The sequence below is a fragment of the Rattus norvegicus genome, chromosome 1 (assembly GCF_021556685.1).
Source record: "Rattus norvegicus strain SHRSP/BbbUtx chromosome 1, alternate assembly SHRSP_T2T, whole genome shotgun sequence".
NCBI classification, from domain to species: domain Eukaryota; kingdom Metazoa; phylum Chordata; class Mammalia; order Rodentia; family Muridae; genus Rattus; species Rattus norvegicus.
Genome location: NC_141534.1, coordinates 222,304,677 through 222,362,298, shown reverse-complemented (window position 1 = coordinate 222,362,298; position 57,622 = coordinate 222,304,677). Strand labels below are relative to the sequence as shown.

Here is a 57,622-nt window from a genome sequence, read left to right as displayed (position 1 = left end):
ATACAGAAGTAGAGTTGTCTGAGTTATACAGTATCTACCATTTATTTTTAGGTTTCTAAAGAAGAGCAGAAAGATCCCAGTATTTTGAAAGAAAAGTGGACTCAAAAATGGCAAGATATCCACACTTGGGCCTTCCTCCTGCAAAGCTGCCTATGGTCTGTGTGTTGTATCACGGGTATTCTCAACTTTTCAGCTAATATCAGTGAGTAGATAGCATACATGTCTTTTTGGGTCTGTGTCACCCCACTCAACATAATATTTTCTTTCTTTTTTAAAAAAAAGATTTTTATTTATTTTACTATGTGAGTACACTGTAGCTGTCTTCAGACACACCAGAAAAAGTTTTCGGATCCCATTACAGATGGTTGTGAGCCACCATGTGGTTGCTGGGAATTGAACTCAGGACCTCTGGAAGAGCAGTCGGAGCTCTTAACCACTGAGCCATCTCTCCAGCCCCAAGATAATATTTTCTAATTCCATTCATTTGCTTGCAAAATTCATGATATCCTCATTTTTAATAGTTGAGTAGTATTCCATTGTATAAATAAACCACATTTTCTATATTTTTTCTTCTTGTCATGGGACACCTGGGTTGTTTCCAACTTCTGGCTATTAGAAATAAAGTTGTGATGAACATAGTGGAGTACTTCTTCATTGCTGGTGGGACTAAAAATTGATGTAACTACTCTTGAGGTTGCTCAGAAAATTGGAAATAGTTCTACCTGCGGACCCAGGTATACCCAAAACAATGAAGGAGTGTTCCTCTTTCTCCACATCCTCTGCTGCAGGAGCTGTCACTTGAGTTTTTGATCTTAGCCATTTTGATTGGTGTAGGGTGAAATCTCAGGGTCATTTTGATTTACATTTCCTTAATTATTAAGGATGTTGAACATTTCTTTAAGTGCTTTTCAGCCACTGGAGATTCCTCTGTTGAGAATTCTCTGTTCACATCTGTATCCCATTTTTAAATTAGGATTTTTGGAGTCTAACTTCTTGAGTTTTTGTATATTTTGGATATTAGCTGCAGATTAGACATAGATATTAGATGCAGGTTTGTAGGATGTAAAATCATGCCAAGAAGTTTGATAAGACAGAGAGGTTCAGACCTGGATACTCGTTGGGCACACACCTGAGAATTAGGTAACTCCCAGCTCTCTGCTAGACTCCTGACTTAGACTTGTCATGCTTCTCACAAAAAAGAGACATGATCATAGTCACATAAGTCCAAAACAGAGTTCTCCATTCTAATGAGGTACTTGGAGGCCCAAAGGACTTAGGCAATAAGTTTTCCTTCCCAGACATTCCTCCCTGCAAAAGGTATTTAATCTCAGGCCCACCCAGAGAAGTAGGGTTTTACACATCTATTTTCCACCATGATAATAAACTGTTTAAAACATGGACTGTCTCATTTCATTGAGATCCAAAGTGGGAAGCCATGGAGAAGGCCTTCACCTACAGAACCATAGCCTAATCTCCTGTAGAAGGCCTCTTTATTCTTCCAGCCACAACTGCCACCAAGCCTGCCACTGCTGAGATAAGGACAATTCCCCCATCTCCCAGTCCTGGGATAGCTGCTGCCCCATCCTGAGGTCCCCTGACTCCTTTCTCTGCTCTTTTGATGTCTGGCAGTCCAAGAGACTGAGAACCCTGGCTTCATCACAGGCCCAGGGACCCCAAGTCAGCTCCCACTTTCCCACATCTCAGTGCTTTCCCACACCCCAAAGTGGGCCTCAGTGCCTCTCTACAGCCCAGCTTGTGATAAGCAAAGTCAAACTCCCCTTGACCTACCTACCAAGTGGAAGTGACAGAGCCGACATGAGCCTACAACACTACACAGGGATACTGAAGATCTGTTCACAATCTGTAGGTTGCCATTTTGTCCTATTGACAGTGTCCTTTGCCTTACAGAAGGTTTTCTGTTTTATGAGGTCCCATTTGTAGTTGTTGATCTTAGAGCCTAAGCCATTAGTGTTCTGTTCAGGAAACTTTCCCCTGTGACACTTCATCCAAGGCTCTTCCCCACTTGCTCTTCTATTAGTTTTATTGTATGTGGTTTTATGTGAAGGTCCTTGATCCACTTGGACTTGAGCTTTGTACAAAGAGATAAATATGGATTGATTTGCATTCTTCTACAAGCTGACTGCTACTGAAACTAGCACTATTTGTTGAGGATGCTTCCTTTTTTTTTTTCTACTGTATGGTTTTGGCTTCTTTATCAAAGAGTCAACAAGATCAGACTCCTCCCCCAAATATGAAAATTATATTCACCTTGCGTGTGAACTCTAGGAAACACAAAAACATGAAATATGTGTTCACACGTAGGGAGACAAGTAGCCTGTACGCACAACTCAACACTCTCAGTCCTAAGAAGAGAGAAAGTCAACAGGGCAAAGAAATGTTGGTGTATCAGACAAGAAATTGAAGTTTTCATAAATCTTGGCATGCCCCTCTGCTGTTTTCTAGAAGGCAGTCACATGGTCATTACATTTTGTCAATGTAAAAGTAAGACAGAGGAAAATAAACGATTGTTTGAACCAGAGGACCAAGCATCTACCAATTATGTCCAATTTTACATTCATGCAGTTTGGAAGACAAAATATGGATTCTGAAATGTAGAAAAATTAATGAAGAGGGAAAAAATTCTATGTCTATGGCTTCAAGGAGAGACCATCAGGGATACTTTGAGTAAGGATGGCAGGTTTTGTTCTTTCATAGAGAATAACCACTGGAAACTCATTAAAAACAGGACAGCACCTTAGAAAGCACTCAATAATACCAGACTCCTGTCAGCAAGTGCTTCCTCAGAGCTCCCAGGGTCTAAACCACCAAAGAGTACACATGAAGGGATCCATCGCTCCAGATGCACATGGAACAGAGGATGGCCTTATCTGGCATCAATGAGAGGGGAGATCCTTGATCCTGTGGAGGCTAGATGCCCCTGTGTAGAGGAATGCTTGGGCAGTGAGGTGGGAGTGGGTGGATGGGTTGTTAGGGAAGCACCCTCAAAGAACCAGGGGGAGAAAGGGTGGGATAGAAGTTTTCTGGAGGGGAAACCTGGGAGGGAGAATACCATTTCAAATGTAAGTAAATAAAATAACCAATAAAAGAAGAAAAGAAAATATTCAGCAAGTTAATGAGTTAGAAGGCATTCTTTTTCAGGTTGAGTCAGGGCTAACAAAGAACTCTAAGGCAACATATGTCATTCAGAATTCGGGTTAGAGAACAGTGACCTCTCTGAACTAGAAGACTACATTGTAGATGAATACCCTCCACAGTGAGGAAAATCTCAGAGCATACATCAGTGAAGTAAAAAGAGAAAGAGGAAAATTTCCTAATTCAAAGTACATAAGGAACACTTTGGGAAAATGACCAAAAATTCTATTCCTATAAAATGCTCAAACATCATTTGAGGGTCAGTGATTCAGTTGGGTTCCTATGGGTGAACAACAATGGAAAGGAGGGCTGTGCACAAGTGTGTACTTCTACTACTGGATAAAGAAAGTTTTCATTACCTAATGACTAAAAATAAAATAATGGCGAAGTCATTAGCAATAACTTAGTCATTAACTAATGTCTAAGTAATTGACTAATACTATCCAACATTTGAGTTAGTAGTGTGAGTTTTGTATTATATTGATACTTTAAACAGTTATTTTGTAATTACTAATGAGGTTAAGCCCCATTTTGATGTTTATCATTTGTCCATTTTGTTTTGTTGTATTTTGTCTCTCTCTGCATTTCTGGCTGTCCTGAAACTCACTCTGTCAATCACGCTGTCCTATATAATTCACAGAGATTCACTTGCCTCTGCCTATTTTAGGATTAAATACATGTAGCATTATGCCCTTCTTTGCCCATTTTTTCAACTGAATTACTTTTTATTTCTTCATTGATCTTACCAATTCCATATATAAGTATTGTGTGTGTATTCAAGACCTGAATTGTTCATACAGCATATACTTTAGACATAGTTTGAATTTGTGGCTTGATTTTTCATTCTTATTTTCCATTTTTAAAATATTTAAAAAATGTACCTTCTTTCTCTCATTTTCCACGTGTTTATTCAAATAAATCCTAAACAAATTTGTAGTATCAAGTGTTTTAAGATCTGTAGCTGTACCTCGTTGGTATATTCTTGTTCATATAGAGGTCTTAGGTCTAATCACCAGGAAGGGATGAAGGAGATGTGAGTAGAAGGAAGAAGAAGGAAAGAAGTTTAGGGTGATGGCAAGAATGGCCAAATCACACTCAGTAAAACTTGGAGTAATAAGTTCAATGCTTTTATACACGATCCTGCAAAATCTAGCACAAGATAAAAACCAATTGGTCAGATATTTTTACCATTTTCACCACATTTTCAAATGTGTTTGACAATTTACTAATACCTCTGTATTCCATTCTGGGCATGGTTAAGTATACAACTCAATTATAGGCACAACTCAATTATAGGCACTATTCTACAAAAAGTTATCTAGAATTACTTTCCTCTAGGGTGAAAACATTGTACCCTTTGATTAATACCTCCATTCTTCTCTGTATTCTACAGAATGTCTCTCTGTATTCTACTTCTATGTGTTTGATTAGTTTAGATGTGTTATTCATTTTAAGATCTTTATAAAAGTTGAGTCTACCTAATTTTGGTGAATAATAAAATTTACAAATTTGTTGTAATGAATAAATCAAACTTCTACATGAAATACTAATTTCTAGAGTTTGTGTTAAGCATTCTTCCCTTTTTAGTCTGAAAATGCTTGTTCTTGGATCAATTATGTTACCAATGAGCACAGCTGGAATAAGATTTTTTATGAGTCAAAAAATTGTATCCAACTGCTTGAATTAAAACACTCAAAATAACTTAAAACTTTGCTTTTTACTCATACGTAAGAATGTATGTGTGCTCAGTGAGACAGGCAAGGTGAAATAATGCACATTTGGGTAGGTGGGATGATTTAGGTCAGGTAAAGGTGCTCACTGCCAAGTCAGAAGACCTCAGTTTTATTCCTAGCCCTACTAGACCTAAGCCCCTTAGAGAAATTAACCCCACCCTCCAACCCACACACCCTTAATGAGTAAATTTTTGGGAAAAGTATATACATTAGAAAACAGTTCATAACATGCTTAACAGCAGATAGATTTAGATAAAATTTGGAGCGATTATAGAAAATAGGCTACTTTGCTGCTAATACCAATATTCAGTTTTTGTATCTGCTTTATTGATGTTCGCATCATGCTCATCAACCACATGCAAGAAAGTTAGGTCTTTCTTGACCAGTAATAGCAAAGCTTGGTTTATATACACAAGTATTCCATGTATATCCTGAGCCCAGTAAGAACTTTCATTTCTTCAACAGAAGCATCCTTTGAGTTCTTGGAATAATAGTATTTTGACTTTTCTACCATTAGAAAATGTCTACTATTATCAATGTCTTCAGTTAGATCATGGCTCTGAAGTTACAACTTTATGATGAACACTTTATTTTGAGGTGATTTGCAGGTCAATTGGACTAACCCAATCTACAGTATTTATAATTGTATGATTCTTTGTAAAATTTAAAACATCCAGTTTCCTTACAGAACCAGAGATAGACTCAGATTCCATGCTTTGGACCAAAAATCAGGTAATAGCGTAGTCCAAAAGAAATTATTTAGAAACTTTCAGAAAGATCACTAAAATAGAATTAACTTCTATGGCCAAGAGGGATATGAGAAAATTGTTTACTTTACAAAGACTTAAAAAGGGACAGGGAAGATCCAGGGAACAACGATGGCCAAATTATAGACCTCTTGGGGCACAAGAAAGTCACCTATGACTCCAACAGAGAAAAGACATGAGTACAGTCCCATTTCTGTAAGCTCACTGCACAGAGTTTCCATGTCCATTTGAGAAATAGTAAAGAGGCAGAGTAGGCAGGTGGAGGGAAGTGAAGCAGGGAGAGCCTGAGAGGTCTTCAGTGGACAGATCTTGGAATGTTAACTAACTGATAATCAGTGACTAACTGTGATACAGCAGAAAAGAATCCCCGTGGAGAGTGAGGGGAGACAGATCCTGAGGCTCATAGGAATCTGGGAATTGGACTAGAACAGTTCAAAATTCACTGATGAGTCAAGTCCAACATGCAGGAAGCTACTGTCTTCCTTACACAGGGCTTATGAAAGTCAGATTATTATCACTGAAATAAAACATTCAGAATAAATCCTTACAAAGTAAAAATGCTTATCCTAGTTCATCACTTTTAAGGTTTCAGTGCATGATCAAGCTGCCTTGTTGATTGCTGGGGTGCAGCCCCCTCAATACAACAGTGCAAGATGAAGCCAAGTCATTACATCACAGCTCAGGCTCCTACAAGCCTCCTGGAGGGAACCTGCAAAGGCTCAAGGAACTCTCCTGAGCTCTGACCTCTCAAGGGCACCAGTTCACTATCTTTAAATAGTGCCACCTCTGGTAGCAAAGAATTGTCTCCCTGTGACCCGTGTTGGGATGTTTCATGTCTCAAGCACAGAGTGGAACAAGACACAGGAGAAGAATTAGTAAAAGACTAAAAGTATAATATTAATAATGAAAGTAAAAGCAAAAACATACACCCCACATACTGGGAGAAGACTCCAGGTAGCCGGAAGACTCAAGGACCCTGAGGTTTTATATGGTTGTTTATGGTATGTTTAAAAAAAAGTTGAGATTATAACATAATTTTATATAACTATTTACAAGTGATTCATATATTTTATGTTATATAATGTAATGATTTTTAAAGTGTTTTAGTTGAAAGAGAATTACATCACTCACACCTTTATCACCTCTATCCACTCTTGACTATCCTGACTTAAATTCTCACCAACACCATGTTCCACCCCACCCCACACAAAGAGACTATCTGCTAGATTCTCTTCATGCATTTAAGTAGAGGAAAGAGTCAATACCCTGGTGAGGAAACTAGGGTGTGGGGTCCCTACACTCTTTGACAGACGGGTTTGCTCTCTTATGATGAATAGTGTGTGCATGTGTGGGCAATTCATTTCATAATTTGTCCTGTCCCTCATACCAGTGAGATGGTAATAGATGTCTTTCCCTGAACAGGAAGTGCCAGACCAAAAATGACTCAAAGTCAGACTCTGTGGATACAGGTGAAACTTGAAGTAGTAAAATCGATGCTCTAAAGATTTACTAACAGGCTTGCTTAGAAATATGAAGGTATAAAGAGGAGAATTTCGCTGAAGAAATACTACTACTAATACAGCTTGAAGAAAGTCAAAGTACTAACAACATTTGTTAGAAATTGTGAGAAAGAAAAATCTGCACCACCAGTGAATTTGGTTTGCTGAGAAAGTTCTGTTAATGTTTTCCAACCAAGATGGACCACCAATGAGGCTCCACCCCTTAGCAACAGGAGATAGCCTGACTTCCAGCAGGACACTAGGCCCATTCCCTCATCCAAGGCCATGCCTTCAAGAGGCAACTCAAGGGGTCACAAACATCTTTAAACCATAGGCTGCCGTGAAGTCCCCTGTGCTCTTGCCAGAAGTATAATCCTTTCAGGTAGGCAAGGTGAGCTTAGGTAACAAGTCTTCAAAGGAAAAGCAAGGTGAACTTGGGGAAGATTCTGGCAATACCTTTGCAGTTTAAATCATACAACTGCCCAAATAGCCAGACTTGGTTGTTTGTCGCTGATTAAACTGTTCAAAGTGAAACTTGGGGTGGGGACTTGAAAGGGAGTTAAAGATGAGAGTATGTGTGGAATACATAAGCCAAAGATACAAACAACTTAATAAAATCTTTAATCGAAGCTGGCTTCTCTTTGAGCATTAGCCAGAGCAGATAAGCACTATTAAAGAGCTTTTCCTTCAATAACCTCTAACTATATGGAGTGACTTCTCATGGTCAGGCATATTATTTCTATAACAGTACTAATACTTTTACACGAATAAATTGGCAAATTGTTAGTGTAGCAAAGGACATTGATTTTTAGAGATGGGAAGGTCTTAAGGTTAAAATGTTATGGTGTCTGTAATCTAGTAAAGGAAACTGACCTACAGGACGGGAGATGCGGCTCAGCTGGCAGAGTGCTTACCCTTTATGCCTGAAGCCCTGGGCTTGATGCCCTGCCTGGCAGAAAACAAATGGAGTACTGCATGGCTTCAATTCAGACAGTGAGAAGGACAGGTGAGAGAGCCAGAAGTTTCAGGTCCTAGGCTGCTCTTCCTCCCTGACTCCCCCTTTGCTTTCCTTCCCATATTCACATTTTTACTAGAAAATACTTTAATAGAACTTCTCTGAAACATACTCTCCAGAGTTCTGTCATTTTGAACACAGGGCTAACCACTGTTCAGTGTCAATTTCTTTATATGTAAAGGAGGACTGATAATACCTTCTGTTGGGACTGATCAAACGCTGCAAGTCTATTGATATAAAATGCACCAAAAAATATGCCACAGAATAACATATACCTACCCTATTCATTTATGGAGTATGTGTTTTTTTTTTTTTTAAATTAACTTGAGTATTTCTTATATACATTTCAAGTGTTATTCCTTTTCCCGGTTTCCGGGCAAAATCCCCCTCCCCCCTCCCCTTCCTTATGGGTGTTCCCCTCCCAACCCTCCCCCCATTGCCGCCCTCCCCTCAACAATCTAGTTCACTGGGGGTTCAGTCTTAGCAGGACCCAGGGCTTCTCCTTCCACTGGTGCTCTTACTAGGATATTCATTGCTACCTATGGGGTCAGAGTCCAGGGTCAGTCCATGTATAGTCTTTAGGTAGTGGCTTAGTCCCTGGAAGCTCTGGTTGCTTGACATTGTTGTACTTTTGGGGTCTCGAGCCCCTTCAAGCTCTTCCAGTTCTTTCTCTGATTCCTTCAACGGGGGACCTATTCTCAGTTCAGTGGTTTGCTGCTGGCATTCGCCTCTGTATTTGCTGTATTCTTGCTGTGTCTCTCAGGAGCGATCTACATCCGGCTCCTGTCGGTCTGCACTTCTTTGCTTCATCCATCTTGTCTAATTGGGTGGCTGTATATGCATGGGCCACATGTGGGGCAGGCTCTGAATGGGTGTTCCTTCAGTCTCTGTTTTAATCTTTGCCTCTCCCTTCCCTGCCAAGGGTATTCTTTTTCCTCATTTAAAGAAGGAGTGAAGCATTCACATTTTGATCATCCGTCTTGAGTTTCGTTTGTTCTAGGGATCTAGGGTAATTCAAGCATTTGGGCTAATAGCCACTTATCAATGAGTGCATACCATGTATGTCTTTCTGTGATTGGGTTAGCTCACTCAGGATGATATTTTCCAGTTCCAACCATTTGCCTACGAATTTCATAAACTCGTTCTTTTTGATAGCTGAGTAATATTCCATTGTGTAGATGTACCACATTTTCTGTATCCATTCCTCTGTTGAAGGGCATCTGGGTTCTTTCCAGTTTCTGGCTATTATAAATAAGGCTGCGATGAACATAGTGGAGCACGTGTCTCTTTTATATGTTGAGGCATCTTTTGGGTATATGCCCAAGAGAGGTATAGCTGGATCCTCAGGCAGTTCAATGTCCAATTTTCTGAGGAACCTCCAGACTGATTTCCAGAATGGTTTTACCAGTCTGCAATCCCACCAACAATGGAGGAGTGTTCCTCTTTCTCCACATCCTCGCCAGCATCTGCTGTCACCTGAGTTTTTGATCTTAGCCATTCTCACTGGTGTGAGGTGAAATCTCAGGGTTGTTTTGATTTGCATTTCCCTTATGACTAAAGATGTTGAACATTTCTTTAGGTGTTTCTCAGCCATTCGGCATTCCTCAGTTGTGAATTCTTTGTTTAGCTCTGAACCCCATTTTTTAATAGGGTTATTTGTTTCCCTGCGGTTTAACTTCTTGAGTTCTTTGTATATTTTGGATATAAGGCCTCTATCTGTTGTAGGATTGGTAAAGATCTTTTCCCAATCTGTTGGTTGCCGTTTTGTCCTAACCACAGTGTCCTTTGCCTTACAGAAGCTTTGCAGTTTTATGAGATCCCATTTGTCGATTCTTGATCTTAGAGCATAAGCCATTGGTGTTTTGTTCAGGAAATTTTTTCCAGTGCCCATGTGTTCCAGATGCTTCCCTAGTTTTTCTTCTATTAGTTTGAGTGTGTCTGGTTTGATGTGGAGGTCCTTGATCCACTTGGACTTAAGCTTTGTACAGGGTGATAAGCATGGATCGATCTGCATTCTTCTACATGTTGCCCTCCAGTTGAACCAGCACCATTTGCTGAAAATGCTATCTTTTTTCCATTGGATGGTTTTGGCTCCTTTGTCAAAAATCAAGTGACCATAGGTGTGTGGGTTCATTTCTGGGTCTTCAATTCTATTCCATTGGTCTGTCTGTCTGTCTCTGTACCAATACCATGCAGTTTTTATCACTATTGCTCTGTAATACTGCTTGAGTTCAGGGATAGTGATTCCCCCTGAAGTCCTTTTATTGTTGAGGATAGCTTTAGCTATCCTGGGTTTTTTGTTATTCCAGATGAATTTGCAAATTGTTCTGTCTAACTCTTTGAAGAATTGGATTGGTATTTTGATGGGGATTGCATTGAATCTGTAGATTGCTTTTGGTAAAATGGCCATTTTTACTATATTAATCCTGCCAATCCATGAGCATGGGAGATCTTTCCATCTTCTGAGGTCTTCTTCAATTTCTTTCCTCAGTGTCTTGAAGTTCTTATTGTACAGATCTTTTACTTGCTTGGTTAAAGTCACACCGAGGTACTTTATATTATTTGGGTCTATTATGAAGGGTGTCGTTTCCCTAATTTCTTTCTCGGCTTGTTTCTCTTTTGTATAGAGGAAGGCAACTGATTTATTTGAGTTAATTTTATACCCAGCCACTTTGCTGAAGTTGTTTATCAGCTTTAGAGGTTCTCTGGTGGAACTTTTGGGATCACTTAAATATACTATCATGTCATCTGCAAATAGTGATATTTTGACCTCTTCTTTTCCGATCTGTATCCCCTTGATCTCCTTTTGTTGTCTGATTGCTCTGGCTAGAACTTCAAGAACTATATTGAATAAGTAGGGAGAGAGTGGGCAGCCTTGTCTAGTCCCTGATTTTAGTGGGATTGCTTCAAGTTTCTCTCCATTTAGTTTAATGTTAGCAACTGGTTTGCTGTATATGGCTTTTACTATGTTTAGGTATGGGCCTTGAATTCCTATTCTTTCCAGGACTTTTATCATGAAGGGGTGTTGAATTTTGTCAAATGCTTTCTCAGCATCTAATGAAATGATCATGTGGTTTTGTTCTTTCAGTTTGTTTATATGATGGATCACGTTGATGGTTTTCCGTATATTAAACCATCCCTGCATGCCTGGGATGAAGCCTACTTGATCATGGTGGATGATTGTTTTGATGTGCTCTTGAATTCGGTTTGCCAGAATTTTATTGAGTATTTTTGCGTCGATATTCATAAGGGAAATTGGTCTGAAGTTCTCTTTCTTTGTTGTGTCTTTGTGTGATTTAGGTATAAGAGTAATTGTGGCTTCGTAGAAGGAATTCGGTAGTGCTCCATCTGTTTCAATTTTGTGGAATAGTTTGGATAATATTGGTATGAGGTCTTCTATGAAGGTTTGATAGAATTCTGCACTAAACCCGTCTGGACCTGGGCTCTTTTTGGTTGGGAGACCTTTAATGACTGCTTCTATTTCCTTAGGAGTTATGGGGTTGTTTAACTGGTTTATCTGTTCCTGATTTAACTTCGATACCTGGTATCTGTCTAGGAAATTGTCCATTTCCTGAAGATTTTCAAATTTTGTTGAATATAGGTTTTTATAGTAAGATCTGATGATTTTTTGAATTTCCTCTGAATCTGTAGTTATGTCTCCCTTTTCATTTCTAATTTTGTTAATTTGGACGCACTCTCTGTGTCCTCTCGTTAGTCTGGCTAAGGGTTTATCTATCTTGTTGATTTTCTCAAAGAACCAACTTTTGGTTCTGTTGATTCTTTCTATGGTCCTTTTTGTTTCTACTTGGTTGATTTCAGCTCTGAGTTTGATTATTTCCTGCCTTCTACTCCTCCTGGGTGTATTTGCTTCTTTTTGTTCTAGAGCTTTTAGGTGTGCTGTCAAGCTGCTGACATATGCTCTTTCCTGTTTCTTTCTGCAGGCACTCAGCGCTATGAGTTTTCCTCTTAGCACAGCTTTCATTGTGTCCCATAAGTTTGGGTATGTTGTATCTTCATTTTCATTAAATTCTAAAAAGTTTTTAATTTCTTTCTTTATTTCTTCCTTGACCAGGTTATCATTGAGTAGAGCATTGTTCAATTTCCACGTATATGTGGGCATTCTTCCCTTATTGTTATTGAAGACCAGTTTTAGGCCGTGGTGGTCCGATAGCACGCATGGGATTATCTCTATCTTTCTGTACCTGTTGAGGCCCGTTTTTTGACCAATTATATGGTCAATTTTGGAGAAAGTACCATGAGGAGCTGAGAAGAAGGTATATCCTTTTGCTTTAGGATAGAATGTTCTATAAATATCCGTTAAGTCCATTTGGCTCATGATTTCTCTTAGTCTGTCGATATCACTGTTTAATTTCTGTTTCCATGATCTGTCCATTGATGAGAGTGGGGTGTTGAAATCTCCCACTATTATTGTGTGAGGTGCAATGTGTGTTTTGAGCTTTAGTAAGGTTTCTTTTACGTATGTAGGTGCCCTTGTATTTGGGGCATAGATATTTAGGATTGAGAGTTCATCTTGGTGGATTTTTCCTTTGATGAATATGAAGTGTCCTTCCTTATCTTTTTTGATGACTTTTAGTTGGAAATTGATTTTATTTGATATTAGAATGGCTACTCCAGCTTGCTTCTTCTGACCATTTGCTTGGAAAGTTGTTTTCCAGCCTTTCATTCTGAGGTGGTGTCTGTCTTTGTCTCTGAGGTGTGTTTCCTGTAGGCAGCAGAATGCAGGGTCCTCATTGCGTATCCAGTTTGTTAATCTATGTCTTTTTATTGGGGAGTTGAGGCCATTGATATTGAGAGATATTAAGGAATAGTGATTATTGCTTCCCTTTATATTCATATTTGGATGTGAGGTTATGTTTGTGTGCTCTCATTCTCTTTGTTTTGTTGCCAAGACGATTAGTTTCTTGCTTCTTCTAGGGTATAGCTTGCCTCCTTATGTTGGGCTTTACCATTTATTATCCTTTGTAGTGCTGGATTTGTAGAAAGATATTGTGTAAATTTGGTTTTGTCATGGAATATCTTGGTTTCTCCATCAATGTTAATTGAGAGTTTTGCTGGATACAGTAACCTGGGCTGGCATTTGTGTTCTCTTAGGGTCTGTATGACATCAGTCCAGGATCTTCTGGCCTTCATAGTTTCTGGCGAGAAGTCTGGTGTGATTCTGATAGGTCTGCCTTTATATGTTACTTGACCTTTTTCCCTTACTGCTTTTAATATTCTTTCTTTATTTTGTGCGTTTGGTGTTTTGACAATTATGTGACGGGAGGTGTTTCTTTTCTGGTCCAATCTATTTGCAGTTCTGTAGGCTTCTTGTATGTCTATGGGTATCTCTTTTTTTAGGTTAGGGAAGTTTTCTTCTATGATTTTGTTGAAGATATTTACTGGTCCTTTGAGCTGGGAGTCTTCACTCTCTTCTATACCTATTATCCTTAGGTTTGATCTTCTCATTGAGTCCTGGATTTCCTGTATGTTTTGGACCAGTAGCTTTTTCCTCTTTACATTATCTTTGACAGTTGAGTCAATGATTTCTATGGAATCTTCTGCTCCTGAGATTCTCTCTTCCATCTCTTGAATTCTGTTGGTGAGGCTTGTATCTACAGCTCCTTGTCTCTTCTTTTGGTTTTCTATATCCAGAGTTGTTTCCATGTGTTCTTTCTTGATTGCTTCTATTTCCATTTTTAATTCCTTCAACTGTTTGATTGTGTTTTCCTGGAATTCTTTCAGGGATTTTTGCGATTCCTCTCTGTAGGCTTCTACTTGTTCTCTAAGGGAGTTCTTCATGTCTTTCTTGAAGTCCTCCAGCATCATGATCAAATATGATTTTGAAAATAGATCTTGCTTTTCTGGTGTGTTTGGATATTCCATGTTTGTTTTGATGGGAGAATTGGGCTCCGATGGTGCCATGTAGTCTTGGTTTCTGTTGCTTGGGTTCCTGCGCTTGCCTCTCGCCATCAGATTATCTCTAGTGTTACTTTGTTCTGCTATTTCTGACAGTGGCTAGACTGTCCTATAAGCCCGTGTGACAGGAGTGCTGTAGACCTGTTTTCCTCTCTTTCAGTCAGTTATGGGGACAGAGTGTTCTGCTTTCGGGCGTGTAGTTTTTCCTCTCTACAGGTCTTCAGCTGTTCCTGTGGGCCTGTGTCTTGAGTTCACCAGGCAGCTTTCTTGCAGCAGAAAATTTGGTCTTACCTGTGGTCCCGAGGCTCAGGTTCGCTCGTGGGGTGCTGCCCACGGGCTCTCTGCAGCGGCAGCAACCAGGAAGACCTGTGCCGCCCCTTCCGGGAGCTTCAGTGCACCAGGGTTCCAGATGGTCTTTGGCTTTTTCCTCTGGCGTCCGAGATGTGTGTGCAGGGAGCAGTCACTTCTGGTTTCCCAGGCTTGTCTGCCTCTCTGAAGGTTTAGCTCTCCCTCCCACGGGATTTGGGTGCAGAGAACTGTTTATCCCGTCTGTTTCTTTCAGGTTCCGGAGGTGTCTCAGGCACAGGGGTCCTGCTGCTCCTGGGCCCTCCCCCACGGGAGCCCAGAGGCCTTATACAGTTTCCTCTTGGGCCAGGGATGTGGGCAGGGGTGAGCAGTGTTGGTGGTCTCTTCCGCTCTGCAGCCTCAGGAGTGCCCACCTGACCAGGCGGTTGGGTCTCTCTCTCACCGGGTCTGGGAGCAGAGAGCTGCTGCGGGCCGGGATCCGCGGGTGTGGAGTATGTGTTCTTAAAAATGGTGTTCATTGAGTCCATGAGAATACCACAACTAATGTCATGCCCCAGGCACTGAATAAATGCTGAGGTACTGAAGACGGATGTTTCTCCTATGATTAAATGGTGTTTATCTTTAGTGGTATTCAGCACTGTTAAAACTTAGAATATTTTATTTACATTATTCATTTGCTTTAAAGATACCAGGAAATATTCTTGAAACAACACCCCCAATTACTAACCAGGGTTCCAAATTATTATTTTGGATAAGCTTTCTTGATTTCTTTTTTACACTTGTTTCAAACTTTTTTCTTTCTGAGGTTTGCCTAGCTGTTTCCCTACCTGTTTCCATGCAAGTTCATCATCCCTCACCCCTTTCTTAAAGGAGGGCCAGACTATTGGATCAAGGTAAGCAGAATGTGCATTTCAATCCTTCAACTGCAAGTGCCTTTACTAATGTCTGCATCTAAATTTTCTCTCCATGCCAGGCTGTGAGCCTGGGTATCTCAGGACAGAGAGTTTCACATAAGTCAAAATCCAGGTAGGACACACTTTCCCCACAGCAGCTGTGGGAGGTAGCCATCAGAGATAGTTTCTGATAAGGATTTGGTTCAATGCCTGACTCCTGGATCTCTGTAACAAAGAGCTTGCATTATGCTTAGTGGCTAAGCATCTTACTAATTTGGCATTCAGGGACTAGCAAGGCCAGAGCTAAAGGGGAAGTGAGATAGAGCGGCTCGGTTAAAGGTTTCCTCTGTATTGCACAGCAGCAATGCCTGTGATGCCATAAATAAAGCTGTGTTGCCTGCTTCATCTCCAAGTCCAGGAGCTGTAAGAATGATAGGTCACAGGTCCATTTGATGTAAGGAAAAACATGAAAATCTAGCAATGTTCTCTTAAGGTTTGTCTGTAAATGCTAGTTTAACATGTAAATGCTAGCTATAACCATAGTAGACTTGCCCATTCTATGTCCCGTGTCATGTAGATTTTCCTGCCTAGACACTGCCTCCTTGTGTATTGGTAATATTGAATACTCTGAAACGTCCTCAGACAGTTTTATATTTATTGGTAGATGGCTGTGGAGAATGCGGGTGTTAAACAATTTCACCTATATTAAAGAAGCACTTCATTAAAGAAACACACTGTCTGATACATTATCGAGAAAGAGCTAAATAGACTGATGTGCCTCTTGAACATGGATTTGTAACAAGAATTCTTGCTAGGTCACCAGGCCCCTGCAGACTTTATTGCCACCCGCGAAACCACCTGAGTGTCCTAACTGCCATCTTCCCACTGACTCTGCAAGTCTCACTTGCCCCTTTGCCACAACAGATGGTACTGCACACCCAGGAATTTTGGCTTCCCCAAGCTGTCTTGATGGAGGGGCAACAGGAGTTCAGGTTCTAGCCTCCATTTCAGAGTTGGTGGTTCCCAAGAGCCTAGTTCAAGGCTGAACAGTAACAGGTCACAGGCCTTTCCAGAGCCCCTTCCAGTCATTTTTTCTCAGAACCTGGTCCCCTCTTGAGCTAATTCCAACTTCAGATTAAGGAGCCCTGAAGACAGACCTGACTTTGATCCATTATTTAAAGTCTTGGTAGATACAGTAAGGATTAGAGGACAAATGCTGGGAGATTGGATGGGGATGGGGGTGCTGGAGGCCACCTATATCCATTTGTATTGGCTAGTGATTGGTTCTGAGGCAGCTGTGCTCCACTTCCCAAACTGCTCTTTCTTTAAAAGCACCCACCACCTGGTGACCTCCTCACCACTTAGAGAAGCCCCATTAGTAAGGTAGGCTTTTCTCCTTGCCAAATGCTATTTTATTTCTGGGGCTTGAGGTAAATGTCCTGCTGAGAGAAAAGTTCCCATGACTGGTGTGTTTACAGGGAGCTCAGCTCTTCTCAGGACTTAATCTCTTCAGTTCTGGTAGGACTTCCTGTAAGTAGAATTGTGCAGAAACCTTGCAAACATTTTTAATTTCAAAAGTGTCCTGAGTGAGTATGTGGTTCCCTTTGGTTGGCATCTCTAATTCTCTGGTTAGTCAAAATCAAAGTCAAAGAGTACAGATGTAAGGGTTATTTCCCAGTGTTCAAGGAGGAATGTCTCTAGTTAAGGAGGGGGAGTAGCAGGAGGAGAAGAAAGACCAAAAGAACTGGTATCTGTGTGATCCACTGTTCCTTTTCAGAAAACGGTCTTTTTACTATTCTTTTCCTAAAATGAAGTAACCCATATGCTGGAAACAGTTGTGAATGTATGTTTTAGTCTGTGCTTTTTTCTTTTTTATAGTATAAAATTTCAGGCACTAAGTTACAAGCTCTAGCTTCTTTCTCAGGTTTCTTCAGCATGCTCTGGGGGTAGAGCCATGTGTATTAGCCTAGTTGGCCACCAACTCAACCCAATTCTTTATTGTCTTTTTCCCATCCTCCTAAATGCGCCAGCACAGGACTGTTCTTCCAGGAACTATATAGTTGCAAATACATCGGATATTGTATTTCACTAGTTTTCTCAAACATTCCACCAGTTTTCATAGAAAATGTCAGAGAGTCAGGCCTGGATGTCACCTTCAGCCCCACACATCTTAGACTGCATTTTCCCAGTCCCAGAGTGGTGCTTAGAGATTCCCTGAAGCCCAGGACCCCATGGTGTTGGCTCAATCAACCTTCCAGCATTTCGACTCCAGCAGCTGTGCTCACATTCGAGCTGCAGGGTGGAATGCCCACTCACAACTGAGGAGATTCTCCAGCTACAGGGTTGATCAAGATGGTATCTCTCCAGAATCTTAAAAGTTCTAAATATATGCAGACCATTGCTTTCAGTCTCTGCTCATATACTGTCCAGTGGCATCATGGAGTTCTAGTAGTGTGTCTGGTTACCTTAAGTAAGTGGTGTCACTGGGTCCTGCCTATCAGGTACATGCCCTCAGGTGTAATAGGGTTCCTGATTTAAGATATTTTTACATGTCAAAAACATGTTTTACGATGCTCATCACACCAATACTGTGACTTCCACACGCTAGTTTCCCCTTGTCATTTATGTCAGAAGATGGAGAAGAGAGACAGCCACCACTCTTTCTGTCTGGCCATAAATGTTCACTTCTAGGGTGGGGGTGGCATTTCCTGCTAGCTCAACTGCCAACAGAGAAACAAAAAGCAAGAGGCAAGAAGGAAACACAGCTCAGCATAACTTGGTTAACCAATCTGTTACTCCTGGAGTCTGAGTTCAAGTAGTTTATTTCTTACATATTTAAACATAATACAACTTTGAAAAATATTCCTTTGTGACAACTATCACAACAAAGCTTAAGGCATGGCTACATCAAAATGTCTTTGAAAGTGCCTGTCAACTCTACCACAAAATGCATTCTATTGACTGAGAAATAATGCTCGGGATAAAAGTCTAGAGTGGAACACTTTGTAAAGCCCTTTTGCCTAAGCACATGGGACCACCTTCATAAGGATGTGCTCCACTGATTGAGAAACAATACTTGGTATAAAGGGAAGGTTGGGGGTTACTTATCTATATGATCATATCATCTGCAAATAGTGATACTTTAACTTCTTCGTGTCCAATTTCTGTCTCCTTGATCTCATTTAGTTGTTTTATTGTTCTAACTACAACTCCAAGTAGTATATTGAATAGAGAAGAAAAAATGGGCAGCTTGAGGTAGCTTCAAAGTTATGCAAAGACAGAGAGGACAACGATTTTGTGTTAGAAACCATAATGGGACAAGCTAATAACTAACTAGTAGGTGATCTTCCTGAGATGGCCTGCTTCAGATTATTATATAATCTGTGACAAGTTTACTCTTATTAGACGAGGTCATAGGGGAAAGATTCCTGCTTTTACTATGTTTTCCTGTTGTTATTAAACATATATAACAATTACTAAGCTGCCCACCCATTTGGAGCAGTCTGCAGATCTATGAAGATGTACTGTCTTGTAGTGGTGCTATATAAATAAATAGATGACTTAAGTCTCAATGATAATCCTATAAGCATTCCTAAAATTATATGTGATTATTAAGATCTTCTATAGTAGGATTGCTATTAGGTCCTTTTCTGATAAGCAAAACTGCAGTGAGAACTCTGCCAGTCTCCTAAGTGTCACCAGTTAATTTCTCTTTGATGGTAACGAGATTTTCTCCTACTCAGAGCTCATTCTAAGAGGTTGTAAAACAATTAACTGAAGATCATTAGAAAGGGAACTACTGATTTATTACAGGTGCTAGACAGAAGATAAAATATTGACTGGGTTTATCTATACAAAATTTCACTAATAGCTTAGTTATGGTTTTAAGCTTTCAGAGAACCTGTGGAGCTGGGACAGGTGATGGACGTTTAGCCGGATAATTACTCCTGATGGATATGTGTGCAAACATTCTCTGTCGTGAACTTTTATTTCAATTTATGATTTGATTAATTGTGAATTTGTGATGAACTTGGTAGCACTTGAACATACATTCTGAAAGATGTGTAAATACTGAGGACAAAAAGAAGAGAGAAGAATTTTTCCCTTTCCCAGTTTAGGATCTTTCTGCTTCTCCCCTTAGATGGTTTTAATTGGAAACTTTTTTACAACTTATAATAAACTCTATAATCACTTTTCTTTTCGTTTTTTAAAAAGATTTATTTATTTACTTATTTGTTATATATGAGTACACTGTAGCTGTCTTCAGACACACCAGAAGAGGACATCAGATCTCATTACAGATGGTTGTGAGCCACCATATAATCTCTTTTCTTTTCTTTCTTATTTTTTTTATTCATTTTCTCTCCCACCCCCTCTTCTATAAGGGTGTTCCCCTCCCTATCAATACCCCCTTACCACCCCCCAACAATCCCCTACACTGGGAGTCCAACAAGGCCATCCTTTGCTACATATGCAGCTGGAGCCATGGGTTAGCCCATGTATAGTCTTTGGATAGTGGTTTGGTCCCTGGAAGCTCATTGTTGTTCTTATGGGGTTGCAAGCCCGTTCAGCTCTTTCAATCCTTTCTCTAATTCCTCCAATGGGGGTCTAGTTCTCAGTTCAGTGGTTTGCTGCTAGCATTTGCCTCTGCATTTGCCATGTTCTGGCTGTGTTTCTCAGGAGAAATCTATATCCGGTTCCTTTCCACATGCACTTCTTAGCTTTATCCATCTTATCTAGTTTTGGTGATATATATATATATATATATATATATATGCCACATGTGGGGCAGACTCTGAATGGCCATTTCTTCAGGCTCTGCTCTAAACTTTGCCTCCCTATCCCCTGATATGGATATTTTTATTTCCCTTTTTAAGGAGTGAAGCATCTGCATTTTGGTCATCCTTCTTCCTGGGTTTCATGTGGTCTGTGGATTGCATCTTGGGTAATTCAAGCTTTTGGACTAACATCCACTTATCAGTGAGTGCATACCATGTGTGTTTTTCTGTGATTGGGTTATCTCACTCAGGATGATATTTTCTAGTTCATTCCATTTGCCTATGAATTTCATGAAGTCATTGTTTGTTATAGCTGGCTCAGCTGTTAAAGGCTAGGCTCACAATCAAAAACATAATCACTTTTCAAAGTGTCCTTTTTTTTCCTGTGACTTTGAAAGACCACCAGGGTGTGGAAGAACCCCACTCAAATCTCTAGACGACGCAACCCCCAAGAACTCACGAGAAACCAGTCTTGATGTAATAAACAAGAGGTGTATTTGAGGAACCAGAGCTCTGGGGATGACACGTATCTCACACAGGAGACAGAGGAGTCGACCCCAAGCCCAATTAGGGGAAGGTATTTATAGGAAAAATTACATAGGTAGTTGGCAACAATTACACAAAGCAAAGCAATTTCACTGGTTTGTTTACATTGGCACACATGATCTAACTTGGTCTTAGTTCAACTCCAGGCCACCCTGCATCTGGGGTGAGCTGACCCCAACTCTTGTTTTTCTCAGGACTGTCGAGTCAGGCCTTGTCGAGGCCAGGTGGTCTATGGCTGGACTACTTCCCCATAACATGTGATGTTATTCTTTTCTTGTCCTCACAGCAGGATCAGTGGGGGATAGCTTAAAATCTTTATTCTTTCAACTTCTGACTAGCAGGTTAAAGAGCTATGCAGTTCCCACTGAGATAGTATAAAGGCTATATACTCAATCCTTTGAGAAAGAGGTGCTAAGTCTCAGAGACTGCAGTTTCCAGCCTCAGAGGAACACAGAAGGCAGGAAAGCTATAGTACATAGTAACTTAGATAAGTCAACATTTTATCATTACACAGCAGCCCTAAATATCTCATAAGACAAAATCTTACAGTGCTCTTACCCCTCTGCTGCCTAGAGAAGAACTAACAAGAAAGAAGACCCCAGCTGGGGCTGGCTCCTGGAAATTTTGGAAATTCATTTGAGTAGTGATATTCATTTATATTGAGGACAAATTCCAAAACCTTTTGCATTGTAGGTAAGTGCACAACAATTAAGCTGTATTCCCAGTCATTGCTTTTTGACTTAAAAGCAATTCTTTGCATGTTATAAAAACAAGTTAATGCCTTTAGAAAACTCAACTCTCTTCAAGAGTCACAAAAGGGAATAAATTCTCTTTAGCCCTAAAAGTCTACACTACACATTTCTACATCCTGCTGATATACACAAACTTCATTATACCACAATTCATGTTTTTGCTTAATATCAGCAAGGATGTGTTCCATTCTTGTGCCAAATTCCACAATATTATAATCTCTATGTTCATACACACAAGAGAAGCCAACAGTATTCATGGCCACCAGAGAACCTTTACAGTCAAACACTGGAGATCCAGAAGACCCACAATAAAAAGTATTATAGGTAACATCATTAGGGTTATCAGTCATATTTTGGAAACTTCTCTGAGTGTACATGTGGAGGTACTGAAAGGGATGGCCTTGACCTGCTGTTGCTGTTCCATGAACCCATTGCTGATCTTTCTCTTTCTGTTTACCTTGAGGGATCACTGTACAAGCATCACTAAACTTCTGTTGTCCATTTCTATAGCCAATCATACAGATTAACCCACTGGGAATTGCAGTAGATATTCCATTGTACAGTCCAGCAGGTACTTGTTGTCCATTTTCCTTCAGTTTCAGGACACAGTAGTCAAGAGTTATATCAGATATCTCAAACCAAGGTTCAATGCCAAAATAGCTGTCCGAGCTCATCTCTTTACAATAGTCATAAGCAAATGTCACCCTCACACATTGACTAATTAGGTCTGTACACGCAAGTGGGTCTATCCCTTCTCCCACAATGTCATTTAACACATGCCGACAAGTGAATATGTATAACCCTCTAAAAACAAAGCAAGTAGCACTACCTCTGTGTCCATTATTGTCCCAAACTATGAGGCCAACTGAGGGAATGAACTGTGAAACCATTGTAACTACATTAGCTGGAGTAGAGTTTTTGGTCAGTTTCCTGAACTCCCTTCTATGGATGTTAAAAAGTGACCCTCCTTTCCTATTTTTACTTTCCCCCTCAATGTATGCTCTGATTTTCTCACGTTCTCCTATCAGTGTGGGATACTTATCCACAATGTATCCTTCCAACACACTAAAGCTTCTGTCCTCTAACTGAGAAGTCTGAGTGGCTACTGCTGCCCAAGTGCTCTTATTGATCTCAACCTCAATCTGGAAGAGCTTGCCCTCTAATGCATCTACTGGCTGCGTGTTTGCTATGATGGTGTCATTATTAATGAGTTTCCAATGGTCACTCTCTACAAAGCACTGAAACCTGCCATCTTTCCTCAGGGTGGCCTTGATGGTCTCTCCTTTGAAGCCATACACACAGAGTTTGGTGCCCTCCTCGTGAAGCTCCCTGCACTTCAGAATTCTTTGCTCCCTATTCCCGACTGCATGGATGTAAAATACAACACACTCAGCAGATGACTGGTCAATGCAGCCAAACACTTGGTTATTTTCTTTCTCTTTACTTTCAGTTTTAGAAAATTTAATGACCATATGGCTGCCTTCTGGAATACAACGGAGGGGCATGCCAAGGTTTATGTACCCCTCTATTCCTTCTATGCTACACACCAGCATTTCTTTGCCTGGCTGGATTTCTATCTCTCTTTTGAGAGGGTCCAGCTTGTGCAGTACCTCATATAAGCTGCCTGTCTCCATATTGATGTTAATCTGTATATCTTTCTGTTCATTTACCCCCAAGATGGTTATTTTGATTATTTTTGTTGGGAGAGTCATCCAGAATTGTTGAGTTTGGTTAGAAGAATGGATTCTTGGCTCTTGGGTATTAGGTATCTCAGTTGTTCTTTTTTGAGATCCCAAAATCTTGGGATCATTTTTCTTCTCTTGAATGACCTAAAAAGAGATAATAGATAATTTAAATTTGAATTCCAACTCTTACCCTTTGTTTCCCTTATTAGTATGCAATTCAAAGAATTAATGAATATATTTAAGTCAGGATTTAACCCAGGATCCAAATTATAAGCTCAGCCACCTAGCATATCCAACAGATAAACTTTTCATATTACAAATGGCTTTTATTCCCAAACAAATAGGCAGTTAGGAAATGTAACTGTTTCTCAGATTTTAACTACCTACCAGTTTCCACAAAACCATTTTTGAATATTTTATTTTCAGGAAAAGAGTTTTTATCTTTGCCAACCATAGCAAAATTATGATATATAAATTTGAATTTGTTCAATAATTTCTTGTTTTGTAAGAGATTATCTTGTATTTTGAATTATGTGTGTAAATATGTAATTGTGGGTAAGTTCATGTAAATGCAGTGCCTGAAAAGACACTGAAAGCATTGGATCCCCTAGAGCTGTATTTCCAGCCAATTCTAGTCTCATGATCTAACTGGCCAATGAACTACTTAATGTTCTCCTTAAGATCAGTACTTTCATTTAAAAGCTGAGCTCTCTCTCCAGCCACCTATTATAGTTTTTCTGAAACTAGAATTTATTCAATAGGTGGGATAACCCCAGAATAAAATATGTAGCTGAGGCTGGCCACAAACTTATGATGCCTCCTTTCCTATGTGCTAAAATTCTAGGAATACACCACCACACCCACCTTTAAAAAACTCATTAAAAATTTTAATAAGGATATGCTAGTGTGATTTGATTTTTATGTCAAATTTTTGTTTCTTTTTACATGCATTTGTTTGTGGACTTTGGGTCTCTGTGTATGTGGGTATTCATATGCCTGTGGGCACATATGTTTGCACAGCACATGGAGGTAAGAAGCTGAAGTTGGGTGTCTTCTATGAACATGATGTATTTTATATATGGAGTAAGAGTCTCTTCAAACAGGAACTTTCTAATCACATCAATCTAGCCAGCATGTTCCAGACTTCCCTTGTCACTTCTTCTCATCTACTGGTATTATAGGTGGGGAATCATGACCACACAGTATTTACTTAGTTCTGGGCATCTGACCTAAGTTCCTCACATTTCTGTATCAAATGTTTTACCTACTGAGCCGTCTCTCCAGGTGCTATTTTATGATTTATTTATTAGTCAGGGGGAAAAACTAAACAACCGATCATTGCTTAATTACTTACTCATAAAAATCAATACATTGATTCACCCGGTGTATCATGTATTTCTTGATTGCACAGATCCACAAATCCTATGAATGGCCTCACATTTTGATAGAGAAATTGATGATCAGAATATTATCTTCTAAGTACCTTTCCTCATGCCACATGAACTTCAAGTACACTTTCTGATACCTTCTCCCATTAGACTATGAGTGATATTTGTAAATTTTGCACCCAAGTCTGCATTTGTATAGGACACTGTCTTAAAATGCAGGGAAGAAGGAGAAAAGGAGAACTAATGTGGGTAATCAAATAACAAAAGTCAGCAAAAATAAAAGCCTTTCATCCCTATTCCCACATTGTATTCATGTGGTGGAAAATAGCAAAGATTAAGCTTCTCTTCATTTGTCCCAACACTGATACTCTGCTTTATACATATAATGGAGTGTTAGGTGATATAAATAAATGTCCTGCAGGCAAGCACAAAAAGTCTCAGAAACATCTCCTAATCTAAATGCTGTCAGAAATATCTGTGCACGACGTTGATAGCATGCTGTAGCATGCTGTCTTGGAGGCATATAGACACTTCACCAATTTTTTTTGTTTGTGTTGTGCATTTCAGACAATGGCACCCAAGCAGGCCTGAAATGTGCAAACCTCTGCCTCTGCCTTCAGACTACTTGGATTGTAGGTGTGAGTCACCATGAGTTCTTCACATTTTTGAAAGGATGTGGTAACTAACTTGCTCTGTCACAGAGTAGGACTGGGGCAGGAGACAGATCTAGAAAAAAAAAATACCCTGTGAATTTTCTATATATTTTGAATCTTTGACCCTTCTAGATCTCAGAAAAGAGGAAGCAGGCTGAAGGACTGGCAGTCTTAACCACTTATTATGAATTCAAGTAGCATTTTAGACTCAGGAGAGAAACAAAATCTGACATGTCAGCAGAGCCTATAAAGCAAAATGAACTGACTTCAGGTAACCAACTTTGTCCCTTCTCCCCATAAACAAATTGGAGGTAGAATCTCCTTCACCCACTTAATGAGGTGAGGGTAAGGATATATGTGCTGTAAAGCTCTATGCAAATATAGATTGTTAAGATTCAATACATTAGCCACACTCAGAGTAAAATACTCATACTCTTAAGTAGTACTAATGTTGTTATTTCTAACATGTAGCACTTGCCCTTTTAAACATTATTGTTTCAAGGACTGAAGAGACAGCTTGGTGGTTAACAGTTACTGCTCTTGGGGTTGGGGATTTAGCTCAGTGGTAGAACGCTTGCCTAGGAAGCGCAAGGTCCTGGGTTCGGTCCCCAGCTCCGAAAAAAAAAAAAAAGAACCAAAAAAAAAAGAGTTACTGCTCTTCCAGAGAGCCAGATTTGGTTGCCAGCACCCACAAAGCAACTCACAACTGTCTGGAACTCTACCTTTAGGGGATGAGATGCCATCTTCTTGCTCTGTAACACCACAAATTTCACCATATGAAATATTCCCAGTATTCATGAGGCCATGTCTTAACAGAAAGGTTTATGTGGCCTAGAGTCTAGGAGGATATAGTCTAGTAGTACGGAATACATCACAAGTCCACACATGTTTATAGACATACCTGAGATGAACAGTACTTGATTTTCATGGATTCCTTTAAATTGTTATGGTCCTTCCGTGACTCGTGCTCTTCAGAACTCATGGTGGCTTGGAGATGAAGCAGATTTTTTAACTGAAACAGTAATTTCAAAGAAGTAAATGTTACAGCAGTATCTTCACAGCAGTCACATAGTGTACCCAGGGAAAAATAAATTTAAATCCTTTATCCTATCTTTCCTCTCCTGCTTTCCATGCCCTAGGATACAGTTAGCAACCAAATAGTTCAAACCAGGTTATTGTTGTAGCCTGCTATGCAAGAGTACATGGCTTCACTCCACAAACATTTAACATGCCTAAGAAGGAAATCGGTTATTTCCACTGCCGTCTTGGATCTTTGGTCTAGAAAGGTCACTCAAGAAAATGCATTTGATGTGAATGCTTCACTCCTTCTTTAAAAGGGGAACAAGAAAACCCTTGGCAGGGAATAGGGAGGCAAAGTTTAGAACAGAGGCAGAATGAATACCCATTCAGAGCCTGCCCCACGTGTGGCCCATACATATACAGCCATCCAATTAGACAAGATGGATGAAGCAAAGAAGTGCAGGCTGACAGGAACCAGATGTAGATCTCTCCTGAGAGACACAGCCAGAATACAGCAAATACATAGGCAAATGCCAGCAGCAAACCACTGAACTGAGAATAGGACCCCCGTTGAAGGAATCAGAGAAAGGACTGGAAGAGCTTGAAGGGGCTCGAGACCTCATATGAACAACAATGCCAAGCAACCAGAGCTTCCAGGGACTAAGCCACTACCTAAAGACTATACATGGACTGACCGTGGACTCCAACTTCATAGTTAACAATGAATAGCCTAGTAAGAGCACCAGTGGAAGGGGAAGCCCTTGGTCCTGCCAAGACTGAACCCCCAGTGAACGTGATTGTTGGGGGGAGGGTGGTAATGGGGGGAGGATGGGGAGGGGAAGCCCGAATAGAAGGGGAGGGGGGGCTAGGGGGTTGTTGGCCTGGAAACCGGGAAGGGGAATAATAATCGAAATGTAAATAAGAAATATTCAAGTTAATAAAGATTAAAAAAAGAAAAAAAGAAAATGCATTTGAGGATAATCGCTACACACAACATTTAGACACTAAAAAATTAATTTTAGGGATGTTTCTTTTTTTAATTGTTTATTAGATATATTTCTTTACTTACATTTCAAATGTTATTCCCCTTCCCAGTTTCCTGTCCATAGGCCCCCTTTCCCTCTCTTCCTCCTCCCCCATAAAGGTATTCCCCCTATACATCCCTCTTACTGTACCCCCCCCATATTCCCCTGCACTGGGGGAATTCCCCAACCTTGGCAGGACTAAGGGCTTCCCAGTCCACTGGTGCCCCAACAAGGCTATTGTCTGCTACATATGCAGTTGGAGCCCTGGGTCAGTCCATGTCCTTCGGTAGTGGTTTAGTCCCTGGAAGCTCTTGTTGGTTGTTGTTTTTATGGGGTTGCAAGCTCCTTCAACTCTCTCAACACTTCCTCTAATTCCCCCCAAGGGGGTCCTGTTCTCAGTTCTGTGGTTTGCTGCTAGCATTGACCTCTGTATTGGACATGCTCAGGGATGTTTCTTAAAGTAAGCCACCAGGTTTATGGGTGGTTGCCAGGTTTTACTATCCAAATGCGCTCCCTTAGGCTCTGGTATTCTTTGACTCCCCCAAGAACTGCAAATGACACACAAGTGGGTCTGAGCCTGCTGTTCTCTTAGGAACTGCAACATGTGGGTGCCCGTCTGCCACACACCCCCAGACACCCACTGAATAAGGCTTTTCTGGATTATTACATGGCAAATAAATCCTCCCAAGCTCCAAGTTGGGCCCCCAAACCAAAAGTAACTCACCTAAGAAACAGGTCCTGTCCTTGTGCTTCCCACTAGGAGTCTGAAGACTGCTGCTTGAAGAGGGTCAGAAAAAGTGAGGCAAGAGATGGGGCAGTGGGAGGGGCCTTACACAGCCTTCATTGATTGCCTCATGCACCCCTTTGTGGTGGCAGGAAACTGGCTGTAAACAGAGGATGCTACCCAAAGGCCAGAGTACACATAACCTCAGAGCAAGTTTTTCCTGTTGAAGAGTTGTAACTGTTGCTGAGTAGAAAACAGGTTTTGTTTTTCTCTTCAAGTTCCTCTTTATTCATGCGCCTTAGAATATTCCCGGGTGGGTACAGGACCACATATCCAACAGGGTTCGCTAATGGGTGGAGCCAGAGTGAAAGGGTTTCTGCCTCAGCTCTACCTGGGCTCACAGGGAGGAACTTGTTTGGAAAGCATCCTGAGTCTTGGCTAGAGAAAAGGAGGAGAACCAGGTCATATAGAGCCATTTGCTACAGTGACATTAATCCCTCTGGCCACGTACTCACTTAAGTAAGTTCCCAGGAAAGAGGAGGCTACATCCCCTGTAGGTAGCAGGTGAAGGCTTCGAGAATCAGGAAGAAAGTTTTGTGTGTGGGTTGGTGTCTCTGTTGCGTGACTGGGGTTTCTGCCTGGCTCTAGGAGGTGGCCTCTTTCAAATGCTGTTGCCTGTTCCTGGCATATGTTCTTCTAGCTGTGCTGCTTTGTGTGACCTCAGTAGGAGAGAAAGTGCCTATCCTCTCAGAGTCTTGAAGTGCCAGGGTGGAGGGATAGCCAGGGAGCCCTCTCAGAGTAGAAAGGGAAGGGAGAATGAGGGAAGGATTGTGGGAGGGGCTCCCAGGAAGGGGGCAAGTATCAGGATGTAGAGTGAATAGGTAAAAAGGCCACATTGAAAATATTTGGATGTGAAATTCATATGGGATTGAGCATGGTTAAAGACAGGATCTAGAAAGGAGAACTTTGAGGCAGAAAGGCCAGAAAAGACACAGAAAGACTTTAAGGGAGATGGTTAAGGAGATTATTTGGGCTATCAAAATGGAAGGAAGAATTCTGGGAGGTGGAGGGAGAAGAAGAGAGAGGAGTGAGTTGCAGGCTAAATCAACCAAACTTTTGTTTGGTTTTCTTCAGTTTATTATTAACTGCCTTATGATTTCAATGAAACATCTTAGCTTTTGCTTACTAAATAATTTTTTCAGTTGGAAAATTTCTTATGCCAAAATATTTGCAAATTAATGCATTTTTCTAAGCCTTCTACTTAGTCACCTTAATGACATCAACTTTTTCTTAAATATGAGTGTCCCAGATTCTTCATATATACAACAGGAGTTGGTTTCAAATGACAGGAACCAGAGAAGACAGGAACCATCAGTGCACTTGTATAACTGATCAAGCTTCAACTGTACTTATAAAGATTCTATCTTCTCCAAGCTGTGAAAATGTTACAGCTCTTCAGTTTCCTTCGGCAGACTCCTTGGTCCCTAGTCAGAGACAGATGCAGGCAAGTTAGTAGTCCTCTTTCGCCAGCACTTACTCAGGAAAGTCTGGCAGCAGCATCCCATACCTTATAAAGAATCCCCCAAATAAACTATCATATACAACAGGGACACTTTTCAGAATAACAGAATTCTGAATGATTGACAAAAGAATAGTTTAAGAGAAAGAAAAACTTTTGTTCTGAGGTTTCATATATCCATAAATCAAGTAACCCGTGCAAGTAGTATTTTTATAAGTGAAAAGTCACCAGGAATTACAAGCTTTTAACAGAAGTTCATGTCATACAAAGCTTATTTAAGTGTGGCACATTTCTACCATGAACCATTGAATTTTTTCTTCTTTTAAGCACTGTGACCCAATAACAGCTTCCATATAGATATGTTTTCTCTGTTTTAGGGGCTGTTGTAAGGGTAGAGAGCAGATATGAGAGGAGGAAGAGATGAGTGGGATTGAGGTACATGATGAAAGATTCACAGAAAAACAATAAAAATGTTTTTAAAAAGAAATATATTTTTAGAACTATTAGAATTCCAAGGTTTTATTAGTTTTATCAATAATTACAGAAAGAAGTAGTACCTACAAGATTTTTTAAAAGATGAATATATATATTTTTAAAGGGGTAAATACATCTGGCATTAAGCTTTAACAAGGAAATACAAGTTGGTCAACCACAAATACAGAAGAAGATTGAATGGCTTATGAGTCAGTCCCAACAGGTTATATAATATATAATTCTAAATCATATGAAATTCCAGAATAGATGTGATTATGAGCATAATAATCCTTTGGTTTCCATTGGTTCAGAAGAGAGAAATAAGCAAAGATATAAACCACAGACTTTTGGTGTGCACAAATTTTTCTGTTTGGCACTGTAATGACTGGTACATAAAATTACAGGCTTGCTAATCCAGTAGAAATTTCAGTGCATAGTGACCCTTATGGTATGCAAGTTGGTAAGGTTATCTACAAAGTCAAGGCATCAAAAGAAAGAATGGATGTGTGCTCTGACAAAAGAATTTAGTAAAATTTAGTTAACTGTGCACTAAATATATGGAGAATCTCCCCTATTTTTTTTTTTTTAGAACAAAAATTATATGAACACTTTAATTTGATAGTAAAATGAGTTTGGTGGAAAGATTAACTAAGTTGACTAGAATACTTTTTTTTTTTTTTTTTATTAACGAGTATTTCTTATATACATTTCGAGTGTTATTCCCTTTCCCGGTTTCCGGGCAAACATCCCCCTCCCCCCTCCCCTTCCTTATGGGTGTTCCCCTCCCAACCCTCCCACCATTGCCGCCCTCCCCCCATAGACTAGTTCACTGGGGGTTCAGTCTTAGCAGGACCCAGGGCTTCCCCTTCCACTGGTGCTCTTACTAGGATATTCATTGCTACCTATGGGGTCAGAGTCCAGGGTCAGTCCATGTATAGTCTTTAGGTAGTGGCTTAGTCCCTGGAAGCTCTGGTTGCTTGGCATTGTTGTACTTTTGGGGTCTCGAGCCCCTTCAAGCTCTTCCAGTTCTTTCTCTGATTCCTTCAATAGGGGACCTATTCTCAGTTCAGTGGTTTGCTGCTGGCATTCGCCTCTGTATTTGCTGTATTCTGGCTGTGTCTCTCAGGAGCGATCTACATCCGGCTCCTGTCGGTCTGCACTTCTTTGCTTCATCCATCTAGTCCAATTGGGTGGCTGTATATGTATGGGCCAAATGTGGGACAGGCTCTGAATGGGTGTTCCTTCAGTCTCTGTTTTAATCTTTGCCTCTCCCTTCCCTGCCAAGGGTATTCTTTTTCCTCATTTAAAGAAGGAGTGAAGCATTCACATTTTGATCATCCGTCTTGAGTTTCGTTTGTTCTAGGGATCTAGGGTAATTCAAGCATTTGGGCTAATAGCCACTTATCAATGAGTGCATACCATGTATGTCTTTCTGTGATTGGGTTAGTTCACTCAGGATGATATTTTCCAGTTCCAACCATTTGCCTACGAATTTCATAAACTCGTTGTTTTTGATAGCTGAGTAGTATTCCATTGTGTAGATGTACCACATTTTCTGTATCCATTCCTCTGTTGAAGGGCATCTGGGTTCTTTCCAGTTTCTGGCTATTATAAATAAGGCTGCGATGAACATAGTGGAGCACGTGTCTCTTTTATATGTTGAGGCATCTTTTGGGTATATGCCCAAGAGAGGTATAGCTGGATCCTCAGGCAGTTCAATGTCCAATTTTCTGAGGAACCTCCAGACTGATTTCCAGAATGGTTTTACCAGTCTGCAATCCCACCAACAATGGAGGAGTGTTCCTCTTTCTCCACAACCTCGCCAGCATCTGCTGTCACCTGAGTTTTTGATCTTAGCCAATCGCACTGGTGTGAGGTGAAATCTCAGGGTTGTTTTGATTTGCATTTCCCTTATGACTAAAGATGTTGAACATTTCTTTAGGTGTTTCTCAGCCATTCGGCATTCCTCAGCTGTGAATTCTTTGTTTAGCTCTGAACCCCATTTTTTAATAGGGTTATTTGTTTCCCTGCGGTCTAACTTCTTGAGTTCTTTGTATATTTTGGATATAAGGCCTCTATCTGTTGTAGGGTTGGTAAAGATCTTTTCCCAATCTGTTGGTTGCCGTTTTGTCCTAACCACAGTGTCCTTTGCCTTACAGAAGCTTTGCAGTTTTATGAGATCCCATTTGTCAATTCTTGATCTTAGAGCATAAGCCATTGGTGTTTTGTTCAGGAAATTTTTTCCAGTGCCCATGTGTTCCAGATGCTTCCCTAGTTTTTCTTCTATTAGTTTGAGTGTGTCTGGTTTGATGTGGAGGTCCTTGATCCACTTCGACTTAAGCTTTGTACAGGGTGATAAGCATGGATCGATCTGCATTCTTCTACATGTTGCCCTCCAGTTGAACCAGCACCATTTGCTGAAAATGCTATCTTTTTTCCATTGGATGGTTTTGGCTCCTTTGTCAAAAATCAAGTGACCATAGGTGTGTGGGTTCATTTCTGGGTCTTCAATTCTATTCCATTGGTCTATCTGTCTGTCTCTGTACCAATACCATGCAGTTTTTATCACTATTGCTCTGTAATACTGCTTGAGTTCAGGGATAGTGATTCCCCCTGAAGTCCTTTTATTGTTGAGGATAGCTTTAGCTATCCTGGGTTTTTTGTTATTCCAGATGAATTTGCAAATTGTTCTGTCTAACTTTTTGAAGAATTGGATTGGTATTTTGATGGGGATTGCATTGAATCTGTAGATTGCTTTTGGTAAAATGGCCATTTTTACTATATTAATCCTGCCAATCCATGAGCATGGGAGATCTTTCCATCTTCTGAGGTCTTCTTCAATTTCTTTCTTCAGTGTCTTGAAGTTCTTATTGTACAGATCTTTTACTTGCTTGGTTAAAGTCACACCGAGGTACTTTATATTATTTGGGTCTATTATGAAGGGTGTCGTTTCCCTAATTTCTTTCTCGGCTTGTTTCTCTTTTGTATAGAGGAAGGCAACTGATTTATTTGAGTTAATTTTATACCCAGCCACTTTGCTGAAGTTGTTTATCAGCTTTAGTAGTTCTCTGGTGGAACTTTTGGGATCACTTAAATATACTATCATATCATCTGCAAATAGTGATATTTTGACCTCTTCTTTTCCGATCTGTATCCCTTTGATCTCCTTTTGTTGTCTGATTGCTCTGGCTAGAACTTCAAGAACTATATTGAATAAGTAGGGAGAGAGTGGGCAGCCTTGTCTAGTCCCTGATTTTAGTGGGATTGCTTCAAGTTTCTCTCCATTTAGTTTAATGTTAGCAACTGGTTTGCTGTATATGGCTTTTACTATGTTTAGGTATGGGCCTTGAATTCCTATTCTTTCCAGGACTTTTATCATGAAGGGGTGTTGAATTTTGTCAAATGCTTTCTCAGCATCTAATGAAATGATCATGTGGTTCTGTTCTTTCAGTTTGTTTATATAATGGATCACGTTGATGGTTTTCCGTATATTAAACCATCCCTGCATGCCTGGGATGAAGCCTACTTGATCATGGTGGATGATTGTTTTGATGTGCTCTTGAATTCGGTTTGCCAGAATTTTATTGAGTATTTTTGCATCGATATTCATAAGGGAAATTGGTCTGAAGTTCTCTTTCTTTGTTGTGTCTTTGTGTGGTTTAGGTATAAGAGTAATTGTAGATTCGTAGAAGGAATTCGGTAGGGCTCCATCTGTTTCAATTTTGTGGAATAGTTTGGATAATATTGGTATGAGGTCTTCTATGAAGGTTTGATAGAATTCTGCACTAAACCCATCTGGACCTGGGCTCTTTTTGGTTGGGAGACCTTTAATGACTGCTTCTATTTCCTTAGGAGTTATGGGGTTGTTTAACTGGTTTATCTGTTCCTGATTTAACTTTGATACCTGGTATCTGTCTAGGAAATTGTCCATTTCCTGAAGATTTTCAAATTTTGTTGAATATAGGTTTTTATAGTAAGATCTGATGATTTTTTGAATTTCCTCTGAATCTGTAGTTATGTCTCCCTTTTCATTTCTGATTTTGTTAATTTGGACGCACTCTCTGTGTCCTCTCGTTAGTCTGGCTAAGGGTTTATCTATCTTGTTGATTTTCTCAAAGAACCAACTTTTGGTCCTGTTGATTCTTTCTATGGTCCTTTTTGTTTCTACTTGGTTGATTTCAGCTCTGAGTTTGATTATTTCCTGCCTTCTACTCCTCCTGGGTGTATTTGCTTCTTTTTGTTCTAGAGCTTTTAGGTGTGCTGTCAAGCTGCTGACATATGCTCTTTCCTGTTTCTTTCTGCGGGCACTCAGCGCTATGAGTTTTCCTCTTAGCACAGCTTTCATTGTGTCCCATAAGTTTGAGTATGTTGTATCTTCATTTTCATTAAATTCTAAAAAGTTTTTAATTTCTTTCTTTATTTCTTCCTTGACCAGGTTATCATTGAGTAGAGCATTGTTCAATTTCCACGTATATGTGGGCATTCTTCCCTTATTGTTATTGAAGACCAGTTTTAGGCCGTGGTGGTCCGATAGCACGCATGGGATTATTTCTATCTTTCTGTACCTGTTGAGGCCCGTTTTTTGACCAATTATATGGTCAATTTTGGAGAAAGTACCATGAGGAGCTGAGAAGAAGGTATATCCTTTTGCTTTAGGATAGAATGTTCTATAAATATCCGTTAAGTCCATTTGGCTCATGACTTCTCTTAGTCTGTCGACATCACTGTTTAATTTCTGTTTCCATGATCTGTCCATTGATGAGAGTGGGGTGTTGAAATCTCCCACTATTATTGTGTGAGGTGCAATGTGTGTTTTGAGCTTTAGTAGGGTTTCTTTCACGTATGTAGGTGCCCTTGTATTTGGGGCATAGATATTTAGGATTGAGAGTTCATCTTGGTGGATTTTTCCTTTGATGAATATGAAGTGTCCTTCCTTATCTTTTTTGATGACTTTTAGTTGGAAATTGATTTTATTTGATATTAGAATGGCTACTCCAGCTTGCTTCTTCTGACCATTTGCTTGGAAAGTTGTTTTCCAGCCTTTCACTGTGAGGTAGTGTCTGTCTTTGTCTCTGAGGTGTGTTTCCTGTAGGCAGCAGAATGCAGGGTCCTCGTTGCGTATCCAGTTTGTTAATCTATGTCTTTTTATTGGGGAGTTGAGGCCATTGATATTGAGAGATATTAAGGAATAGTGATTATGTTTCCCTTTATATTCATATTTGGATGTGAGGTTATGTTTGTGTGCTTTCATTCTCTTTGTTTTGTTGCCAAGACGATTAGTTTCTTGCTTCTTCTAGGGTATAGCTTGCCTCCTTATGTTGGGCTTTACCATTTATTATCCTTTGTAGTGCTGGATTTGTAGAAAGATATTGTGTAAATTTGGTTTTGTCATGGAATATCTTGGTTTCTCCATCAATGTTAATTGAGAGTTTTGCTGGATACAGTAACCTGGGCTGGCATTTGTGTTCTCTTAGGGTCTGTATGACATCAGTCCAGGATCTTCTGGCCTTCATAGTTTCTGGCGAGAAGTCTGGTGTGATTCTGATAGGTCTCCCTTTATATGTTACTTGACCTTTTTCCCTTACTGCTTTTAATATTCTTTCTTTATTTTGTGCGTTTGGTGTTTTGACAATTATGTGACGGGAGGTGTTTCTTTTCTGGTCCAATCTATTCGGAGTTCTGTAGGCTTCTTGTATGCCTATGGGTATCTCTTTTTTTAGGTTAGGGAAGTTTTCTTCTATGATTTTGTTGAAGATATTTACTGGTCCTTTGAGCTGGGAGTCTTCACTCTCTTCTATACCTATTATCCTTAGGTTTGATCTTCTCATTGAGTCCTGGATTTCCTGTATGTTTTGGACCAGTAGCTTTTTCCGCTTTACATTATCTTTGACAGTTGAGTCAATGATTTCTATGGAATCTTCTGCTCCTGAGATTCTCTCTTCCATCTCTTGTATTCTGTTGGTGAAGCTTGTATCTACAGCTCCTTGTCTCTTCTTTTGGTTTTCTATATCCAGGGTTGTTTCCATGTGTTCTTTCTTGATTGCTTCTATTTCCATTTTTAATTCCTTCATCTGTTTGATTGTGTTTTCCTGGAATTCTTTCAGGGATTTTTGCCATTCCTCTCTGTAGGCCTCTACTTGTTTATTAATGATTTCCTGTGTTTCCCTAAGTGTGTTCATGTCTTTCTTGAAGTCCTCCAGCATCATGATCAGATATGATTTTGAAACTAGATCTTGCTTTTCTGGTGTGTTTGGATATTCCATGTTTGTTTTGGCGGGAGAATTGGGCTCCGATGATGGCATGCAGTCTTGGTTTCTGTTGCTTGGGTTCCTGCGCTTGCCTCTCGCCATCAGATTATCTCTAGTGTTACTTTGTTCTGCTATTTCTGACAGTGGCTAGACTGTCCTATAAGCCTGTGTGTCAGGAGTGCTGTAGACCTGTTTTCCTCTCTTTCAGTCAGTTATGGGGACAGAGTGTTCTGCTTTCGGGCGTGTAGTTTTTCCTCTCTACAGGTCTTCAGCTGTTCCTGTGGGCCTGTGTCTTGAGTTCACCAGGCAGCTTTCTTGCAGCAGAAAATTTGGTCTTACCTGTGGTCCTGAGGCTCAAGTTCGCTCGTGGGGTGCTGCCCACGGCCTCTCTGCAGCGGCAGCAACCAGGAAGACCTGTGCCGCCCCTTCCGGGAACTTCAGTGCACCAGGGTTCCAGATGGTCTTTGGCTTTTTCCTCTGGCGTCCGAGATGTGTGCAGGGAGCAGTCTCTTCTGGTTTCCCAGGCTTGTCTGCCTCTCTGAAGGTTTAGTTAGCTCTCCCTCCCACGGGATTTGGGTGCAGAGAACTATTTATCCGGTCTGTTTCTTTCAGGTTCCTGCGGTGTCTCAGGCAGGGGTCCTGCCGCTCCTGGGCCCTCCCCCACGGGAGCCCAGAGGCCTTATACAGTTTCCTCTTGGGCCAGGGATGTGGGCAGGGGTGAGCAGATTTGGTGGTCTCTTTCGCTCTGCAGCCTCAGGAGTGCCCACCTGACCAGGTGGTTGGGTCTCTCTCTCACCGGGTCTGGGAGCAGAGAGCTGCTTCGGGCCGGGATCCGCGGGTGTGGAACTTCCGGTAAACACAGAACGTGCCCGGTCCTAGAGAAATTCTGCTTCCGTGTGTCCCAAGCTCACCAGGCAGCTTTCTTGCAGCAGAAAATTTGGTCTTACCTGTGGTCCCGAGGCTCAGGTTTGCTCGTGGGGTGCTGCCCAGGGGCTCTCTGCAGCGGCAGCAACCAGGAAGACCTGTGCCGCCCCTTCCGGGAGTTTCAGTGCACCAGGGTTCCAGATGGTCTTTGGCTTTTTCCTCTGGCGTCCGAGATGTGTGTGCAGGGAGCAGTCTCTTCTGGTTTCCCAGGCTTGTCTGCCTCTCTGAAGGTTTAGCTCTCCCTCCCACGGGATTTGGGTGCAGAGAACTGTTTATCCGGTCTGTTTCTTTCAGGTTCCGGCGGTGTCTCAGGCGCAGAAGTCCTGCTGCTCCTGGGCCCTCCCCCACGGGAGCCCAGAGGCCTTATACAGTTTCCTCTTGGGCCAGGGATGTGGGCAGGGGTGAGCAGTGTTGGTGGTCTCTTCCGCTCTGCAGCCTCAGGAGTGCCCACCTGACCAGGCGGTTGGGTCTCTCTCTCACCGGGTCTGGGAGCAGAGAGCTCGAGAATCTCCCCTATTAAGAAGAGGCACTGACTCAAACATATTTAGCATGAAGTGGCATATGTAAGATTAAAAGCAAAAGAAACTTGAGCTGGAGAGGTGGACCAGTGGTTAAGAGCCCTGAGTCCTTGTCAAGAGGACTTGTGTTCAATTTCTATACCCACATGGTAGCTCATAACTAATGCCAGAAAATATGATGCCCTGTTTGGTTTTTGTGGTCACCACACACACATGTTCACAGATATTCCTCCAGGCAAAGTAACTCAAATACATAAAAACAAATAAATTGAAAATAAAAGAAAAAATGAACAAAAACAGTATGGATATATTATCTAGTTGACATGTTACTTGCATCAAGGTACAATTAACACGTGTTTATTTGCTATTGTTATGTGTCCATTATCTACTAATGGCACTTACGCATATGTAGATCTGTATTTCAGAGAATACTGCTGTGCCATTCCCAGGACACATTTATTCAAACATTTATTGTGCACTATGTTTGTAAGCATGAACACCATGCTAGACAATTGAGATAAGCCACAAACAAGACAGAGCCACTGTCAACAGAAGTCAGTGTAACCATGAAAATAGCAGGTAGAAAGCACAGTATAAAGTCAAAAGGAATGAAACAACCATTCCTCATGGTCTAAGAGGGTAAAGTGATAAGTTAGCTAGTGCTTTGTCATCTTCAAAGAAGCTAGTCTTTTGAGAAGAGGGAACCTCAATTAAGACAATTTACCAACTAGGGCAGCATATTGTGATGACATTTCTAAATTAGTTATTGATGTAGGAAGGCACAGTCCATTGTAGGCAGTGCCACCCTTGGGCAAAAGGTTCTGAAGTATAAAAGAAGCCAATCTGACTTTTTTCCACTGGATGTTTTATCTACTTTGTCAAAGACCAAGTGACCATAGGTGTGTGGATTTATTTATGGGTCTTCAATTCTATTTCATTGATCTATCTGCCTGTCTTTGAACCAATACCACACAGTTTTGTGGGTTTTTTTTTTATCACTATTGCTCTGTAATACACCTTCAGATGAGGGATGGTGATTTTCCTCAGAATTTCTTTTATTATAAAGAATAGTTTTCACTATCCTAGGTTTTTTGTTATTCCAAATAAATTTTGCAAATTGCTCTTTCTAACTCTATGAAGAATTCGGTTATAATTTTCTTTTTTGGGGGGAGGGCATCTAAACTACTGTCTTAGTCATGGTTTGTGTTCCCGCACAAACATCATGACTATGTAGCAAGTTGGGGAGCAAAGGGATTATTCAGCTTACACTTCCACACTGCTGTTCATCACCAAAGGAAGTCAGGACTGGAACTCACAACAGGGCAAGAAGCAGTAGCTGCTGTAGAGGACATGAAGAGTGCTGCTTATTGGCTTACTTCCCCTGGCTTGCTCAGCTCTCTTTCTTATTTCTTTTTTTTTCTTTTCTTTTTTTTTCTCTTTTTAAATTTTTTTTATCATTATTAACTTGAGTATTTCTTATTTACATTTCGATTGTTATTCCCCTTCCCGGTTTCCCAGCCAACAGGCCAACATCCCCCTAAACCCCTACTCCTGCCCTTCTATATGAGTGTTCTCCTCGCAATCCACCACCCATTACCGCCCTCCCCCCAACAATCACGTTCACTGGGAGTTCAGTCTTGGCAGGACCAAGGGCTTCCCCTTCCACTGGTGCTCTTACTAGGCTATTCATTGCTACCTATGAGGTTGGAGCCCAGGGTCAGTCCATGTATAGTCTTTGGGTAGTGGCTTAGTCCCTAGAGGCTCTGGTTGCTTGGCATTGTTGTTCATATGGGGTCTCGAGCCCCTTCAACCTCTTCAAGTCCATTCTCTGATTCCTTCAACGGAGGTCCCGTTCTCAGTTCAGTGGTTTGCTGCTGGTATTCGCCTATGTATTTGCCGTATTCTGGCTGTATCTCTCAGGAGAGAGCTACATCTGGTTCCTGTCAGCCTGCACTTCTTTGCTTCATCCATCTTATCTAATTGGGTGGCTGTATATGTATGGGCCACATGTGGGGCAGGCTCTGAATGGTGTTCCTTCTGCCTCTGTTCTAAACTTTGCCTCCCTATTCACTGCCAAGGGTACTCTTGTTCCCCTTTTAAAGAAGGAGAGAAGCATTCACATTTTTGTAATCCTTGAGTTTCATGTGTTCTGTGCATCTAGGGTAATTCAAGCGTTTGGGCTAATATCCACTTATCAATGAGTGCATACCATGTATATTTTTCTGTGATTGGGTTACCTCATTCAGGATGATATTTTCCAGTTCCCTCCATTTGCCTATGAATTTCATAAAGTCATTGTTTTTGATAGCTGAGTAATATTCCATTGTGTAGATGTACCACATTTTCTGTATCCAATCCCCTATTGAAGGGAATGTGGGTTCTTTCCAGCTTCTGGCTATTATAAATAAGGCTGCCATGAACATAGTGGAGCACGTATCTTGGTTTTATATTGGGGCATATTTTGGGTATATGCCCAAGAGAGGTATAGCTGGGTCCTCAGGTAGTTCAATGTCCAATTTTCTGAGGCACCTCCAGACTGATTTCCAGAATGGTTGTACCAGTCTGCAATCCCACCAACAATTGGAAGAGTGTTCCTCTTTCTCCACATCCTCGCCAATATCTGATATAGCTAAAGGTTTGATCTTAGCCATTCTGGCTGTTGTGTGGGGGAATCTCAGGATTCTTTTGATCTACATTTCCCTTATGACTAAAGATGCTGAACATTTCCTTAGGTGTTTCTCAGCCATTCGGCATTCCTCGGCTGTGAATTCTTTGTTCAGCTCTGAACCCCGTTTTTAATAGGATTATTTGTCTCCCTGCAGTCTAACTTCTTGTGTTCTTTGTATATTTTGCATATAAGCCCTCTATCTGTTGTAGGATTGGTAAAGATCTTGTCCCAATCGGTTAGTGGCCGTTTTGTCCTAACCACAGTGTCCTTTGCCTTATGAGATCCCATTGGTCGATTATTGATCTTAGAGCATAAGCCATTGGTGTTTTGTTCAAGAAAATTTCTCCAGTGCCCATGTGTTCGAGATGCTTCCCCACTTTTTCTTCTAGTAGTTTGAGTGTATCTGGTTTGATGTGGAGGTCCTTGATCCACTTGGACTTAAGCTTTGTACAGGGTGATAAGTTTGGATCGCTCTGCATTCTTCTACATGCTGACCTCTAGTTGAACTAGCACTATTTGCTGAAAATGCTATCTTTTTTCCATTGGATGGTTTTGGCTCCTTTGTCAAAAATCAAGTGACCATAGTTGTGTGGGTTCATTTCTGGGTCTTCAATTCTGTTCCACTGGTCTATCAGTCTGTCTCTGTACCAATACCATGCCGTTTTTATCATTATTGCTCTGTAATACTGCTTGACTTCAGGGATAGTGATTCCCCCAGAAGTCCTTTTATTGTTGAGGATAGTTTTAGCTATCCTGGGTTTTTTGTTGCCCCGTCCCGCAGGGCAGTCGACCAGGGTGTGGGGTCCACCTAGGAGAGAATGGGGGACAAGAGACACAAAGAACGGACAGCAAGTCAAGAGTCTGATCAAGCTGACAATTTTTAATTTTTCTCAGGCTGAAGATATACTGGTAGAAGCAAAATGTGGGGAGGGGTTGGGTGACCACAAAGAATGGGCCTGGCTTGATAACCAGGATATTGCCTGGGTAAATCGGCCAGCAGGGGAACAGCAGGGTGGGTTGCTTAGTGACCTGACCATCAGTGCCTGACCACCGGTACTCAGTGATCTGACACCTAGATTTATGCTATCTATTGAATTTATGTAGAGCTGCAGGTGCTGCTTTGATCTAACCTAAGGCTATTGCTTTTTGTTCTATCATAAGGCTAAAATATAATTGCTTTTTAACCTGAAGACTATTGCTTATTATTCTAGCATAAGGCTAGAACACAATTGCTTTTTAACTTGAAGGCTGCTTTCGCCATCTCAAGGCTGCTCCTAACATTTTGTTATTCCGGATGAATTTGCCAATTGTTCTGTCTAACTCTCTGAAAAATTGGATTGGTATTTTGATGGGGATTGCATTGAATCTGTAGATCGCTTTTGGTAAAATGACCATTTTTACTATGTTAATCCTGCCAATCCATGAGCATGGGATATCTTTCTATCTTCTGAGGTCTTCTTCAATTTCTTTCTTCAGAGGCTTGAAGTTCTTATCATACAGATCTTCCACTTGCTTGGTTAAAGTCACACCGAGGTACTTTATATTATTTGGGTCTATTATGAAGGGTGTTGTTTCCCTAATTTCTTTCTCAGCTTGTTTCTGTTTTGCATAGAGGGAGGCTACTGATTTATTTGAGTTAATTTTATACCAAGCCACTTTGCTGAAGGTGTTTATCAGCTTTAGTAGTTCTCTGGTGGAACTTTTGGGATCACTTAAATATACTATAATATCATCTGCAAATAGTGATATTTTGGCTTCTTCTTTTACAATCTGTATCCACTTAATCTCCTATTCTTGTCTGATTGCTCTGGCTAGAATTTCAAGAACTATATTGAATAAGTAGGGAGAGAGTGGGCAGCCTTGTCTAGTCCCTGATTTTATTGGGATTGTTTCAAGTTCTCTCCATTTAGTTTAATGGTAGCAACTGGTTTGCTCTATATGGCTTTTACTATGTTTAGGTATGGGCGTTGAATTCCTATTCTTTCCAGGACTTGTATCATGAAGGGTGTTGAATTTTGTCAAATGCTTTCTCAGCATCTAATGAAATGATCATGTGGTTTTGTTCTTTCAGTTTTTTTATATAATGGATCACGTTGATGGTTTTCCATATATTAAACCATCCCTGCATGCCTGGGATGAAGCCTACTTGATCATGGTGGATGATTGTTTTGATGTGCTCTTGGATTCGGTTTGCCAGAATTTTATTGAGTATTTTTGCGTCAATATTCATAAAGAAAATTGGTCTGAAGTTCTCTTTCTTAGTTGGGTCTTTGTGTGGTTTAGGTATAAGAGTAATTGTGGCTTCATAGAAGGAATTCAGTAGTGCTCCATCTGTTTCAATTTTGTGAAATAGTTTGAATAGTATTGGTATGAGGTCTTCTATGATGGTCTGATAGAATTCTGCACTAAATCTCTCTGGTCCTGGGCTCTTTTTGGTTGGGAGACCTTTAATGACTGCTTCTATTTCCTTAGGAGTTATGGGGTTGTTTAACTGGTTTATCTGTTCGTGATTTAACTTCGGTACCTGGTATCTGTCTAGGAAATTGTCCATTTCCTGCAGATTTTCAAGTTTTGTTGAATATAGGCTTTTGTAGTAGGATCTGATGGTTTTTTGAATTTCCTCTGAGTCTGTAGTTATGTCTCCCTTTTCATTTCTGATTTTGTTAATTTGGACACACTTTCTGTGTCCTCTCGTTAGTCTGGCTAAAGGTTTATCTATCTTGCTGATTTTTTCAAAGAACCGACTTTTTGTTCTGTTGATTCTTTCTATGGTCCTTTTTGTTTCTGCTTGGTTGATTTCAGCTCTGAGTTTGATTATTTCCTGCCTTCTACTCCTCCTGGGTGTATTTGCTTCTTTTTGTTCTAGAGCTTTTAGGTGTGCTGTCAAGCTGCTGACATATGCTCTCTCCTGTTTCTTTCTGCAGGCACTCAGAGCTATGAGTTTTCCTTTTAGCACAGCTTTCATTGTGTCCCATAAGTTTGGGTATGTTGTACCTTCATTTTCATTAAATTCTAAGAAGTCTTTAATTTCTTTCTTTATTTCTTCCTTGAGCAGGTTATCGTTGAGTAGAGCATTGTTCAACTTCCATGTATATGTGGGCATTTTTCCCTTATTGTTATTGAAGACCAGCTTTAGCCAGTGGTGGTCTGATAGGACACATGGGATTATTTCTATCTTTCTGTATCTCTTGATGCCTGTTTTATGACCAATTATATGGTCAATTTTGGAGAAAGTACCATGAGGTGCTGAGAAGAATGTATATCCTTTTGCTTTAGGATAGAATGTTCTATAAATATCTGTTAAGTTCCTTTGGTTCATGACTTCTCTTAGTCTGTTTATGTCTCTGTTTAATTTCTGCTTCCATGACCTGTCCATTGATGAGAGTGGGGTGTTGAAATCTCCTACTATTATTGTGTGAGGTGCAATGTTTGCTTTGAGCTTTAGTAAGGTTCCTTTTATGTAGGTAGGTACCCTTGAATTTAGGATTGAGAGTTCATCTAGGTGGATTTTTCCTTTGATGAATATGAAGTGTCCTTCTTTATCGTTTTTGATGACTTTTAGTTGAACATCGATATTATTTGATATTAGAGTGGCTACTCCAGCTTGCTTCTTCCGACCATTTGCTTGGAAAGTTGTTTTCCAGCCTTTCACTCTGAGGTAGTGTCTGTCCTTGTCTCTGAGGTATGTTTCCTGTAGGCAACAGAATGCAGGGTCCTCATTGTGTATCCAGTTTGTTAATCTATGTCTTTTTATTGGGGATTTGAGGCCATTGATATTGAGGGATATTAAGGAATAGTGATTATTGCTTCCTGTTATATTCATATTTGGATGTGAGATTATGTTTGTGTGCTTTTCTTCTCCTTCTTGTGTTGCCAAGACTATTAGTTTCTTGCTTTTTCTAGGGTGTAGCTTGCCTCCTTATGTTGGGCTTTACCATTTATTATCCTTTACCATTTGTAGAAAGATATTGTGTAAATTTGGTTTTGTCATGGAGTATCTTTTTTTCTCGATCTGTGTTAATTGAGAGTTTTGCAGGATACAGTATCCTGGGATGGCATTTGTGTTCTCTTAGGGTCTGTATGACATCTGTCCAGGATCTTCTGGCTTTCATAGTCTCTGGCGAGAAGTCTGGTGTGATTCTGATAGGTCTGCCTTTATATGTTACTTGACCTTTTTCCCTTACTGCTTTTAATATTCTTTCTTTATTTTGTGCATTTGCTGTTTTGCCTGTTATGTGACAGGAGGAGTTTCTTTTCTGGTCCAATCTATTTGGAGTTCTGTAGGTTTCTTGTATGCTTATGGGCATCTCTCTCTTTAGGTTAGGGAAGTTTTCTTCTATGATTTTGTTGAAGATACTTAGTGGTCCTTTGAGCTTGAGTCTTCACTCTCTTCTATGCCTATTATCCTTAGGTTTGATCTTCTCACTGAGTCCTGGATTTCCTGTATGTTTTGGAGCAGTAGCTTTTTCCATTTTACATTATCTTTGACAGTTGTGTTGATGATTTCTATGGAAGCTTCTGCTCCTTAGATTCTCTGTTCTATCTCTTGTATTCTGTTGGTGATGCTTGTATCTACGGCTCCTTGTCTCTTCCTTTGGTTTTCTATATCCAGGGTTGTTTCCCTGTGTTCTTTCTTTATGGCTTCTATTTCCACTTTTAATTCCTTCACCTGTTTGATTGTGTTTTCCTGGAATTCTTTCAGGGATTTTTGTGATTCCTCTCTATAGGCTTCTACTTGTTTATTCATGTTTTCCTTGGTTTCTCTAAGGTAGTTCTTCATGTCTTTCTTGAAGTCCTCCAGCATCATGATCAAATGTGATCTTAAATCTAGATCTTGCTTTTCTGTTGTGTTTGGATATTCTGTGTTTGCTTTGGTGGGAGAATTGGGCTCCGATGATGCCATGTCGTCTTGGTTTCTGTTGCTTGGGTTCCTGCGCTTGCCTCTAGCCATCAGGTTGTCTCTGGTGTTACCTTGTTCTGCTATTTCTGACAGTGGCTAGACCATCCTATAGGCCTGTGTGTCAGGAGTGCTGTAGACCTGTTTTCTTGTTTTCTTTCAGCCAATTATGGGAACAGAGTGTTCTGCTTTCGGGCGTGTAGTCTTTCCTGTCTCCTGGTCTTCAGCTGTTCCTGTGGGCCTGTGTCCTGAGTCTACCAGTCAGGTCACTTGGAGCAAAAAAGTTGCTCTTACCTGTGGTCCGAGGCTCAAGTTGTTCGTGGGGGGCTGCTTTCAAGCTCTCTATGAGGGCGGCAACCAGGAGGGCCTGTGCCACCTTTTCTGGGATCCCTCATGCACCGGGGTCCCAGATGGTGTTAGGTGTTTTCCTCTGGAGTCAGAAATGTGGGCAGAGTGTAGTCTCTTCTGGCTTCCCAGGCATGTCTGCCCCTCTGAATGTTTAGCTCTCCCTCCCATGGGATTTGTGAGAACTGTTGACTGTGTCCCTTCAGGTCCTGGCAGTGTCTGGACTGTGGGGGACCTTCTGCTCCAGTGCCCCATCTTCCGGTTCCCAGAGACTGTATACAGTTTCCTCTTGGGCCAGGGGTGTGGGCAGGGGTGGGCAGTATTGGTGGTCTCTTCCACTTTGCAGTTTCCTCGGTTATAATTTTGATTAGGATTGCATTGAATCTGTAGATTGCTTTTGGTAAAATGGCCATTTTTACTATATTGATCCTGCCAATGCATGAGCATGGGAGATCTTTCCATCTTCTGAGATCTTCAATTTCTTTCTTGGGATATTTGAAATTCTCATAAAGACCTTTCACTTGCTTGGTTAGATTCACACCGAGGTATTTTATATTATTTGTGACTATTGTTAAGGGTACCATTTTTGTAATTTCTCTCTCAGCCTGTTTATCCTTTGAGTAGAGGAAAACTATTGAATTTTTTGAGTTAATTTTATATCCAGCCACTTTGTTGAAGTTGTTTATCAGGTATAGGAGTTCTCTGGTGGAACTTTTGCGGTCACTTATGTACACTATCATATTGTCTGCAAATAGTGATATCTTAACTTCCTCCAAATTTGTATCCCTTTGGTCTCTTTTTGTTGTCTAATTGCTCTGGCTAGGACTTTGAGTACTATATTGAATAGGTAGGGAGAGAGTGGGCAGCTTTGTCTACTTCCTGATTTTAGTGGGATTGCTTCACACATTTTCAACAAATGGTGCTGGTTCAACTGGCAGTCTGCATGTAGAACAATGAAAATTGATCCATTCTTATTGCCTTGTACAAAGCACAAGTCCAAGTTGATCAAGAACCTCCACATAAAATTAGATACAATAAATCTAATAGAAGAGAAAGTGGGGAAAAGCCTTGAACACATTGGCATAGAGGAAAACTTCCTGAACAGAACACCAATGGCTTATGCTCTATGGTCAACGATAGACAAATGGGACTTCATAAAATTGCAAAGCTTCTGTAAGGTAAAGGACACTGTCAATAGGACAAAATGGCAACCAACTGATGGGGGAAAGATCTTTACCAATTCTACATTCAACAGAGGGCTAATATACAATATATACAAAGAACTCAAGAAGTTAGACTCCAGAGAACCAAATAACCCTATTAAAAAGTAGTGTACAGAGCCAAACAAAGAATTCTCAACTGAGGAATCTCAAATGTCTGAGAAGCACCTAAAGAAATGTTCAACATGCTTAGTCATCAGGGAAATGAAAATCAAAATAACCCTGAGATTCCACCTCACACCAGTCAGAATGGCTAAGATAAAAAACTCGGGTGACAACAGATGGTTTCAAGGATGTAGAGAAAGAGGAATACTCCTCCATTGTTCATGGGATTGCAAGGTGCTACATTCACAATGGAAATCAGTCTGGTGGTTCCTTAGAAAACTAGACATAGTACTACCTAAGGACCCAGCTATAACACTCTTGGGCATACACCCAAAAGATGCTTCAACATATAACAAGGACACATGCTCCACTATGTTCATAGCAGCCTTATTTATAATAGCCAGAAGCTGGAAAGAACCCAGACATCCTTCAACAGAGGAATGGATATAGAAAATGTAGTGCATTTACACAATGAAGTACTACTCAAGTATTAAAAACAATGACTTTATGAAATTATTAGGCAAATGGATGGAACTAGAAAAATATCATACTGAGTGAAGTAACCTAGTCACAAAAGAACACACAAAGTATGCATTCACTGACAAGTGGATATTAGCCCAAAAGCTTAGAATACCAAAGATATAATTTACAGACCACATGAAGCTCAATAAGAAGGAAGGCCAAAATATGGATACTTTAGTCCTTCTTATAAGGGTAAACAAAATACTCAAGGGACGAAATATAGAGACAAAGTATGGAACAGAGAATGAAGGAAAGGCAATCCAGAAGCTGCCCCATCTGGGAATCCATCCCATGTACTGACACCAAACCTAGAAACTATTGTGGATGCCAAGAAGTACTTGCTGATAGGAGCCTATTATGGCTATCTCCTGAGAGACTCTGCCAGAGCTTGACAAATACAGACATGGATGCTCACATACAGCCATTGGACTGAGCAAGGCATCCCCAAAAGAGAAATTGGTGAAAGGACTAAAGGAGCTGAATGGGTTTGCAACAACAACAACAACAACAAAAAAGAACAATAATATCAACCAGCCAGAACCCCCAGAGCTCCCAGGGACTAAACTACCAACCAAAGAGTACACATGGAGCAACCCATGGCTCCAGTCACATATATAACAGGATGGCCTTGTTGGACATCAATGGGAGGAGAGGCCCTTGGTCCTGTGAAGGCTAGATGCCCTACGGTAGGAAAATGCCAGGGCAGGGAGGCAAGAAGGAGTGGATAGGTGAGTGGGGAGCAGCTTCATAGAAGCAGGGGATGGGGGATGGGATGGGGGTTTCTGGAGGGGAAATTGAGAAAGGAGATAACATTTGAAATGGAAATAAAATAGCCAATAAAATAAAAGAAAGAAGGAAAGCAAGGAAGGAAGGAAGAAAAAGAAAGACTGTAACTTTTTTCCCTTAAAGTTCAGTGTATCTCAAAAGACCAGTAAATATTATTACACTAGAGATTTACATGGATTCAGAAACAAAATCCCAAACTCCTCATTTCCCAGATAGACTCTTCATTTCTGATGTGCATATGTTTTCAACAAGCAGGTTGAATTAATGTAACTTTTACTAGATGTCTCAAAATACCAGCTTCCATAGAATATATTTCAAGTCTTATCATCATTTTAACTACCATATTTTTTCTAGTATATTGATGAATTGGTTAAAATTCTTCTATAATCTCTTTGTTTCCACAGCATTCAACACAATAGAAGGTCAGAGTATCATTGAATAGCCATGGTTACTGTGGACCTTGATCTGTAGCCCAGGTTGGCATTAAAGGCACAATTTTCATACTTCCTCAGTAACTTTATTTAGCCAGAATCTACCACAAAAAGAACTCACGTTATTTCTCAAGAAAGAAAGTAAAGACAATCTCAGAAAATAGAAAGACCTCCCATACTCATGTATTGGCAAGGTCAATATAGTAAAAATTGGTCACTCTGCCAAAAGCAGTCTATAGATTCAGTGTAATTCCCATCAAAATTCCAACACAATTCTTTATAGAGTAAGAAAGAGCAATTGGCAAATTCATTTGGAATAATAAAAAACCCGGGATACTGAAAACTATCCTCAACAATAAAAGATTTACTGGGAGAATCACCATCCCTGACCTCAAGCAGTATTACAGAGCAATAGTGATAAAAACTGTATAGTATTGATACAGAAACAGGCAGGTGGATCAATGGAATAGAATTGAAGACCCAGAAATGCACCCACACACCTATGGTCAGTTGACCTTTGACAAAGGAGCTAAAACTAACCAGTGGAAGAAAGATAGCATTTTCAAAAAAATGGTGCTAGTTCAACTGGAAGTCAGCAAGTAGAAGAATTCAAATCTACTCATTCTTATCACCCTGTACAAAGCTTAAGTCTGTCAGCCTTATTTCACCCATGTGGACATGTAATTCTAGAGAAGTTAACCCTTTGTTTTCCAGGACAGAAACTCCAGAGAATACTTGTTGGAGAATTTTTATTGAGAAGATTTTCTAAGAGAAATGGAAAGAGCAGAAGAGAAATAGAGTTAACACACACACACCACACACACACCACACACACACCACACACACACACACACACATACACACACACACCACACACACACACCACACACACACTCACATACACACACACACCACACACACCACACACATACCACACACACCACACACACACACATACACACACCACACACACACATACCACACACACACATACACACACACACACACCACACACACACCACACACACACACATACACACACCACACACACACCACACACACACACCACACACACACACCACACACACACACCACACACACACACCACACACACACCACACACACACTCACACACCACACACACGCTCACACACCACACACACACACCCCACACACACACCACACACACACACCACACACACACACACCATACACACCACACACACACACCACACACACACACACCACACACACACTCACACACCACACACACACCCCACACACACACACCACACACACACACCACACACACACACCACACACACACACCACACACACACACCACACACACACACACACTACACACACACTCACACACCACACACACACACACCACACACACACACCACACACACACACCACACACACACCACACACACACTCACACACCACACACACGCTCACACACCACACACACACACCCCACACACACACCACACACACACACCACACACACACACACCACACACACCACACACACACACCACACACACACACACCACACACACACTCACACACCACACACACACCCCACACACACACACCACACACACACACCACACACACACACCACACACACACACCACACACACACACCACACACACACACACACTACACACACACTCACACACCACACACACACACCACACACACACACACCACACACACACACTACACACACACTCACACACCACACACACACCACACACACACACCACACACACACACTCACACACCACACACACACACACACTCACACACACACACACCACACACACACACACATACATATACACACATACACAGAGAGAGAGAGAGAGACAGAGAGAGAGAAGTGAGAATTAGTGAATTTACTAATATAGCTCCTATATTATGTGTCAATATTTCATGAAGCTAAAAGTAGTGTGGAAATCGGATCTTCTGATTTTTTGTGCCTTCCAAGTGCTACGATTACAATTGTGTGCTGTCATTTCAGGTTTACATGATGTTTAAAATTTAAGGCAGGACTTCATCCAGGCTGGGTAAGAAGTCTACCAGTGGAAAACATCCCAAGCCCCACACTGCTGTTTAATTTTACAAGATTATACTTAGAGATGCTGTAACAATGTAACCCTCAATCACTTACCATCCCTGAAAGTTAAGGAATTTCTCTCAAATAATATCAATTCCAATTCATTCACAAACCAAAATGTTAACACAGCTGTGATACATGTAGCACCTTGAACTCTTTTTCAGGCAAGTTTGCTAGGTTGCCTGGAATGGCCTCAAACAAATCTTTTTCTAAACAGTCATGCAAATCTTACAAAATATGGTAATTGAAGGACACATTGAGACATAACTTTACCCATAGAAGGAAACCTAATTAAGAACTTGCAGAACACTATAGCAACACTGAAAATGTAACCCTATATTGCCTTAGCATTGAAGGCAGAGAATTCTTGTACAGAAGGCTGAAGGAACTAGAAGAGTACACTGCTTCTGCTTGACAGTTGATAATATCCAGGCTGGCCTCCCAGAAATCTAGTGATAAAACCAAACTAAATTTCCTGTTATTGAGAGAATACTTATTTAACACATGGTTGGTCGTTTGGTTCTGCTGAAGAAAAACATGGCTGGGTAGAGACAAAGAGATTTGATATTCTGAAGTCTGGGTAACTCAGGCTTTAATATGGAGGACAAGAGTATAGACAGATCAGGACAGATGGGTATACCAAAGGTAGGATTTTGAGGTCAGAGCTAAAAGTACATATCTTTGATATTTTCTATGAAAACTGGCAGAAGGATGTTGGAGAAAACTAATGAAATACAGTATCAAATATATTTGCAACTATGTAGTTCCTGGAAGAAGAGTTCTGTGCTGGTGCAGTTAGGATGATGGGGGTTTGTGGGGGAAGCAATAAAAGAGTCAGTTTAAATTTGTGGCCAGCTAAGCTAGTACACATGGCTCTACCCGCAGAGCATGCTGAACAAAGCCAGTGTCTGTATTGCTGCCTCTGATTTTATACTGGAGATGTGCACAGACACAAAGAGACATTTACGACTATTTCCACATAATCTGACACGGGTTAGTTCATTTTAGGAGAAGACTAATTAAATAAAGGTTTTCTAAAAAAAAAAAAAAAGAACAGTAGATTATACGGATATTACACCTTTTTGTCCTTCTTTTGCTTTCTATTTTTAACTAGAGGCTTTCCTCTTTTAGAACTGCAAAATAACCCTTACATCGATCTGTTCTCCTTGACTTTGATCTTTGACTAACCTGAGAACTGCAGACACACCCAATGGAACCGCAAGCTTACTCAGGACATTTTCTAAACTAAAGAACGCTGAAAAGTTTCTGCACAATTCTACTACAGGAAGTCCTACCAGAACTGAAGTGATAAGTCCTGAGAACAGCTGAGTTCCCTGTAAACTCACCAGTCATGGAAACTTTTCTCTTAACGGGCCTCAAACCCCAGAAACAAAATGGCTTTTGGCAAGGAGAAAAGCCTACCTTACTAATGGGGCCTCTCTAAGTGGTGAGGAGGTCACGAGGTGGTGGGTGCTTTTTACAGAAAGAACAGTTTGGGAAGTGGAGCACAGCTGCCTCAGAACCAATCACCAGCCAATACAAATGGATCTAGGTGGCCTCCAGCACCCCCATCCCCATCCAATCTCCCAGCATTTGTCCTCTAATCCTTACTGTATCTAGCAAGACTTTAAATAATGGGTCAAAGTCAGGTCTGTCTTCAGGGCTCCTTAATCTGAAGTTGGAATTAGCTCAAGAGGGGACCAGGTTCTGAGAAAAAATGACTGGAAGGGGCTCTGGAAAGACCTGTGACCTGTTACTGTTTAGCCTTGAACTAGGCTCTTGGGAACCACCAACTCTGAAATGGAGGCTAGAACCTGAACTCCTGTTGCCCCTCCATCAAGACAGCTTGGGGAAGCCAAAATTCCTGGGTGTGCAGCACCATCTGTTGTGGCAAAGGGGCAAGTGAGACTTGCAGAGTCAGTGGGAAGATGGCAGTTAGGACACTCAGGTGGTTTCGCGGGTGGCAATAAAGTCTGCAGGGGCCTGGTGACCTAGCAAGAATTCTTGTTACAAATCCATGTTCAAGAGGCACATCAGTCTATTTAGCTCTTTCTCGATAATGTATCAGACAGTGTGTTTCTTTAATGAAGTGCTTCTTTAATATAGGTGAAATTGTTTAACACCCGCATTCTCCACAGCCATCTACCAATAAATATAAAACTGTCTGAGGACGTTTCAGAGTATTCAATATTACCAATACACAAGGAGGTAGTGTCTAGGCAGGAAAATCTACATGACATGGGACATAGAATGGGCAAGTCTACTATGGTTATAATGTTAAACTAGCATTTACAGACAAACCTTAAGAGAACATTGCTAGATTTTCATGTTTTTCCTTACATCAAATGGACCTGTGACTGTCCTTACAGCTCCTGGACTTGGAGATGAAGCAGGTGACACAGCTTTATTTATGGCATCACAGGCATTGCTGCTGTGCAATACAGAGGAAACCTTTAACCGAGCCACTCTATCTCACTTCCCCTTTAGCTCTGGCCTTTCTAGTCCCTGAATGCCAAGTTACTAAGATGCTTAGCCACTAAGCATAATGCAAGCTCTTCATTACAGAGATCCAGGAGTCAGGCATTGAACCAAATCCTTATCAGAAACTATCTCTGATGGCTACCTCCCACAGCTGCTGTGGGGAAAGTGTGTCCTACCTGGATTTTGACTTATGTGAAACTCTCTGTCCTGAGATACCCAGGCTCACAGCCTGGCATGGAGAGAAAATTCAGATGCAGACATTAGTAAAGGCACTTGCAGTTGAAGGAATGAAATGCACATTCTGCTTACCTTGAACCAATAATCAGGCTCTCCTTCAAGAAGGGGATGAGGAGTGGAAGGGGAAGCCCTTGGTCTTGCCAAGACTGAACCCCCAGTGAACGTGATTGTTGGGGGAGGGAGGTAATGGGTGGAAGATGCGGAAGGGAACACCCATATAGAAGGGGAGGAGGAGGGGTTAGGGGGATGTGGGCCCGGAAGCCAGGAAAGGAAATAACATTCTAAATGTAAATAAGAAATACTCAAATTAATAAAGAAAAAAAGGAAAAAATAAAAAAGAAGGGGGTGAGGGATGATGAACTTGCATGGAAACAGGTAGGGAAACAGCTAGGCAAACCTCAGAAAGAAAAAAGTTTGAAACCAGTGTAAAAAAGACAACTTTCCAAGCCAATGGTCGGAAGAAGCAAGCTGGAGTAGCCATTCTAATAACAAATAAAATCAATTTTCAACTAAAAGTCATCAAAAAAGGTAAGGAAGGACACTTCATATTCATCAAAGGAAAAATCCACCAAGAGGAACTCTCAATCCTAAATATGTATGCCCCAAATACAAGGGCACATACATATGTAAAAAAAAAAAAAAACCTTACTAAAGCTCAAAACACACATTGCATCTCAAACAATAATAGTAGGAGATTTCAACACCCCACTCTCATCAATGGACAGATCATGGAAACAGAAATTAAACAGAGACATAGACAGACTAAGAGAAGTCATGAACCAAATGGACGTAACAGATATTTATAGAACATTCTATCCTAAAGCAAAAGGATATACATTCTTCTCAGCTCCTCATGGTACTTTCTCCAAAATTGACGATATAATTGGTCAAAAAAACAGGCCTCAACAGGTAAAGAAAGATAGAAATAATCCCATGCGTGCTATCAGACCACCTCGGCCTAAAGCTGGTCTTCAATAACAATAAGGGAAGAACACCCACATATACATGGAAGTTGAACAATGCTCTACTCAACGATAACCTGGTCAAGGAAGAAATAAAGAAAGAAATTAAAGACTTCTTAGTATTTAATGAAAATGAAGGTACAACATACCCAAACTTATGGGACACAATAAAAGCTGTGCTAAGAGGAAAACTCATAGCTCTGAGTGCCTGCAGAAAGAAACAGGAAAGAGCATATGTCACCAGCTTGACAGCACACCTAAAAGCTCTAGAACAAAAAGAAGCAAATACACTCAGGAGGAGTAGAAGACAGGAAATAATCAAACTCAGAGCTGAAATCAGCCATGTAGAAACAAAAAGGACGATCAACAGAAAGAATCAACAAAACAAAAGTTGGTTCTTTGACAAACTCAACAAGATAGATAAACCCTTAGCCAGAATAATCAGAGGACACAGAGGGTGTTTCCAAATTAACAAAATCAGAAATGAAAAGGGAGACATAACTACAGATTCAGAGGAAATTCAAAAATTTATCAGATCTTACTATAAAAGCCTATATTCAACAAAACTTGAAAATCTGCAGGAAATGGACAATTTCCTAGACAGATACCAGGTACCGAAGTTAAATCAGGAATAGATAAACCAGTTAAACAACCCCATAACTCCTAAGGAAATAGAAGCAGTCATTAAAGGTCTCCCAACCAAAAAGAGCCCAGGACCAGACAGGTTTAGTGCAGAATTCTATCAGAACATCATAGAAGACCTCATACCAATACTATTCAAACTATTCCACAAAATTGAAACAGATGGAGCACTACCGAATTCCTTCTATGAAGCCACCATTACTCTTATACCTAAACCACACAAAGACCCAACAAAGAAAGAGAACTTCAGACCAATTTCCCTTATGAATATCGACGCAAAAATACTCAATAAAACTCTGGCAAACCGAATCCAAGAGCACATCAAAACAATCATCCACCATGATGAAGTAGGCTTCATCCCAGGTATGCAGGGATGGTTTAATATACGGAAAACCATCAACGTGATTCATTATATAAACAAACTGAAAGAACAAAACCACATGATCATTTCATTAGATGCTGAGAAAGCATGTGACAAAATTCAACACCCCTTCATGATAAAAGTCCTGGAAAGAATAGGATTCAAGGCCCATACCTAAATAGTAAAAGCCATATACCGCAAACCAGTTGCTAACATTAAACTAAATGGAGAGAAACTTGAAGCAATCCCACTAAAATCAGGGACTAGACAAGGCTGCCCACTCTCTCCCTAGTTATTCAATATAGTTCTTGAAGTTCTAGCCAGAGCAATCAGACACAAAGGAGGTCAAGGGGAAACAGATCTGAAAAGAAGAAGTCAAAATATCACTATTTGCAGATGATATGATAGTATATTTAAGTGATCCCAAAAGTTCCACCAGAGAACTACTAAAGCTGATAAACAACTTCAGCAAAGTGACTGGGTATAAAATTAACTCAAATAAATCAGTAGCCTTCCTCTACACAAAAGAGAAACAAGCCGAGAAAGAAATTAGGGAAACGACACCCTTCATAATAGACCCAAATAATATAAAGTACCTCGGTGTGACTTTAACCAAGCAAGTAAAAGATTTGTATAATAAGAACTTCAAGACTCTGAAGAAAGAAATTGAAGACCTCTGAAGATGGAAAGATCTCCCATGCTCATGGATTGGCAAGATTAATATAGTAAAAATGGCCATTTTACCAAAAGCGATCTACAGATTCAACGCAATCCCCATCAAAATACCAATCCAATTCTTCAAAGAGTTAGACAGAACAATTTGCAAATTCATCCAGAATAACAAAAACCCAGGATAGCTAAAACTATCCTCAACAATAAAAGGACTTCAGGGGGAATCACTATCCTGAACTCAAGCAGAATTACAGAGCAATAGTGATAAAAACTGCATGGTATTGGTACAGAGACAGACAGATAGACCAATGGAACAGAACTGAAGACCGAGAAATGAACCCACACACGTATAGGCACTTGATTTTTGACAAAGGAGCCAAAACCATCCAATGGAAAAAAGATAGCACTTTCAGCAAATGGTGCTGGTTCAACTGGAGGTCAACATGTAGAAGAATGCAGATCGATCCATGCTTATTACCCTGTACAAAGCTTAAGTCCAAATGGATCAAGGACCTCCACATCAAACCAGACACACTCAAACTAATAGAAGGAAAACTAGGGAAGCATCTCGAACACATGGGAACTGGAAAAAATTTCCTGAACAAAACACCAATGGCTTATGCTCTAAGATCAAGAATCGAAAAATGGGATCTCATAAATCTGCAAAGCTTCTCTAAGGCAAAGGACACTGTGGTTAGGACAAAACGGCAACCAACAGATTGGGAAAAGGTCTTTACCAATCCTACAACAGATAGAGGCCTTGTATCCAAAATATACAAAGAACTCAAGAAGTTCTACTGTAGGGAGACAAATAACCCTATTAAAAAATGGGGTTCAGAGCTAAACAAAGAATTCACAGCTGAGGAATGCCGAATGGCTAAGAAACACCTAAAGAAATGTTCAACATCTTTAGTCATAAGGGAAATGCAAATCAAAACAACCCTGATTTCACCTCACACCAGTGAGAATGGCTAAGATTAAAAACTCAGGTGACAGCAAATGCTGGCGAGGATGTGGAGAAGGAGGAACACTCTTCCATTGTTGGTGGGATTGCAGACTGGTACAACCATTCTGGAAATCAGTCTGGAGGTGCCTCAGAAAATTGGACATTGAACTACCTGAGGATCCGGCTATACCTCTCTTGGTCATATACCCAAAAGATGCCCCAACATATAAAAAAGACAAGTGCTCCACTATGTTCTTAGCAGCCTTATTTATAATAGCCAGAAGCTGGAAAGAACCCAGATGCCCTTCAACAGAGGAATGGATACAGAAACTGTGGTACATCTACACAATGGAATATTACTCAGCTATCAAAAACAATGCCTTTATGAAATTCATAGGCAAATGTTTGGAACTGGAAAATATCATCCTGAGTGAGGTAACCCAATCACAGAAAAACACACAGTGTATACACTTATTGATAAGTGGCTATTAGCCCAAATGCTTGAATTACCCTAGATGCATAGCACACATGAAACTCAAGATGGATGATCAAAGTGTGAATGCTTTATTCCTTCTTTAAAATGGGAACAAGAATACCCTTGGCAGGGAATAGAGAGTCAAAGATTAAAACAGAGATAGAAGGAACACCCATTCAGACCCTGCCCCACATGTGGTCCATA

At 40.6% G+C, this 57,622-nt stretch overlaps 1 protein-coding gene across 2 annotated transcripts; it reads right to left on the bottom strand.

The window, feature by feature from the left end:
* Positions 1-20,534: 20,534 nt before the first annotated feature.
* Positions 20,535-53,513, bottom strand: Fam111al1 (FAM111 trypsin like peptidase A like 1). Of its 2 annotated transcripts, XM_087608841.1 has the most exons (4): positions 29,123-29,337; positions 27,854-28,291; positions 25,986-26,096; positions 20,535-23,187 (listed from the first exon to the last, which is right to left on the bottom strand). In XM_087608841.1, the coding sequence occupies exons 3-4, from the start codon at positions 26,064-26,066 to the stop codon at positions 21,445-21,447; spliced, it is 1,824 nt and encodes a 607-aa protein (XP_087464967.1). In that variant the 5' UTR covers positions 26,067-26,096; positions 27,854-28,291; positions 29,123-29,337; the 3' UTR covers positions 20,535-21,444. The 2 variants fall into 2 exon arrangements, with proteins under 2 accessions (XP_087464967.1, XP_087464972.1); XM_087608846.1 differs by lacking the exons at positions 27,854-28,291; positions 29,123-29,337 and adding an exon at positions 53,433-53,513.
* Positions 53,514-57,622: the final 4,109 nt, after the last annotated feature.

Coding starts and splice junctions, on each gene's coding strand:
- Fam111al1 (XM_087608846.1), bottom strand. CDS start 26,066: ATGAGTTCTGAAGAGCACGAGTCACGGAAGGACCATAACAATTTAAAG. Junction 23,188..25,985: donor TCAAGTACTGTTCATCTCAG/GTATGTCTATAA, acceptor ATCTCTTTTTAG/GTCATTCAAGAGAAGAAAAA.